Raw genomic sequence first — 62,776 nt, forward strand, 5'->3', positions numbered from 1 at the left:
AGAGAGAAGGGGAGAAGGGAAGCCGGAAATTGAAGGACGGAAATGCTGCGTTTAGACATTGCAGGTGTGAGATGCAGTTAGTAGAACAAGTCTTTTCTGGGGGGTCATATGCATGCTTTTCTCAGCACATGAGGACAGTGCTGTCTTTTTTAGAGGGGTTGATTGTAATATTCAGAAATTTCAGTGTGATATTTAGAGATGAAATACAAATAATGGCGATGCTGAGTCGGTCAAGGTCAACGGAGAGAGGACAGCGCTCCCGCACGCGTAGTGAGAACTCCTGGAACTGCACCCATCCAATATTAAGTATACTCTGGCGACTTAATTTGGACGTGAATTATGAAATTAAATGACAGTTATTAAGTTAAAAGTTATCATAGATCGTCTCCCAGTCTGAAAATGTTGCGTAAGCCCTAATTAAACTATTAGTTATGCGGTAAATAAGTCAAGGTCAAGAGTAACGCCTTGAAGGAAGCGCGTTTGTCTGGCAGTCAAGAGGCAGTGGTCGAGCCAGCGGGATGTTGCTTTGTACCCAAGGAGACGACAATGTGATCTAGTTTCCTTCGTTCTATTTACGTCACTATTAACAAGTGAGTTTTATTCAATCTCAGACAGAGCTCAGATAGGGCGGTAGGAACAAACAATGAGTGAGTGGCGGTGATGTGAGTCTTAAGGAAAAGTTAACAATAGCTAACAGAGGGTATATTGCAGGGATTCTGTAAGCAGTGGTTCTTAACCTTTTTACTTCCACGCCCCCTCTAGGAATTGGTCCTTCCCTCCACGCCCCCCTTGCATCTATGAATAAAATTCCCTCCCAGATTTTAAAGAAAATGAAAAATATTGTGTTTTTAGTCTTTTTATTGAGTATAAATTAGTGAGATACTTGACACTGCTTCTTAGCTACTAGATCTTGAATGCGTGGTTGAATGCCAGAGAGTGCACAACGTAAATCCCCTTCAAAGTTCAGCCTGTTTCTGTACTTGGTCTTGACAGCAACGAGCGTGGAAAATGCAGCTTCACAAAGATATGTGGATCCGAACATAGTTAGAATCAGAAGAGCCTGATGTGAGATCAGAGGGTAAACAAGAAGGTACTTGACCCAGAACGTCTCAAGATCCAGTTCTCTGAAGTCTTCCTTAGCTGTGGAGTTGAACTTCAACTCAAGAAACTCCTCTTGCATTTCATCCGAAACATCAGCTATTTCACATTGAAATGGGTTCCTGATGAATTTCCAGGCTTCACGCTTCTCATCTATCTCTGGGAAGTATCTGATGAATTCTGTTTTCAAGTCAGTTAGATGAGTGATTATTTGTTTCTTTTACTCAGAATCAAGGTTACCGTGAATGAGAGCAGAATGCAAGTTACTAAAACTGGCTGTATTTCCCTGCTGAATTCGACACTTCAAGAGGTCGAGTTTGGCCATGAAGGTTCGAGTGGTATCGTGGTGCATGATGATGTTGATGTTTTTCCCTTGTAGTTTAAGGTTGAGAGGATTCAACGCTTCAAAGATGTCCACCAGGTAAGCTAGAGATAGCTGAAAGCCTTCAGACTTGAACTTGTCATGGAGATCTGCCTTCTGCTTCGAATCAAGAAATATTGCTACTTCTTCTCGTAGTTCACAAAGCCGTCCAAGCATGTTCCCCTTTGATAGCCATCGTACGTTCGTGTGAAAAAGCAAGGTTTCATGTTCAGATTCCATATCCTTACACAGCAATTTTAAGAGACGACTGTTTAAGGCTCCAGCTTTGATAAAGTTGACTACCTTGATAGCCACATTCAGGACATCCCTCATTTCAGCAGGTAAAGTTCTGGATACTAAGGATTCACGATGAAGTATGCAGTGTGTACCTACAACAGACGGATTTTTTTCTTTCACCATTGTAATGAATTCAGACTGCAGACCAAGCATGGCTGGAGCTCCATCAGTGCACACATCATGATCATAAACACACGATTATTAAGAAACAAATCAATGTCATCATAAATACAACTTTACCATGTTACCACCACATGATTTTAAGCACCACCAACTTCTGATAAAATACAAATTCAAAACTTGCGAATAACAAACAGAGCAACACATGCGTGTTCACAATTCACCAATATACTTATTGCTGCTTACTATTTTTAGGTAAATATAACAACTGGGATAAAACATACCTCAATAGCCTTAACTGAATAAATGTGAGAGAAGAGGAATTATTGCCACGGACGTGTGCAGAAGACTAAAGTTATAAGGCGATACTTTTGCATTTTTTCATAAACTTCTCAATATTAGCCCACGCTCTTGTTAAGAGAATAAAAACTATAATTATAATTAGAGAAATTCCTACTTTTCCCCTAGGGCTTGCGCCCCCCCCCTGGAAATTACTGACGCGCGCCCCCCAGGTTAAGAACCACTGCTGTAGAGCCTACGCGGTCTGAACGTCCATACATTCTGAACGAGTCCACTCGATCTGAGTTGAGCCCAAGCGGTTGATTGAGCAGTTTGAGGGTTGGAGAGCACAACTAACGATGTGGGACCATCGTCTGTCCCCGTTTGACGATTGTTTGGGGTCACCAAATCTCCTTCACCTTGGCTCACAATACAACATAACTTTAGGCAGTTTAGTGAAAACCTTTTACTAACGGGAAATTAGAGCTCCCCTCAACTGAACAAGGTCTGGTTGGCCCACTCCCTTCCATTTTATGGATGTTACTGAGTGTAAAATGAGGCTAGCTGAGTGAATGAATGGTTACACACTGAGACCAGGAGTCTAGTGGGTACTTAGAGAAACATTCTCCAAGGTTGTGAAGGGCTTGTTTGTGCCTAAAGAAAAATAAAGGTGCATGAGGAACCTATGTGTGAGGTTAAGGAGCACGTTTTCACGGGTATTGGTGGAGTCAATAACTTCTTCATATAGTGATACTATTTTTTAAGTAACTGATATTGTCTTGCTGTGTGTAGTTAATATTTCTTAAATATTTTTGATAGTATTGTTTTCCAATGTTTATGTGCCACTAATTGATGTCAGATAACAAGGGAACTGTTTTTCAGACGAGGTTCATCCTCTCTGTTCTAAGTAATACTGTTGATTTAGTTCCTTTAACGCATTTAATATTTCTTTATAATTTCAATATCATGTATAACTTTTGTTCCCCAGTGTAGTGTTTTAAGCCAGGTTGAGAGTTGTACATCTGTTGGTGTACCATTATTTTGTTGAGTGCCCTTAATGCCTATTCATGGTGGAGTTAATAATTTCTTATTTCCTATACCATTTTCTCAGTGATTTATATTTTTTTGTTGAATGCCCTTAAGGCCTGTTCATGCGTGCAAGCAACATTTCTTAATACTTTGAATTTATTGTTGTCTAATGAGGCATTTTCTAAGTTTCTAATAATTTCAAAATCATGAATAAGTTTTGTTCCCCAGTGTAGTGTTTTATGCCAGGCTAAGAGGTGAGCATATGTTGGTGTACCATTATTGATTGTGTCTGTAGAGTTGGAGGGAATAGAAGTGTCTAAATTTTACAGTGAGTCTCATTCACCCCAATCACATGTGCTATCCTTCCACGGGTCACGGAGATTTAATTTTTTTTTTAGTAAATTGTGTTTGTGCTGGCTCGGGTTCTTCTCCAAGGGGCGCTTCCACTGCATTTCCATCCACTAATAAACCCCCAGTCAAGATAGAGAATTCTGACCCGTTACACTCACACACACACATATTGTCAGCATAAATGGATTAAAGTCAGACTGGGGTGCGGTCAAAAGCGGAGTTCCCCAGGGATCTGTATTAGGCCCTCTGCTGTTTGTTATATTCATTAATGATCTTGATTTAGGCATAACTAGTAGGATTAGTAAATTTGCAGATGATACCAAAATGGGGAGAGTGATAAATTCAGACAGTGACTTTGAACACCTTCAAAGAGATCTAGATACCTACATGAGTGGTCAGTAGACTGGCAAAATGAATTTTAATACTGATAAATGCAAGGTACTACAGATAGGGAAGACGAATACAAACGTTAAGTATAAACTAGGTAACACGGAAATAGAATACTCAGATTGTGAAAAAGATCTAGGTGTATTTGTTAGCAACGACTTGAAACCTAGAAACAATGTATTAGCGTTCGCAACAAGGCAAACAGGATTCTTGGGTTCATATCTAGGTCTGTGAGTAACAGAACTGCTGACGTTATCTTGAAACTTTACCTAGCATTAGTGAGGCCACACATGGATTATGCGGTTCAATTCTGGTGTCCTTATTATAGAATGGACATAGATTCTTTGGAGAGAGTACAAAGAAGAATGACAAAAATGATCCATAATATTAGAAACCTTCCATATGAAGAAAGACTGAAAAGCATAGCCATGCATTCATTAGAGAGGCGTAGAGTTAGGGGAGATATGATAGAGGTGTTCAAGTGGGTAAGTGGGATTAACAAGGGTAAAATGGAAGATGTTCTGAAGCTCAGTAATAACGAAATAACTAGAACAAATGGCTTTAAATTAGATAAATTCCGATTCAGAAAGGATATGAAGCAAGCACTGGTTTGGTAATAGAGTTGTGGATATGTGGAATAGGCTACCGAGTGCTATAGTAGGATCGGGGACGCTAGGGAGCTTCAAGACGAAGTTGGATAGGCACATGGAAGTGCTGGGATGGGTGTGAAAAGGGATCTGCCCTGTATGGGCCAGTCGGCCTCCTGCAGTATCCCACTTTCTTATATTCTTATGTTCTTATATAATATATATATATATATATATATATATATATATATATATATATATATATATATATATATATATATATATATATATATATATATATAATAATAATAATAATAATAATAATAATAATAATAATTAACAGTTTATTGAAAAAGTTTGCAGCCCGAAGGCTGAAAATATACATTGGACATAAATGACTTATTGCATACATTGGTGGTTTAACAAAAGCCTTCATTAGAGAAAGGTGAAGGAACATACAGTGAACATACAGATTAATGTTTACACACATAGATCATGTGAGCTGAGGTGCTGAACAGCAGACACGTAGTGTAGTAACTCCCTGACAGATGGTGTTATGAGGGGCATCGCGTGGAGTACTAGTTCCCTCACAGGTTGTGTTATGAGGGGCTTGACGTGGTGTAGTAATTCCCTCACAGATGGTGTTACGAAGGGCCTGATGATGTAGTAGTTCCCTCACAGATGGTGTATGAGGGGCCTGATGATGTAGTAATTCCCTCACAGATGGTGTTATGAGGGGCCTGATGTGGTGTAGTACTTCCCTCACAGATAGTGTTATGAGGGCCTGATGTGGTGTAGTAATTCCCTCACAGATGGTGTTATGGGGGGCCTGATGTGGTGTAGTATTTCCCTCACAGATGGTGTTATAAGGGGCATCACGTGGCGTAGTAATTCCTTCACGGATGGTGTTATGAGGAACTTCACATGATGCTGTAGCAACTCATTCACTATGCGGTGTCGTGCATAATGGGGACACCACGTGGTCCGTTGTCACAGGAATTCACTCACTCAAGTGGGTGAGGTGTGGTCCCAGGCCTCTCTATCGTGGAGTCTCAGGGGAATTATCACTGGGTACCTGGGATCTCACATTGTGAAGGTTAGCTTGGCTCAGACTCAACTGCCGAGTTGTTTTTCACAAGAACATAAGAACATAAGAAAGTGGGATACTGCAGGAGGCCGACTGGCCCATACAGGGCAGATCCCTTTCACACCCATCCCAGCACTTCCATGTGCCTATCCAACTTCGTCTTGAAGCTCCCTAGCGTCCCCGATCCTACTATAGCACTCGGTAGCCTATTCCACATCACAACAAATATAGATCTTTTTCAAAGTTTTCACTAAGCACTGTTCACCACTATTCAACACTGGTTCCATTCCTTTCCCAGATGAAATAGTAACTTCTGGCGAGAACTTGTTGGTATTCCGGTGGGGAGGAGGGTTCAGGGGAGGGGGTTGGTATGGGCCAACATAACCTAGAGAAGTCGACTTGTGAAAGAGACCTAGGGGTACTTGTAAGCCCGGACCTACGGCCTAGAAAACAGTGCGTTAATGTTCGAAATAAGGCAAACAGAGTATTGGGTTTTATATCTAGAAGTGTAAGTAACAAGAATGCAGAGGTCTTATTGCAACTATATCTTGCGCTAGTTAGGCCGCACCTCGATTATGCTGTTCAGTTCTGGTGCCCCTATTATAGAATGGATATAAATTCACTAGAGTCGGTGCAGCGAAGAATGACAAAATGATTCCGACTTAGAAACCTTCCATATCAGGATAGGTTAAAGAAACTTAACTTGCATTCCCTAGAAAGACGAAGAGTGCGGGGAGATATGATAGAAGTATTTAAGTGGGTGAAAGGAATCAATAAAGGGATATAGATAAAGTTCTTATAATATCCGAGCAGGATAGGACTCGGAGCAACGGATTCAAGTTGGATAAGTTTAGGTTTAGGAGGGAGATAGGAAGAAACTGGTTCACAAATAGGGTGGTGGACGAGTGGAACAAGCTTAGCAACCTTGTAGTAAGTGCGGGAACTCTGGAAAGTTTCAAAAGGAGGCTAGATAGATTCATGGATGATAGAGAGTGGTAGTAACTCTCGACAGGAGCTGCCATACACAGGCCAACCGGCCTATTGCAGACTCCTTATTTTCTTATGTTCTTATGTTCTTATAATAGTTGACGTGGCTGCTGCTGAGCAGCCACGTCCAGGTTAAAGTACATACTGTAATTGATATGTCTTCTCAGAAGTCATATTCAAGTGTTCTGCGAGATATGTTTCGTTATATAATCTAAAAGTTATTAACAGGCAAATCATGAACAATGTTTAATTCATCAATATATCAGCTACATCAATAATTTGGTGACCTCATTAATAAAGGACAAAGGTCATGGGACATTTGTGTCATATTTAGTGAGTACTGTAGATTAGCCTTTGGCACTAACTCATCTTCCTGTGAATTTGTTTTTATTATTTTTATTCCTAATTTATTTTCTTCTGAGGGAATGATAATGGAGATGTATAATATTATCTATGAAACAATATAAGAAAAAAAATTCTGAACTGAAGACGAATTATAATACTGTACTGTATATTACCTGACCTGAAGGTAAATAATAGCAATAATCCTATATATTACAAAACACTTTTATACAACGATAATAATGTCTTGTTTTGATTATGTGTCAACAAAGTTTCCTATCAAATTAATTAAGTTTATCTTTCCAGAGTCTTCTCTATCCACAAACTCTCAATTCTGTCTGCTAAAAGTCTCTCCTTTTTATCCAGCCAGACTATTTTCCTATACATAAGGCTCTTTCCTCTCCAGCAGTCGCTCCAGATTAGTGCCTAACCGTCATGAACTCAGTGATAGATAGTGCTTGCATATTATGACCAGTGTTCAGGTTGTAACAGTCCATATACATATAATCGCCCTCGTCGTCGTGTGAGCGAGAGTAAGGAACTAACTGGAGAGTGTTTGTTGGCCTGGGGTTGTCATCAGGACGAGTAGTCGTGGCAACAGCAGGAGATGAAGTGGCAACTGGAAAAATAGGAAGTGATAATTCCTGAGTGAAAGTGTGACAAACGGACAGACTGAAAACTTGGTAGACAAAGTCACAAATACACCGACAACTACGCAAAAATAGACACAGACAGACAGACAACTTGGTAAAGATAGACATAGACAGACAGACAATTAGTGTAAAATACAGACAGAAAGTCTGTTAAATACGCAGAGAGACAGACAGACACACAGAAATTTAGGTTTAAAAGATACAGACAGAGAATTAGGTAAATAGATAAACACAGATATATGGACAGACAAATAATGTGAGACGTAATGCTTCATCAGGCGTTATTTAGAAGACAAATATTAAGAATGTTAGATGTGTTCTTCATTTGAGAGGGTAGTATAGAGTAGGTACAGCAGTATACCCGCTATTGCACTCGACTGCCTTCATTCCTCAACAGTAAATATAGGTAACCCTTCACTGCTGGGAGAATTAGAAGTACCCTGTTAATTTACCAGTGACCCTTCGCACAGGAGGTCAGTGCTGTGTCCACTTGGCTGTAATTTAGGACAATTAACAAGTATCATCAATACTTGTAGCAGTGTGGGGTGAGTACTTTGGCAGGTAAAAAACTCGCTATGACTACTAACACTCCTTATAGGATTGATTGACTGCCTGGTTGATTGATTGAGTTACTGACTGAGTAAGTGAATGAGTGAATGATTGATTAATTTACACTGGATTACTCTGTCGGTTGTGTCTAAATGGAGGTCCAGTGAGGGCCATCTTACATGATCCAGCGTTAGTAAAGGAGGAAACTGTGGTACGTAGACCAGACAAGCCATGGCCGGTAGTGAGGACCATCCTTCATGGCTCAGTGTAAGTACAGGAGGAAACTGTTGTAACTGGGCAAGACCTATCATGGTCGGTACCGCCACATTAGACAACACCCCTTTCACATTTATCCCAAGTGGGATTCTAACTATTCTGGCCCTTTAACCGTTGATTCCTTCTGGGTTAATTAGGCTGGAACATGTATATTTTGTAGGGTTTTAGTAGCGAAACCCATTTGTCTGTTATCTATTTATTGAGGAACTATCTCAGATACAGTTCCAAGTGTATATCACCGTAACTTAATCACTGTAGCTGTGAGTGTTAAGATGAGTCGGAGGCTATGTTAAATAGCTCTGCTAAGTAAGTTCTGTCAATGAGCGGTGAGTGATAATGAGTAGGGACCCATCGAGGGAGAATGGAATTATATCCGACGTCCTCCCTCGAGGAAAGACGGAACCATCCACGATGGCTCTCAATAACGTCTTCCTCTAGATAAGGATATCAAACTACTGCAGCAAGAGGTGGCCAGAGAGCCGGCTACTTAATGCCTTAGCTCAGCACTAAGTGACTTGACTTCCCGTGGGCACACCTTCTCACGTGCTCTGAACATGCTACCTCATAGCTAGTGGAAAGTTACAGAGGTTGATAGTGTCATGGTCGTAATTATGGCTGGTCTGTTTTAAACTTAATGATTCATATAATACATCACGCCCGCAAAACATGTGGATAACTGGTGAGTTATCCCTAGGAAGAAACGCGTTTTCCCTCTCCGTAAATTCCACCGCTGCCACCATTATAAGGGCGGGGAACACACTGCCACCATTATAAGGGCGGGGAACACACTGCCACCATTATAAGGGCGGGGAACACACTGCCACCATTATAAGGGCGGGGATTTTCTTCTTCTCCCATATATTCTTTCATACTTCTTTCTTTGTCTTATTCCTTCATTTGTTCTGTCTAATTATTTTATTTCATGGTTACTCCATCACCTCAGACCTCTGCTAGCATGGCGAGGGTAGGCACATGGGTACTGTAATCCTGGTATCAAGCCACTGGACAAAATAAAGGTGAATACTTAGGGACAAAGAATACCGCTAATATACTCTATGACAAGGTTTATTAATATGAAATTAAATTTGGGAAAAGATGTCATTAACATACAACTACAAGGTTCAACTTCCTCCTTTGACGATCTCCAATTTATCCCAGATCTTGTGTGTGGGTTATTTGAACACCCCACCGGCTGCCCAGAGTCGGTGGCTACCTAACAGTTAGCTGTATTGCACGATGTCGTCGATTCGGCAGGATTAAACTGCTCCATGTATCTTGGGAAGTAGACCCCAGACCGGGGATGGCCAACCTCCGGCACGTGGCGCATTGCATCCCTGTGATAATAATAAAGTAAGGCAGTAAGCCTACTCATTATTTTTAGCGATTTTATTATTTCGTGCACATCCTTTTTCGCGAATGTTATCTTCTTTCACATTTATCTGTTTTCAGTTAAAAAATATGCTAAATGAATCAAACTAGGAAAGATGGACTTTTGTTCTGCAATCGTCCCGTAACATGTTCAATACGCGTTTAATACTTGTGTGACCGTGAGGGCCCAGGCGTCTGCCCCAGCAGTGCGTCACAGGTTCTTTCCAGTTTACAACTGACACTCGGTGCGGTACGACGTTGTGCTTTGTTTGTCCTTTGTGAACATTTGCAGTTTTGTACTTTTCGAAAATTAAGCCTTGTTTTTACATTCCAGTTACCCATCACATTGCGAAAGAAAATGAGCAAAAGAAAAGCAGAAAGTGATAAGCGTGAATTCAATGAACAGTGGGAAAATGAGTTGTTATTTATAGCGGGTGCGTCAGGAAAACCGTTGTGCATTGTTTGTGAAAACACTCTTTCACAGGATAGAAGACATGATCTTAATAGATACTATAAAGCACAGCATCAGACTGAAATAGAAGGAAAACTGAAGCTTGTGCTTGGGTCTGAGTTACAGAAAGAATATGTGACTAAGAAAAAGGAAGAATTCAGAAGAAGACAAAATGTATTTGTTAAAAAAAGTTGTGAAAGTTTGCCGATGACAAAAGCGTCCTATGAAATTGCTTTAGCGTTGGCGAAAAAAAGGAAGTGTTTCTCTGATGGAGAAGAAATTGTTAAGCCTTGTCTCCAAATATTTGCAAGACGTCTTGGTGATAAAAGTATTGAAAGGAAAGCAGACAAAATTGCTCTATCAAGGCAGACAGTTACGAGACGTACCGCGGAACTCTCTCATGATGTATCTCGGCAGCTGAAAGACCTTGTCCATTCTTGTACTTTCTTTTCTTTAGCTTTGGACGAATCAACTGACATATGTGATGTAGCCCAGTTAAGCATTTTTATAAGAGGAATTGATGATCATTTTAGTGTCTTTGAAGAACTTGTCAGTCTTGAGTCGCTTCATGGAAAAACAAGAGAATCAGACATATTTGACAGAGTAAAATCATGCCTAGAAAATCTACAATTAGATTCTAGTAAACTCATCACTGTGTGTACTGACGGAGCGCTGTCAATGCTAGGTAAAGTCGCCGGGACTACAACTTTGCTTGAAAACGTTTTAAATCGTCCTCTACTAAAATATCACTGCATTATACACCAAGAGTCACTGTGTGGAAAAACTTTATATTTGCAGCATGTTATGTTACCGGTTGTGAAATGTGTGAATAAAATTTGAGCAAGAGCATTAAACAGACGAGAATTCAGAGAATAGTGTGAAATGTTAGATTTGGAATATGGCGACCTTGTCCTTCATTGTGAGGTGCGCTGGCTTTCTAGAGGACAGGTTCTGAGTAGGTTTTGGAAACTGAAAAATACTGTTCATAATTTTCTAGAAGAGAAAAATGAGCTACCTGAGGAAAGAGCCCTTTTATGTGATAAAAACTGGCTATTTGATTTGGCATTTTTGGTTGATGTTACCAGACATCTCAATGATCTAAATTTGAAACCGCAGGGCAAGAACAAATTGTTTCCTAGCTTAGTAAATGACATCAATGCATTCAAGATGAAGTTAAAACTGTTCATCTCTCAGTTAGAAAATGAGGATTTGAGCCAGTTTCCGCACTTAAAAGAGCAGAGTGAATGTGCTGCTGATAATGGCAATTTGACAAAATATACTGAAAAAATCAAGTTATTGCAAGAGTCATTTGAAAGTCGTTTTCGTAATTTTGCTAAAGAAGAAGACTGCCTACTCGCATTTATAAACCCATTTTCACTTGGTGAACAAAACATAATGAAGATGCTTAATGACATACAAATGGAACTTATTGACTTGAAAACAAATTCATTATTGAAAATGAAATTTGATGAGCCTTCCTCAGTCCCAAATGCTTCTGACATGATTAATTTCTGGCGATCATTACCCTGTGAAAATTTCCTAGAACTAAGAAAATTTGCCCAGAGTTATATATGTCGTTTCGGAACGACATATAGATGTGAACAAGCATTTTCATCCATGAAATTGATTAAAACCAAAACGAGTTCGCGACTGACTGATTCAAATTTGAAGACTTCTCTGCTGCTCTCAGTAACAAATTTAACTCCAAACATTGAAAGACTGACGAAATCAAAAAAGACTCAAAAGTCTCATTAAAGGTAAGTAATGTTTATCTGCTTTATCAGATATTGTTTTTATATTTAATAATGTTATCATGTAAAAATGCTAATTACGTCAATAAACATATTTTTACAAAAAGTAGACGGGGGTACAAGAGTTGTATGGCGCATCTGAACTCGTGTGTGAACAAATTGACGCATTGTATGTAAAAGGTTGGCCACCCCTGCCCCAGACTCTCGCCACGTGTCAGACTACACCAGGCACCAGTGGTATACCCTGGGACACCCCGTACAGTTATTTGGTCCACAGTGTTTGTTGTATATGATTAGGGATAATAAACTGGAAATAATTATCCCATGTTGGGTAGTGAGCCCATATAAATTGTTAGTATCAGTATAATGTGTGGTGTTGAGTGCATCCTCCATATGTACTAACAACACTTCTAGTGAAGGTACCATATGTAAGTTGATCCTTGTAGCTGTATGTTAATGTAATGTACCACCAGTAATGTTGTAAGAAGTAACAGCATCCAATTTGAATTGCAGATGCGTAAAGCCAAGGAGTTGAACCTTGTAGTTGTATGTTAATGACATCTTTGCCCTAATTTAATTTCATATTAATAAACCTTGTCTTAGAGTATATTAGGGGTATTCCCTGTCCCTCAGTATTCACCTTTATTTTGTCCAGTGGCTTGATACAAGAATTACAGTACCCATATGCCTACCCTCGCCATGCTACCAAAGGTCTGAGGTGATGAAGTAACCATGAAAAGAAATAATTAGACAGAACAAATAAAGGAATAAGACAAAAAAAAGAAGTATGAAAGAATATAAGGGAAAAGAAGAAAATCCCTGCCCTTATAATGGTGGCAGTGTGTTCCCTGCCCTTATGACAGAGTATATAAATCAAATGTAATTGACCCATTTATATAATACTTCTGCTCGGTCACACCATCCAAGCTCCGCTAGGAATACACTAAACTCGCAGAAAAACCTTATACATAAACCTAACCATGTTACATGCATATGTGTGTAAACACTAAACTGGGGAAGCTGACACCTGTGGTTGACCAGTTACTTAAGCCCTAGTCTGGAATGGCTTATGGAGATTATATTACTTATAATGGCAAAATTGGATGATTCTGACATAAAAGACAAACATTACTGCCAATATCAACACAATAGTGGAAATCGTTAACTTGGGTAAGCAAATCCCGTAATAACAGGGCATAAATAATCTTTGCCTATTTCGTGTTTAAGAACGCACCTCCTTAACAATGTACAAGTTTTGCTACTATAATCACGCTGGATGAATGAGTGTGTGGTGCTTGAGACTCTTCGACGAAACATTAATTTTTGCGGAGAGCAATGGTACTGAGTTGTGAAGGGTTCTACAAGGTACCATGGTATGGCTGAAAATTTACAGTGTGTGATAATATACTGTAGAACTATCATATTTGTATTTTGAAAAGATGTGTCTATGACATCATTAAAATTGAAATATAACTGTCATGCAGTTTGAGAAAATGCGTCTATGACATCACTGACATTAATATAAAACTATCATATTTGTAGTTTAAAAATTATTAGCATTACTATCCTTCCTGGGAAAAAAAATATAATGTCAGCATTTTCTATGTCTAAGGTTTGAAAAATTATTTAGATACAAACCAAAAAAATAACCTTGTCCATCCATTTACAGGAAATTGATATAAATTATATTTAAAATAATTTAAGTATCAATAGCTGAACAGGTGAAAAATAAATACTGGAAGTTATATTACGTCAGTATATATTAAAATAAGTAAGGCACTTATAATAATTGATATAACCTACACGATGTCTATCTTTGTGAAGTTAAATAAATAATAATAATAATAATTAACGGTTTATTGAAAGAGCTTGGCAGCCAGAAGGCTGAAAATATACAGTTACATATTTGGGGAATGGGTTTCGAATTACAAATAATATACAAGTAACATAAGTGATACAAATAAGATATATAATAACTAGATGGGGAAAAGCTCAAACTACAGTGCATTTCAACATAGTGACAGTGCACGAAGTAGTGTTTACTGGGAGTGAATACACTGGTTTATTACAAGTTATTGATAATTTTTACAATGGTTGGGACTGGGCTGTTCTTATAGCGATCAGTTCGTGCACGTATGGGCTGGATGCGGTTGTGGTGTCGAACAGCAATTCTCGGGCTAGGATCTCAGGTGGTAGTAGGAGCCGGTGTCGAGGATGGTGTAGAAGCTTCTACCAAATTTGCAGATGAGGTCGTGGTGATGGTCAGTGAGAGTCGTTGAATATGCTACGTGGGTATATATATATATATATATATATATATATATATATATATATATATATATATATATATATATATATATATATATATATATATATATATATATATAATGTATACCTAGATACCTACTCCTTGTAGGCTTGATTGAAGAATCCTTTCTAGAATTTCTTGAAAATGTGAAATTGTTGTCGCAATTCCGTAGACTTGCTTGTGTCACTCACAGGAGACAGCTGATGCTAAGACCGGTGATTGGGTCAATGTCCACGAAAATCCTGAGTACAGCAAACTGCTGCTCCCTGTCAGTGAACTCAAGGACTCTGGGGTTCACTGGGTACACTATTGCATCCACCACACCATACCTCAAAATGCTGAGACCATCTCTCGTGATCGGAGATGTGTCATCACTAGGTGGGGTGCTGGTAACTGGGGGTTACTCACGCCATTCGAAAGAATTTTGTTGACAGGATGTTGGTTGATGAGTAGTCACAACAACTGTAGTCACGTCCTGTCAAACCCTGGGCAGTGAACGAATCATTTGCAGAAACAAATGTTCACTTCAGCTCACAGGAATGTTGCCATAATTCAGCAACTATCAATAACTCCGTATTGGTTATCGACTTAAAAAAAAAAGATTTTGTTCATCATCTTTGGATGACAAAATAATAATCACTCAATGCATAACGTCTCACTACGGGATACTGTAGATATATGAGACGAATATTGCTGTAATATGTAACTCTGTACTATTTACCATTATAATCATACTCCCTTTTGTCACTTGAGTGTTAGTTCAGACTTTAGGCACATGCGCGCTGTACGCGCATGCGCAGAGAGAGATACCCGGAGAGATTCCAAGACAGGATGCTGTTTCCCCTATCTTAACTCCTTTTGTGTGTTTGTCCCAGAAATAGAACTTACGAACTTGACATCAGTGTGTTTCCTTCACCCCTGATTATAAGGATCACCTGAGTCTCTCCCACATGGCGCAGTGTTTAGCTGGGACATCACATTATTCAGAATTGGAGTGGACACAGAATCTCTCTCGGAGCCGCCATCTTGTCAACTTCTCCTGTCGAGTGGTTCTTGGCGCGTACCTCAACAAGATATTCCTGGATTTACAGTGCAGTGTTGTGAAGTGCTTTTTCAGTGTTGTGTGTGCCCTTTAGTGTCTTTAAAGCGTTTCCCCGTGTTCCTGCACTTTTTACAAAAGAGGGAAGCCTATTTAAGACCTATGGGAGAGCTCAAGTGTTGACATCCTCCCCTGTGCCTGTCTCGACTGTCACTGGCGTGAGCCAGCCAGCGCGCTCCCCAGCTGCCTCGAGTACACGCACGAACGAACGCACACACACACACTCACAGACGCTCGCAGATATCTTCCATTTAAAGACGATTGCTTTTCTGCTCACTTATTAATTACAGTAATTGTGAGAGAAATAAACCAGGCCATATGGAAGATCAGGAATTTATTGGGTTTTCTTCAGATACCCAACAAGCCCAACTTCAGACGTGTGTCCGTGCAGTAAGTGGACTCCAAGTGGAGCAGAAAGTGGATCAAGCGGCCCCCACCCACCCTTAGCCCCCACTACACACGTCCGCAATCTGCCACAGGTGTCGACTTCCTCCATTTAATTCAGTTTTTGGAAGAAAACCGACGACAAGACGACATCAGGAGGCGACAGGAAGACGATGAACGAAGACGTGAAAAGGATCACAGACGTCAACAAGAAAATGCCAGATTCAGTGCCATTATCGAGTTGTTGGCACCTGTTAACCTTCAAGCAGCTACTACACCTGCCTCTTCGTCCACAGGTGCACCTGCAGGGTCCTCTCCAACTTCTTTGGCCCCCCCCCACAGAAAGCACTCGCTCAGAGTCCACAGCCACTCCAAGCTGATGCCTCGTTCCAGGTATTCCGTGAATGGCGTCGGAGGTGGGACGATTATTCGATGATGGTCGATTTATCAAGGTTGCCTAGGGAGAAACAGCTGATCCAGATGAGGATGTGTCTCACCCTAGAGACGCAACGTATCCTGGAGCCCACCCTGCAAATTCCCCACGACACAGACAAGACTGTGAAGGACGTCTTGGATGCTTTACAGACGCATATCAAGGGTCTCCACAACGAAGCTCTGCGTAGAAGAGAACTTCTCAGTTGTAAGCAGCTGGAGGGTGAGTCGTTTGCCGATTTTTACGTACGACTCCGACGCATCGCTGAGGAGGTTGACGTTTGTCCTGGGAACTCGTCGACTTGTGAGGAAACACAGCTGAAGATGATTATCCTCATGGGCGTGCGGGACGAAGAGCTAATTCAGAAGCTTATCTCCCTCGACACGGCCTCTTCTCTACAGGATGTTGTCACCACCTGCCGCTCTTACGAAGCCACCAGAAGTGCGACTTCTGCCATTCGTGCTCCATCTAACCAGCTGTGTGCCATCTCCGCATATAAGAAGAACAAAGGACGTGACCGGACTTCAGCTTCACATCCGACTTCAGCTTCACGTCCGACTTCAGCTTCACATCCGACTTCAGCTTCACATCACTCTTCAGCATCACTTCAGACTTCGACGCCAGGTCATTTCTGCCAGTATTGTGCTCGTCGGCATGGTTCTGAATGCCCTGCCGCTGACAGCACCTGCAATAACTGTGGCCGTCGTGGTCATTGGGCTAGGACACTGAAGTGCCCTGCTAACAACGTTCAGTGCCGCTCCTGTAGCCGCATTGGACACTATGACAAATGCTGTCAGTCACAGAAGAAGAATAATACTACTTGCAAGTCTCAGGCGGCGAAGAATAAGCGCTGTCGTCGCGTGGGCTCCTCTTCTTCCCCTGTCAGCAAGACACCTCAGCCCATCTGTGTTCACCTGTCATACGGCGACATTACATCCCGTACCCAGATGCTTCCTGACACAGGTGCGGACGTCACAGTCATCGGCACAAGACACCTCGACATTCTGCGGATTCCTAGGAGCAGCTTCCAACCACCGTCAACTTCTACAACGCTCACCGCAGACGGTTCTACAATGGCACCTGCTCTGGGTACATTTCAGGCTACCCTCACCCTAGGTAAGCAGTCATGTTCTGCCAGGATTCAGGTCCACAACGGTGTTCAGATGCCACTACTGTCTTATGGCCACTGTCAAGAGTTGGTCATAATACCTTCAGACTTCCCTAAGCCAATTATGGAAATAAAACATGTCAACAGGTGCAAGGAGCTGCCCCTCCCACCCAATACGTCACCTTCTGCAGCCAGGGAGTTCTTCCTACTGCAATTCAAGGACGTGCTGGTTTCCAAGGAGGACCTCAAGACGGCTCCACTCAAGCCAATGGCTGGCTCCCCCATGAGAATACACCTGAAGGATGACGCAGTACCTTTCGCCATCCACACACCGCGACAGATACCCTTCGCTTTCCAGAGCCAAGTTAAGAAGGAACTCGACTCTATGGTAGCCCAGGGGATCATTAAGCCTGCTGGTGACGACCCTTCGGATTGGTGTCACCCCATGGTAGCAGTCGCCAAGAACATCACTGGAGTTCGTATTACCGTCGACCTCACCAAGCTGAATAGCCAAGTTTCCCGCCCGACCCACCCTTCACCGACACCCTTCGCCGCTATACGCAGTGTGGACCCGAAGGCAAGGTATTTTACTACAGCAGATGCCTTATGTGGGCACTGGCAGATGGAACTTGCGGAAGAAGATCAGCACCTCACGACGTTCATCACACCGTATGGCCGATTTCAGCACTGCAGAGGACCTATGGGTTTCGCGGCTACTGGCGATGCTTTCTGCCTCCGTGGTGACATGGCCCTTCAGGGTGTGGCGAACTGTGTCAAGGTCATCGACGACGTGCTCCTATATGACAAGGATTACTCCACGCATCTTGAGCGTATTCACCAGATGCTCACCAGGTGCCGCAAGTACGGGATCACCCTCAACAAGGATAAGTTTGTGGTCGCCGCACCTAGTGTGAACTTCTGTGGGTACACCCTCTCAGACAAGGGCATCTCGGCTGATCCTGGAAAGGGCAGCGCGATCCGGGACTTCCCAACTCCTGCCAACCTGACCGACCTCCGCTCGTTCATGGGCCTTTTAAACCAGTTGGCTGAGTTCACCCCCGACATCGCCGCTGCAGCACAGCCCCTACGCCCCCTGATGAGCCCCAAGAGAACATTCACCTGGACAGCTGACCATGATGAGGCATTCTGTAGCGTCAAGACAGCTCTCCTTAGCCCACCTGTTCTCGCTTCCTTCTTCTCGGCCCTGCCAGTTGTCCTCCAGACTGATGCCTCTCGCCTCTACGGGATTGGATACGCTCTGCTACAGGACCACGGCAATGGACGCCTTCGTCTGGTTCAGTGTGGCTCTCGGTTTCTCACTGACGCCGAGACTCGCTACGCCACCATCGAACTGGAGCTGTTAGCCGCCGTCTGGGCCATGTCCAAATGTAGGTTGTATCTGATCGGCCTACAACACTTCAACCTCATGACGGATCATCGGCCACTCATCCCGATCCTGAACCACTACTCCTTGGATGCGGTCGAGAATCCCCGCCTCCAACGCCTTAAGGAGAAGATCTCGCCCTACCTCTTCACAGCTGTGTGGCGTGCTGGCAAGCTGCTCTGCATCCCTGATGCTTTGTCACGAGCCCCAGTCAGCCACCCCACACCAGAGGACGAGATCGCATGTGCTGATGCTACTGCACACCTCAGGACCGTAGTGACCGTGAACACCGTCATCTCAGAAGGGTCTCCACCGCAGGACGCCGACAGGACTCTTCAGGAACTCCGAGCCGCGGCAAGAGCGGACCCTTCGTACATCCGTCTACTGAACTGCGTGACCTCGGGATTTCCCTCCAACCGGTACGACTTACACAGCTCTTTACTCCCATACTGGAAGATGCGGGACGACCTCTATGCTGATGGCGACCTCGTCTTGTATGGAGCAAGAGTTGTGGTTCCTGCCGCCCTCTGCCGCCGCACCCTAGCCCACCTGCACGACAGCCACAAGGGTGTGGAAGCTACGAAGCGCCGGGCGAGACAAGCTGTTTTTTGGCCAGGCATCGACTGCGACATCGCTAGTTCCGTTCAAGTCTGCGAGCCATGCCAGGTGCTGCAGCCTAGTCAGCAGCAGGAACCCCTCATGAACAACGACAACCCTACGAGGCCCTTTGAGTCCGTCTCTGCGGATTTCTTCATTGTGGCGGGAAAGTCCTTTCTCGTCATCGCCGACCGGCTCTCAGGTTGGCCTGTTGTCGTTCCCTGCGGAGGCAACACTACTGCCTCTCATACAGTACGTATGTTCTGTCGCTACTTCCGGGAAGTTGGTGTCCCTCTCCGCCTGAGGACTGACGGCGGGCCCCAGTTCACCAGCAACGACTTCCGGGACTGCATGGAGCGATGGGGAGTTTATCATGTGGTGTCCTCGCCACATTATCCCCAGTCCAATGGACATGCCGAGGCTGCCGTAAAGTCCGTCAAGCATCTCATCCTCAAGACGGCACCCTCAGGCAACATTGACTGTGAGAAGTTTGACCGGGGTTTATTGGAATTGCGGAATACCCCCAACTTCACAGGTCGCTCCCCAGCACAGATGTTATACGGCCACCCACTACGGTCATGTGTCCCTGCCCATCCTGAGTCCTTCTCGAGGGAGTGGCAGGCCAAGACCGAGGACTGCGATCGTCGTGCAGCCGCCCGTGCTGACCAGGTAAAGGCACAGTACGATCAGCACGCCCGACCCCTTCCCAGGTTGAGTATCGGGCAAACAGTTCGGGTTCAAGACCCGACGTCTCACCGCTGGGACAAGGTCGGGGTTGTCATGGGCTGCGGCAAGACCAGGGATTACGAGGTCCGTCTCCCTAGTGGTCGGGTATGGTGGCGGAATCGCCGCTTTCTTCGTTCAGTACCGTCCCCTAGTGGTGAACCCCTCCCCCACATCCCTGTGAACCCTTGCTTGGACGAGAAAAGTAAGTCCTCATTCAGTGACCCCCCAGTTTTCCCACGTCACTCTCAAAGGCTCCTGGAAAAAGAGTCCTCTCGAGATTGCACTACGAGCGTGAGGGGAAGGGAGGTGTAGATATATGAGACGAATATTGCTGTAATATGTAACTCTGTACTATTTACCATTATTGATTCAGGTCTCTGTATTATATGTTATAATTATACTCCCTTTTGTCACTTGAGTGTTAGTTCAGACTTTAGGCACATGCGCGCTGTACGCGCATGCGCAGAGAGAGATACCCGGAGAGATTCCAAGACAGGACGCTGTTTCCCCTGTCTTAACTCCTTTTGTGTGTTTGTCCCAGAAATAGAACTTACGAACTTGACATCAGTGTGTTTCCTTCACACCTGATTATAAGGATCACCTGAGTCTCTCCCACAGATACTACAGTGAGAATTGAGTAGATTCTGCTCGTGGGTTCAGCCCAAGATAGCTGACCTAGGGTTTTCTGAGGTCACGCCTTGTGCGTGGAACTTACCCATCACGTGCTTTGAACATGCTACCTCACAGCTACGGAAAATTACAAGGGGTGATAGTTACACAATACAAATATGTTAACCCATATTTATATAAATAGTTATGTCTATAAGACAGGGGCTAATACTGAGGCAAACGAGCGCGAACGCCGGAAAGATGCCGCACTAGATGTAGTTTTACACACATACAACTTCTGTGGACGACCTTGCCGGTCCCGTATCTGCATTTTGAGTCACCTCAGAACTCACTAAGGAACGTTACATCCTTAATAACTAATAATTTGGTTCATAGATGGATGATCCTCATATTCAATTCCGTGTGACAGCAAAGTAGTAGTGGTAGTATGATATTTAGATAATGGACTTAGAGAAAGTCGAAACGTTGAGATTAATTAGGAAAAATCACACGTGTTGTCTTTATTGTTTGTAATAAGATCCAATTGGATTTATATACATATAAATTGGTTCACTGCCATTACACCATAATTTTCACGTAATTTAACTAATAACTTTGGTCGCAAGGAAAATAAAGTTATCAAAATCATAAAAAAGTATTGGTTTCTCAATATTGTTTATATCACCATGTTTTACTGCAAATTCCGTTGTGTGAATAAAAGTAGTAATAGATTTTAGTTGTTATGATTTAAATCAAATTATTTAAATCACATGATTTAAATCGATTTAAATCAGAGTAAAAAAATCATGATTTAAATCAAAATGATTTTTTTACTAATAACTGTTTTCTCTTTTTATTCTACATGATTGAAAAGTATATGCAATGTAGCAGGCTAATAACATTATTTGGATTCACATAATTATGTACTGTACTATAGTCTGTTCTCTCCAGTTTTGCGAAACGTTGATCATATTCACCCTTCCGAACAGTGGAGCACCAAGAGTTTATCAAGATGATTAAAATGCTAAGACCAGGATATGTTCCACCTAATAGACATCAAATTGGAGGGTCTCTTTTGGATCAAGCCTACGATTCAGTGATTAAGAATTATTCTGAAAAACTTAGTGGGAAAACAGTTTGCATGGCCATGGATGGATGGAGTAATGTCCATAATGAGCCTATAGTATGTATAACTTTAACAGCGGACAACCGTATTTATCTTGTTGACTCTATAGACACAGAATCAAGACACACAGTCGAATATCTGTTGAAATTAGCTGAATGTGCTACAAAAAAGTGTGAAGATAAATTTGGATGCACAGTAAGAAGCTGTGTAACAGATAATGCTGCTAATATGGCAAAAATTAGTAGTGAATTCGGACAAGATAAAGCCATTAAAACATATGGTTGCTCTGCACACCTGTTAAATTTGCTTTCACAAGACCTGCAAATCAAGAACATTAAGGAGCACATTACTGAAATCATTAAGTACCTTAGAAATCATCACATCCCAAGATCTTTGTATAGAAGAGCAGGAGGAACAATGCTAGTAATGCCATCAGACACACGATGGAACACAGTGACAGATTCCATTGAATCTTATTTAAAGAACTGGGAGACCCTTGTCAAAGTGTGCAAAGAAAATAGTGAAGACATTGATAAGAAAATTGAAGGAAAGTTAATGATAAGGCATTAAAAAGAACTGCAGAAGACTATTTAGAGAGACTTAAGCCTATTGCTGTGGCATTGGACTGTGTCCAGAGAGAACATACCCTATAAAGTGATGCTGTAGAAATCTGGGTAAAACTGAAAACTGATATTAAGGAGTATTTAACAGATAAGAAGGATATGGATAATTTTGAAAAAAGAATCAAAGTAGCATTGACACCTGTCCCTTTTCTAGCTAATGTGATAGATCCAAGGTATCAGGGCAGACATCTGACTCCTGAGCAGCGAGACATTGCAGAACAGTATGTGTGCGAGTCTCTTCCACATTTCCTTTCAACATTAATGTCCTTCCATGGAAGAAGTGCACCATTTAAAGAGGTCTATTTTGGCAAAGATGTTGTAAAATCTCTCTCACATTTTGCTTGGTGGCAGTATTTTGCCAGTGATATGACAGAAAATGTAATGGATGTTCCTAGGCAATTATTTACAGCTGTTGCATCATCAGCAGGGGTTGAGAGAATTTTTTCCACATATGGATTTGTACACTCAAAGGTAAGAAATCGCCTAGGACAGGAAAAGGCATGTAAGCTAGTCACAGTACATAAGCATTTCAATGTTCAACTAAGCTAATTTAAATGTTTTGAACTATTTTTGTTTACAGAATGAGAATATTGTGTTGACTTGAAGTTATTACCGGTAATTCTTAATACACTATAATCCTACAAATGTAAGAAAATAAACTTGTTACCAGTTTTATTTTTTTTACAAAATGAGAATATTATTCTGTTGACTTGAAGAAGTTAAGTTATTAATTTTTGAAACACTGTAATCCTATAAGAGCATTTATGTTAAATTTCATTATTACGTTTGGATTAGTGCACTCAAATGTATGATATGTTACCAGTTTTCTTTTATTTTACAAAAAGAATATTATTGTGTAAAATTCCATTGGTGCATCTACGGCATAAATATCTCAATGCCAATTTTCTGTTTATTATCCTGATTAAGCTTTGGTTGAAAAATACTGTTTTTATGGTTTAAAAATACTATTTTAATGCAATTAGTAAAAAAACAAAAAAACAATCGATTTAAAAAATCAAATAAATCGATAATTTTTTTATTAAAAAAAAAATCATGATTTTTTCCAACCCTGCTACGTATAAGGGTTCCCGTACACGCCTTAAGTACATGATGAGGACATGGACTACTGCAAAGCTTCAACAGGCTCTTATCTCTCACCAGGAAGACACTAAATAAACTCACCAGTTGGACGTTTTCTGAACAAGGCACAGAAGATGCTGATGGCCACCAAAGAGCCCAGTCCCACAACTCCCAGTGTAGACGACACAATAACAGTAATCTTAACTTGGTCACCTTCGGACACTGTAGGCTCATCCTCAGGCACTTTAAGCTTATCCGGTCTTTCAGCTGCAACAACAATAAGTGAGGGAATCTAATTGAATATTCACCACTAATAATATGATGGAAGTATGATATTCTGTGGTTAATAAGTTCAGGTTCATATTTAGGGAAAAACTAAGCATTCGTGTTAATGTCAATATGTTAACGTTAACACAAATATGTAGTTAACATTCACTTGTAGAGAGCGAGACAGAATATGAGTGATGTAGTTACATTTTAGTACATAAGGTATATACATACAGTATATATATATATATATATATATATATATATATATATATATATATATATATATATATATATATATATATATATATATATGTAACCGGTCGGAATTTACTGGACTTTAATTTCTCACTTGACTTGGGGTTTATTAAAAATTAATAGATGGTAATGGCAGTGGAAGCGCCCCTTTGAGAAAAATCCCGAACCAGCACAAGAACACTTAAATCTACTAAACAAAATGAATTGTCCGTGACCCGTGGAAGGATAGCGTCTGTGACTGGGATGAATGAGACACACTGTAAAATTTAGACACTTATATTCCCTCCAACACTACAAACACAATCAAATAATGGTACACCAATATGCTCACCTCTTAACTTAAACTTAAAACACTACTCTGGGGACTAAAAATTATACATGATATAGAAATTATTAGAAACACAGGCAACAATAAATTTGAAGTAGTAAGAAATGTTGCTTGCACACATGAAACAGGCCTTAAAGGCTTTCACAAAATAATATCAGTCACTTAGGAAATGGTATTAAAAAATAAGAAATTAACTACTCTACAATGAATAGGCCTTAAGGGCTTTCAACAAAATAATATCAGTCACTGAGGAAATGGTAATAAAAAATAAGAAATTAAATACTCTACAATGAATAGGCCTTAAGGGCTTCAACAAAATAATATCAGTCACTGAGGAAATGGTAATAAAAAATAAGAAATTAAATACTCTACAATGAATAGGCCTTAAGGGCTTTCAACAAAATAATAGCACCCCAACAGATGCACACTTCCTAACCTAACTTAACCACTACTCTGGGGAACAAGGTTATACCTGAGATCAGAATTATGAAGAACAATTAGATGCATTAAAAGAATCAAATCACAGTATCACTCTGGTTCCACTTAATGGCACAAACATTCAAAACAATACTATCAAAATTATTTAGGACTATTAAACTACACACGTCAAGATAATATCAGTCTGAGGAATGGTGTTAACTACACCCGTAATAAAGGAGGGAAGATGTTCCTCTAGGTATCTCCTAGAGACCTAGACTCACGGTCTCAGTGTGTGACCATTAGTTTACTCAGATAGCCTCAGTGTACTCCCAGTGCGTCCATAAAGCGGAAGGGAGTGAGCCAATCAGACCTTGTACAGTTGAGAGAAACTTTAGCTTCCCGTTAGCAAGAGGGTTTCACTAAGCTGCTCGGGACATGTGGTGTTGTGCACCCGAGTGGTAAGAACTGATCACCCACTGTGGATGCTGGTCCCGTCGTTTTAGTTGTCGGGAGCACTCGTTCACTCAAGAGATCCTTTGCTACCCCGCTAAACAGTGACAGGCCTACACTGATCGGTCCAATGGCGACAATCGCCACCCTCAATCATCAACGGCAGTCTCAAACGGCAGTCAATCTCTCGCAGTCAACTCCGGTCAACTCCAGTCAAGTGGGTTCTGACGGAAACCCTGAAATGAACTCACTGTTAGCTCTAGTTTACTTTACCACTGCCCTATCTAACCCTGTCTGAGATCGCATGAGACTTACTTGTTATACGGCAATAGCGCAACACAGGTGACTTGGCCACGTGACTATTTCTGTGACGGACGCGCAGGGACGTCTTGTTTTGTATGAATCCTCCCCGCGACTGAGGGCCAGCCAGCGTCGCGTCCTCTCAAGGCGTTAGCTTAGGCCTACGTGACATTTTTCCGCCTAACTAATAACTCCTTGGGACACCCGTAACATTATTCAGACTGATAAACGATCTATAATAATTTCAAATTCAATAATAGTCCCTTACTTCATGAATCGCATCATTATTAATTCGGTAAATTACATTTAATATCATATAGGCCTAGTTCCGCAATCTCTCGCTACGAGCAGGCAGCGCTCCCTCCCCTCAGATGACCTTGAACGCTCAGTATCACTCATGGCGGGGCATTTGAAATTACTCTGAAATTTCTGAATATTACATATATATATATATATATATATATATATATATATATATATATATATATATATATATATATATATATATATATATATACTGTTTGTATGCATGTATATATATATATATATATATATATATATATATATATATTTATATATATATATATATATATATATATATATATTTTTTTATATATATAAATATATATATATATATATATATATATATATATATATATATATATATATATATATATATATATTGATAAAATCAGGAAAAGGGAAACAACGAGCACCTTAGCTTTCGTCTTTATTCAAGACATCTTCGGAGGCTCTGAAGATGTCTGAATAAGACGAAACTATGCTCCGCCTCCCGTGATTAATAAGATCTATCTTATCCACGTTTTCATTGTGGATCTACGATATATATATATATATATATATATATATATATATATATATATATATATATATATATATATATATAATATATATATATATATATTATATATATATATATATATATATTACACAAAATCAAGGAAAGGTAAACAATGATGAACCTTAGCTGTCTCTATTCAAGACAGCTTATGTACACAAGTGATCTTACAAACATGAGGTTATATATATATATATATATATATATATATATATATATATATATACATATAAATATATATATATATATATATATATATATATATATATATATATATATATATATATATATATATATATATATATATATATATATATATATATTAATATATATATATTATATATATATATATATATATATATATATATATATATATATATATATATATAAAAGAGAGAGAGAGAGAGTAACCAGTGAATGTATTACTTACGGTGTGTATAACTGGGGCAGTTGATCCAGTGTACAAGGCTTCCACTAGTAACACGGATATTGAGCACCTTCCCATAACCCAGAATCAACTTGTTATCGTCATCGATGAAAAAAACTGCCTCCTCATCAGTAGCGAGGAATCTATAGACCTAAGAAATTATATATATATATATATATATATATATATATATATATATATATATATATATATATATATATATATATATATATATATATATATATATATATATATATATATATATATATATATATATAAAACAAAGAAGTATGTCTGTCTGTTTATTTATTTGTTTGTGTGTCCGCACGAGAATCTCGGAAACTACTTTACCGATCTGTAGTGATGATGGATGGTGTTATATGTAGTGATAATGGATGGTGTTATATGTAGTGATGATGGGTGGTGTTATATGTAGTGATGATGAATGGTGTTATATGTAGTGATGATGGGTGGTGTTATATGTAGTGATGATGAATGGTGTTATATGTAGTGATGATGGATGATGTTATATGTAGTGATGATGGATGTTGTTATATGTAGTGATGATGGGTGGTGTTATATGTAGTTATGATGAATGGTGTTATATGTAGTGATGATGAATGGTGTTATATGTAGTGATGATGAATGGTGTTATATGTAGTGATGATGAATGGTGTTATATGTAGTGATGATGGATGATGTTATATGTAGTGATGATGGATGTTGTTGTATGTAGTGATGATGGGTGGTGTTATATGGAGTGATGATGAATGGTGTTATATGTAGTGATGATGGATGATGTTATATGTAGTGATGATGGGTGGTGTTATATGTAGTGATGATCTATATTTATATATATACATATATATATATATATATATATATATATATATATATATATAAAACAAAGAAGTCTGTCTGTCTGTTTGTTCACCTTTCTCCGGGATGCCATGACCTACGTCAGAAACTATGGACGACCAGATCCCTGTATGGACTGACACAACAGGAGCTCTAATGGAAGGCCAGAAAGGACAAGATCGGCATGACATTATAGCGAGAGTATTTCGTCAGAAAGTGATCAAACTCATGGACCTGCTTACAAAAGCATCAATCTTTGGCCCTACACGGTGCTACATGTTCTCCATTGAGTGGCAGAAACGAGGTCTACCACATGCCCATGTCTTGATCTGGCTGAAAGAGAAATTTCGACCGAACATGATTGACAACTGCATACGAGCAGAATTTCCTGATCCAGAAGAAGATCCAGTTCTCTATGAGATCATCAAGAAGCAAATGATTCATGGGCCATGTGGACCATTCAACAGACACTCTCCCTGCATGAAAGATGGACGTTGCAACAAAAACTTCCCAAAAGACCTGATAAAGGATACTCAGAGTGGAGAAGATGGCTATCCTCAGTACAGGAGAAGAGCCCCAGGCGATGGAGGTTTTACAGCAGTGTTGAGACCTGAACACACAGTGAAATAACAGTAGACAACAAATGGGTGGTCCCCTACAATCCCCTTTTGAGTAAAGCATTCAATGCGCACATCAATGTGGAGTTCTGCAATTCAGTCAAGTCCATCAAGTATATTTGCAAATGCGTCAACAAAGGCTCTGACCAAGCGATCTTTGCATTGGAAAAGGATGGGAATCATGATGAGGTGACACAGTTTCAGCAGGGCCGTTATATATGCAGCAATGAAGCCCTATGGAGAATTTTTAGTTTTCCTATACACGTACGATGTCCAACAGTAGTTCATCTGGCTGTTCACCTGGAAAATGGATAAAGAGTATACTTCACAGAAGAGTCTCTCCAAAATCAAATGGCAAATCCTGCTGATACGACTCTCACTGCATTCGTTAAGCTTTCACAGGAAAATGAGTTTGCTCAAATACTCCTGTATGTTGACGTACCCAAGTTCTACATATGGCAGGCTTCAATGAAAAAGTTCCAGAGAAGAGCTTAAGGATCCGATGTTGAAGGATATCCAGGGATAAAGCCAGGCAATGCTTTGGGACGTGTCTACACGGTTCACCCCAACAACTTTGAATGCTATTGTTTGAGACTTAATTTTGCACCACATCCGTGGCCCAACATCATATGCAGCACTCAAGACAGTGAATGGACAAGTCTGCAGAACCTATCAGGAAGCGTGCAATCTCCTTGGCCTACTGGAAGATGATGGTCACTGGAATGACACATTACAAGAGGCAGCAGCTACTCAATCGCCAATGAGAATGAGGAACCTGTTTGCCATCATGATTGCTACATGTGGACTTTCCAACCCAAGCCAGCTCTGGAAAAACCACCAAGAAAGTCTTTCAGAGGATCGGCTTCATCATGCAAGAAGTGAACATCCTGGTCAAGAGATTGAGTTCATGGATGACATGTTTAGCAGGGCTCTGATCATGCTGGAAGACAAAGTGATGGAGCTATGCGGAAAAAACCTGATTGATTTTGGATTGCCTTCCCCAGACCAAGAAGAACCAGTAGCTGCAAACAGGGAGTTGCTCAGACAGACAGACTACTCAGTTGAAGTTCTGGTGAATTTTGTTGAAGAAAATGAGCCCCACCTGGTGCCTGACCAAGCAAATGCTTATGAATAGATCTTGCAAGCGATACAAGCGGAGTAGGGAGGTATGATCTTTCTTGATGCACCTGGCGGGACAGGAAAAACATATTTGATCAACCTTCTGTTGGCCAAAGTACTTCACCAGGGGAAAATTACTCTTGCTGTGGCATCCTCGGGCATTGCTGCAACACTACTAGAAGGAGGACGTATTGCACACTCAACTTTTAAACTGCCTTTCAACCTCGCTCACAGTAAGAATCCAGTGTGCAACATCAAAAAAGGATCGGCAAAGGCAAAACTCTTAGAAAAATGCAGCCTCATAGTCTGAGATGAATGCACTATGTCTCATAAGTTAGCGTTTGAAGCATTGGACAGGACCTTGCAAGACATACGAAAAATTGACCAGCTCATGGGTGGCATTACAATGGTCATTGCTGGAGACTTTCGCAGACCCTACCTATCATTCCTCGAAGCACTCCAGCTGATGAACTGAATGCGTGCTTCAAGGCATCATACCATTGGAGAAGTGTTCAGACGCTCACCCTATCCACAAACATGAGAGTACATCTACAAGGAGATTAGGATGCTGGACAGTTTGCAAACCTTCTACTACAGATTAGGAATGGATCTTCCCTGTTAATTCAGAAGGACAAATAATCATTCCTCAAGGATGTGGAAATGTTGTAAAGTCCTCAACTGAGCTCACTAACATGGTCTACCCAAACTTTATCCACCACTACAAGGATCACAAGTGGCTGCGTGAACGTACAATTCTGGCACCAAAGAATGAAACAGTGGCTGAAATCAACATGATTCTACTCAAACAGCTTCCAGGCAGTAAGACCTCATTCAAATCTGTTGATACAGTTATCGACCAGGACCAAGCAGTCCAGTACCCTGCAGAATTCCTTAATTCTTTGGAGTCCCCTGGAATGCCTCCTCACCACCTCACTCCCAAGAGTGGAATTCCTATAATGCTCTTAAGAAATACTGAACCACCAATCCTCTGCAATGGCACAAGACTGGTGGTGAAGAACATGATGCCACATGTACTGGAAGCTACAATACTGACAGGAAAAGCTAAAGGAGAGGACGTTTTTATATCAAGGATACCTCTCATCACCACTGACCAGCCATTTGAGTTCAAGTGACTTCAGTTCCCGGTTAAAGTGAGCTTTGCCATGACCATCTACAAAAGCCAGGGACAGTCGCTGAAGATGGTTGGCCTAAACCTGGTGTTTTCTTGCTTCTCTCATGGACAGTTCTATGTGGGATGCTCCAGAGTGGGAACTGGCAAAAATTTGTACATACTTGCTGCTAATGGCAAAACCAAAAATGTGGTATACGTTAATGCACTACAGTGAGACAATGTGGAGCCTCCCGGAGGGTGGTGTCCTACAGTGGCCTAGCGAAAGAGCTGCACGAGAATCTCGGAAACTACTTTAGCGATCTGTAGTGATGATGGATGGTGTTATATGTAGTGATGATGGATGTTGTTATACGTAGTGATGATGGGTGGTGTTATAATTAGTGATGATGGATGGTGTTATATGTAGTGATGATGGATGGTGTTATATGTAGTGATGATGGATGGTGTTATATGTAGTGATGATGGGTGGTGTTATATGTAGTGATGATTAGACAATAAAATAATAACACTTTAATGCTAAAAAAATATAATTTGCTGTACTGTTGTAGTGAAAAACATGGTGGAACTTACATACACCGTTATTGGACTAAGTTAGTGTGAGAACATTCATCTCAGCAGTAAAAATACGTAGTAGATGTGAACAACTGAATACATGGTGCGTGATATGATACATACGGCAGAATTATTCACATGTACAAAATATGCACATACCCTCAGCCACATACACAAGATATGAAAGTAAAAAAAAGTGACATGAAAGGGAGAGAGACAAAGGGAGAGAAAGACTGTTGTATCATCCAATAATTTACTCATACACATAAAAATATAAGAATAACTAACCTTTGGTTTGATAACTCCTACATAATAACTTGTATTACTCGGGACAGTAAACCAGAGGTCCCTGTTGACTCGATCACTGCCATCGTTTTGGAAGAAATCTATGTATATTTTGGTCAATGTCCTCCTTTTGTCTGCTTGGAACCACAAGTATTTCGCAGGATTCTTGAAATTTACTCCTTGCCAATCATTGTTAGTTTCGGTCGTGACCCAAGGCGTACAACCTAGGGAAAAGTTGTGGTTTAAATATTTTTGATATGGTACTGATATAATAATATTGTGTGTGTGTGTGTGTGTGTGTGCGTGTGTGTGTGTGTGTGTGTGTATGTGTGTGTGTGTGTGTGTGTGCGTGCATCTCAAGTCTTTGGCAGACTTTTGGGAGCTGAAATTATCTACAAAGTTGCATGTGTATTGAGCAGCTGTTCTCCCTATCCTGCTGTATAGCAGCGAGACATGGGTTACATACAGGAAGGACCTCAAGGCACTTGAAAAATTTCACCAACACATTTTACGTTGGGAAAACAAGAGAACAAATGCCAATATTCTTATGGACATCAACTGTAAAAACACCAAGGCTACCATTATCCATGAACAACTAAGTTGGACTGGGCATGACAATGGGCATGTTACCGGCATCGACGACAGTAGTGCTGGTAGACAACAGAAAATGTATAAGGATAGTCTTAAGACAAACCTGAAAAGTGCCAAATCGACACCCTCACCTGGGAGACGATCACTCCATACCGTAACGCTTGGAGGAGTACCAAGCGAAAAGGTGTCAATACTTTCGAGTTAGCCCGACTGCATACCGAGGCAGACAAGCGCTCGCATTGGAAAAACGCTGCCGCCGCCCCTCCCACACTAGATGTAGCCCTACACACGTGCAACATCTGCAGACGGCCCTGCCGATCCAGTACCGGCCTCTGAAGTCACCTCAGAGCTCACCAACGAAGGTGACATCTTTAATAACTCATATTATTGCATCATAGCTGGATGATCGTCATACTCGTTTCCGAGTGAGAGAAAAGTAGTAGTAATAGTAGTAGTAGTAGTAGTAGTGTGTGTATATCAGCAACATCACAAGACTACTCACCATGGCCATCAGTAGCGAGGGTCAACACCCAGCACAGCGCCCCTAACACCACTGCCAACTCTTTCACCACCATGTTATCCATCAACACTTGTTACTTATCCCAACAAACTACTGACACACCCAACGCCTTCACCACAATAACTGGAACTGGAGTATTTCGTCAGTATGGTTGACATCCTACAAACCCGCACACACCGGACGTAACATCTGTAGGCTATGTGACGTACATACAGAGTGCAGTATTGTAGCTGCCATTACAATCTTCTTGTACTGTAAACTCGATAACGAGACTTATGATAAAACTATTATGTTTTATTTGTTTCACTTATATCTCTCTCGTGTTCAGTTATTTAATTTAATGTCTGTGCGTTCATTATTATCGCTGAGGAGTTGATTTCCTTCCATAACTAAAAAACGTTTTCTTTCTCTCCTTCAACATGGAGTTGTCTTTGTTCTCTCTTCTTTCTCTCTTTATCTCTTTGTCTCAGTCAACCTGACTCTCTATCTTCCCCCGAAGCTTAGAACATACACCGTTCACCATTTGGTGAACTTAATTATCATCATATTCCGTGTGGAGACCCATGTAGTGAAGTTGGTTATTATTATACACCGTGTGGTGAGTACCCATGTGGTGGTGAACTTGGTCATCATCATACACCGTGTGGTGAGCACCCATGTGGTGGTGAACTTGGTCATCATCATACACCGTGTAGTGACCTTCCATGTAGTGAACTTGGTCATCATCATAGACCCTGTGGTGAGCCTCAATGCGGTAGTGAACTTCTTTTTTTATTACGGAGAAGAGCCAACCCAAGCACAGGTCATCGACCCACAACGGGGCCTAGGGGGCGGAAAAGTATGAGTAAAAAAACAAAAATAGAAAGGAAAAAGATTATATTATCTACTGTTCTCCCACACACTCTCCCTTTCTCCCGCACTCCCTTTCTCTTTATCCCACGCGTCCTTTCTCTCGTACACCACGAAGACACCGGAAAACCAGCTTTGTGAAGTGAGACAGATAGTATGAGTATGGAAATACAGAAAAAGGCAGAGCATTACACAGTTTGGCTGTGTGAGGAAAGAAGGATTACTATAACGGGTTATTCTAGTGTGACCGATATCCACGGAGAAACGGTGGACACCGCGGCAAGACGAGTGTTACGAGCCCACGACTTTTCCAGCGGTACACAGGATGCCAAATCCACCGAACATTGCCCGTTAAAGTACCGGTAAAAGAGAGAGAGAGTGAAGCAACATTGCGGCGAAGAGAGAGGGGAGAAAGATTATCAACTAAAGGAGGAGCGTTAATAAGACGAAATGCCTTTGATTCCACCCTATCTAACAGTTGGGCAGAGGAAGAGCCACCCCAGATATGAGAGCAACACTCCAAGTTAGGACGAATGAATCCCTTATATACTTGAAGCAACTGCTCAGGAGTGAAGGAGCTACGGAATCTGTACAGGATTCCCAGATTTTGGGAGGCAGCTTTAGCAATGTTGAGGATGTGTGGCTTCCATGACATATTAGAGGAAATGGTAAGGCCTAGCATATCTATTTAGAATTTGGCATAATGATTGAGTCCCGAAATGTGATTGGTGGGAGATCATCTAATTTGGAAAGTGTAATTGGTAAATACTGAGTTTTATTACTATTGAACTTTACCAAGTTTCTACCTCCCTATTCGGATATGTTGCACAGATCCGCATTGATAGATGTAATGATATCAGTTCTAGAAACAGATCTAGTTTTAGAATTAGGGGGAAGGGGAAAATGTGAAGAAGAGTGAAGAGTAGAATCATCAGCGTAAGAATGGATAGAATTAGTCGTAGTGTGAAGTAACTCATTGATAAAAAGAAGGAAGAGAGTAGGTGAAAGAACAGAACTCTGTGGGACACCACTATTGGTAGAGAAAGGGCGAAAGATCGATCCCTCGACAACTGCCATGGATCGGTTCTCAAGGAAACTAGAAATTAGAGGACAAATGGGGTAGAGAGACCATAAGAGGGAAGATTAGAAAGGAAAGACTTGTGTCAAACCCTGTCAAATGCTTTAGAGATGTCGAGGGCCACGACGAAAGTTTCCCCATAATCCCTAAGAGAGGATGACTGAAGATGGGTGTAGTAGGGGAGCAGATTACCAGTAGATCTCGCCTGGCGAAAGCCATACTGGTGATCCGACAAAAGAGAATGACGTTCAAGGTGACAGGGAAAATTAGAGTTAAAGATAGAGGTAGTTTCGAAAATCTTGGATAGGGATGAAGTTATGGCAATGGGGCGATAGTTAGAGAGGTTGGAATGATCACACTTCTTCGGGGTTGGGCTGAACCGAGGCATGCTTCCAAGAAGAAGGAAAAGTTCGGGTTTTGATGCAAAGACGAAAGAGGCAGAGAGGGCAGAACTCAGCACACTCCCTCAGAACACGAGGGGGTATTCCGTCCGATCCATGCGCCTGGATGACACACCAGCAACCCTACGAGTATAGATTATAGGAAAATGCAGAAGTTCAGTAAGAGGAATAGAGTTTGAATCGTCTAAGATGGAGTTAGAGGAAAGTTGGCTATAGAGCTATCAGGTCGGAAGAGAGGAGGAAAAGAGGGAGTGCAGTAGCTATTACAAATGTTTTTGTTTAAGGACCAGAAGGATTTACTAGAAGAAGAGTTAGTCAGGACAGCGGACTTTCTTTTGATAAAATTCCGCTTGACCCTTTCTAAGAATAGCCTTACAACGATTCCTAGAAGTAATGAAAGAGGAGTGGGGAATAGGAGGAGATAGTTTCATAATTTGATATGCCCTATCTCTCTCCCTACATGCAAGAGAACAGGAACGATCAAACCATGATTGTAAAGTGAAAGTTTTTTGTAGAAAATGGGATAAATGCAATCATACCACCCTGTATAAAACCAGCATTGCTGTCAGCACATACCAAGGCGTCCCGAGTGGAAAAGCAACATTCATCCCAAGGAAAGTCGGAGAAGAATTCTAACAAAGATTGCCAGTTTGCCCTACGATAATGCCATAGTTGGAGTTTAGAGGAGGTGGGGGATGTGGTCGTGCCCAGTTTGATTTAATAAAAATAAGATTGTAATCAGAAGACCATAAGGGGGCAGAAATTGAGAATGAACAGAGTGAGGGGTTAGAGGTAAAACAAAGATCAAGAATGTTAGTAAGTTGATCGTGTCGATCAGGAACGCATGTAGGGTGTTTTTAATTATTTGTTCCAGATCATTAAGTACGGAAAAAGAGAGTGCCTCAGCTCCACCTGGGTCAGCCCTTGCAGAGCCAAGCCACTCTCTGTGATGAACACTGAAATCCCCGAGGTAGAGGATCTCGGTGTTGGGGTGTGTGGATAGCAACGACTCATGGTCAAGAAGTGAGATAGTCAAAGAGTTCTAAATAGTTGGTAGAGTTGGGAGAACAGTATAGGAAACAAAGGTAAATATTCATTGTTGGTAGAGATATTTTGAGCCCTCAAGTGACTTTGTAAATGTTTAAATTGATGTCGAGGTTTGGCTATGGTGTGAGCGGGTTGGTGAAGACGTGTGTATGAAGCAGCGGTACTGAGCTCAGTGGAGGAGGCAGGATTAAGTTGGGTAGGATAGTTCATCCAGAGGTGTGGTATACATTTACCAATAAGGAAGAGAAACAGAAAGATAGATACACACATACACAGACATACATATAAACAGCAGACACATAAACAGGGAATGGGGGAGAAAATGAGAGAAAAGGGGAAAGTTTCAAAGAGACATAGACAAACATTCCCTCTAACCTTCTTTTTGACTGTCTAACTTCATATATCTATCTCCCTTTAACGTTCTCTCTTTCTCTCTTATGATAAATCTCTCCAATTAAATATATCTGTGGCTCTCGCTAACCCTTTCACTGCCTCTCCGTCAAACATTTCTTGTCTCTATCTAATATTTTCTGTTTCTTTCTGAATATTTATCGTTTCTTTTTGGCTCTGTCTAAGTTTCTCTGTCTTTCTCTCTATTTCTCTCTTGCAAAATTTCCCTTTGTAATTCTCTCTCTCTCTCTCTATATATATATATATATATATATATATATATATATATATATATATATATATATATATATATATATACTCTTTTCTTTTCGTGTTTCTATTAGTTGTTTCTCTCTCTCTCTCTCTATATATATATATATATATATATATATATATATATATATATATATATATATATATATATATATATATATGTATATATATATGCAAATATTTATATATGTAAATAAATCACTGTAGGTGCGCGTGATCCAAGTACTGTATATGCTGATAACCAGTTTGTACTCACCCCTGAAGATATATATATATATATATGTCAGTGGTGCCATGTGATGGTCTTAAACCACACTGAGATTCTGGGAGGAAGTTTTCCGCCCGAGGAAGAAGTCTGTTTAGGAGGACTCGGGCAATGATTTTGCCAGCTACAGCCAGAAATGAGACCCTGCAGTAGTTGCCACAGTCTAACCGGTCTCCAATGCTCTTATAAATATTGACGATGGAGGCGTCTTTAAAATCTTAGGGGATTTCCTCCTTCTCCCTTATACTCTCCAGGAGGGAGTGGAGACGGCTGGTAAGCAGAGGTCCTCCTGCTTTATTCACCTCGCTGGGTTTCCATCAGGCCCTGAGGCGTTGTTAATTTTCATCTGTTTGAGGGCAGTACCAAGCTCATCCAGAGATGGAGGATAGCTGAGGTGGGTTAGCTTTGAATGTTGAGGGACGTGCTGGGTAGTCAGGATATCCACATCGGTGTTTCGATTGAGCAGCTAATGGTAGTGCTCTTTCCATTGCTGAGGGATGCTTTTTTCGTCTTTAAGTAGGGAGTTACTGTCGGATGAGCGGAGGGAGGCTGCGCCATGAGCGATTGGCCCATAAAATGTTTTAGTGGAATTGAAAAAATCACACATCTTGTGTTGATCTACAGGTTTTTGTGTTTCACATGCTTTATTTTTCAATCGTTCTTTCTTTAGAGTACGATGTTCGCTCTGGGCCGCCGTTTTCTTCTTGTGGTATCAGCTTTGATCCGAGACTGAGGGTTGTTCTTCCAGTCAGTTAAAACAGCACATTTATCATTGACGAGTATGTTGATTTCCAGGTCATTTTCATCACACAAGTCCTGATGTTTTCTATTGATCTGGCCGAATGCCTCTATGCTGGTTTTTGTCATAACAGTGTCGAGAATACCCCATTCTGCACTGGCATTTGGGTTCTTTGTTGCTGGGTTGATTATCACTCCATGATCGAGCTGCTCTCTGAAAGCATGTGCATTGTGCAACCTCTGGATCCTCCAGATGCTTAGTGTTAAAACCTCTTTTTTGGAGACTTGCTGAATTCGTCGTTTTGGGGCTACATGAAGTGAGAGTTTGGCTCTGACAAGCCGATGATCAGTGTCATAGTGATCTGAGCCATGCATGGCTGGGATGATGAGTACATCTTGTTACGAGTTGGAGATTTAGAAACTGGTTTAGAATATAGTTATAAGTCTACCCAGATCCCAACAGGCAACAACAATAGAAAACTAAACAAACCAAGACAATCGGACTATAAAATGGTAGACAAAGGATGCGAGTTTTTGTTGTGTATAATAAAGTACCATAAATTCCTTAACAAAATATCCAGCTTTCTATAATTTACCCTTAACCATTCTTAACTTAAACATACGCAACATTGGCTTAACAGTATATACATATCTATACAACATACAACAATCTGAAGCAAGTGGAAGTGGGAGGTAATATAGGGTTACAAATACTCAAGTGCGGTGCTGAAGTGTCTGACGAGTAGGGCTGAGTATTGAAGAAGATGGTAGGTAGTCACTGTGCCGTAGGTTTCCAGGATAGGTGATCCAAGTGTGGTCACTTCCCAGAGTGAACTGAACTCTCCTCGATCCGGAGCTGATGAGGAAGAGTTGGAGGAGGTGACACAACAACCAGGATATAGAGAAAGGAAACCCAGAGTGGTGACTAAGACTAGTCATACTCGGGTTTCGTCCCTAGATGGCGTTGCTCGGTAGTGCTGGGTAGTTAGATCATGACACAATAGATGGCGTGGTTCGTAATAATCTCGACAATGTCTTTTTTCTGACAATGATGTAGTCAATGAGATGCCACTGTTTTGAAAGGGGGTGTTGCCACAAACCCTTGAACTTGTCAGCCTGCTTAAAAAAGGTATTGTGGATAGTAAGTTGGTGTTCAGTATACTTGCTGAGTAGGAGTTGGCCATTAGAATTACACTTGCTTACTCAGTTTCTTCCTATGGTTCCCTGCCATTTGTCAGTATCTCCCCAACTCTGGCATTGAAGTCGCCTCGGAGCACAACCTTTTCTTCTCTGGGGATAGAGGTTAGCACTCTGTCAAGGTTGGCCTACTTAATGTCATCCTCTGCAGCCAGTGTCGGGGCTTATGCACTGATGAAGAAGGCGTGACGTGAGTAATTCAGTGTGATTCGGAGCATCATGAGGCTGTCATTGATCCTAAGAGGCATTTCAGTAGGATAGATTAATGAATGGCAAAGGCAGCTCCATAAATGCGGTTTCTCTCTACAGCAGGTTTACCCTTCCAGAAGAAGGTATAGCCAGACCCCCGTTCTCTGAGTCGACCCTCGTCTGGAGACCAGGACTCACAAATGGTTGCTATGTCGATGTTATGCATAGACAGCTTTTTTGTTACAAGGGCGATCCTTCTTTCAGGACACTCGTTTGTGCCGGTATCCAGAAAGGTCCTGACATTCCATGCAGCGACCATAAGAGGTTGTAGAGTTTGTTTTTGCTTTGATCTATGATTATGCTTGTGTTTTCGACCACAGAAGGATGATATTACTGGGTGCGGTTGCCCAGTAATGTTTTGGTTCTTTAGGCAGGCTATGTTTAGGGCACCTTTTCTAGCCCCCTCCCCATGTGGGGTGAGCAGAGTGGCTTGAAAGGGCTGCTCAGTCGCACAGAGTTAGCCGGATTGCATTGCTGCTTAGTTCTTAGAGCATAAACGACCATCTTATCTATGCCGCCCATGTGCAGAGTTGTGACTAGAGGCTCACGGCAGTCATATCTGCCTGTCCCCATCGCCATTCGCCCGTCGCCCATAAGACCTTTGGGGATATAAGGGTATTAGTGATGATGAGAAGTATGATGAACTAGATGATGGGTGCGTGTGAGTTCATTTATGTGGTGAGACAAGAGCGCAGGCTGCAGCCACACATCTTGGCTCTCTCTTTTCCTAATAAAGTGGTGCAAGAAGGGGGAGTTGCAATGGACGGACTGCCGATAGCCCAGTTTGTTGGGTTTTGCCTTAGTAGCCTGTCCATCTTGCATTGCCTTCATCTGCTGGTGTACTCTTTAGGTTCCCATGTTGGTCACCTCTTCCGCCTATACCGCCATTGGGGTGTTACTGGAGCTCTGTGAGCATATCTGCCTGTTGCGGGGCTCCACCACAGATTTTTCGTTTGGGGTTTACTCCCGTTGCCCTGTACTTACCAAAGTTAATCCGCAAGGCAGCGTGGCAGTGGTTGGCAGGAGCCACAGCGTGTGCATATGCCAGTGAGCCTATGCGCTGTTCCTCTGGGGTCCCCTGCTACTCCGAGATCCTCTTCTTGTCTAACCTGGGCCCACGTATCATCCAGTTACCGTGTGTTGCCACAAGGAGGCACAGCAGGAGTCTTGATGGTAAAGAGGTTGTGTACTGGCAGGGGAAGGCTTAAGAAAGCTGCTTCACTGTTCTTCACGAGGGCTAGTCAGCGGTGGTAGTTGAAAGCAACAGGAAGCAAGCAGTGCTTGCACCATAACACTAATAATAATGTTGCCACACCCGAAGTATTACCCCACCCTGGATGTGCACACACCCTACTCAGAAACAGACCAATACATGAGTATACGCTCATGATTAGGGTCACAGGGTGTCATACATAATTAGAGACAGTACATGTGTACAGTATGTGGTCACGTTTAGGGTGTCATACATATTAAGAGACAGCACATGTGTACAGTATGTGGTCACGTTTTGGGTGTCATACATAATAAGACACAGTACACGTGTACAGTATGTGGTCACGTTTAGGGTGTCATACATATTAAGAGACAGCACATGTGTACAGTATGTGGTCACGTTTTGGGTGTCATACATAATAAGACAGTACACGTGTACAGTATGTGGTCACGTTTTGGGTGTCATACATAATAAGACACAGTACACGTGTACAGTATGTGGTCACGTTTAGGGTGTCATACATATTAAGACACAGTACACGTGTACAGTATGTGGTCACGTTTAGGGTGTCATACATATTAAGACACAGTACACGTGTACAGTATGTGGTCACGTTTAGGGTGTCATTATAAGGGCGCGTATGTCTTACCTTTTTTTTTTACTTTAATATTTGTTGTTTATTATTTTTTCCATAGTTTTTTTTATAGTTAGCTCATTTCAAGTTACTTCAAAACCTCTGACCTGTGGTTGCGTGGCTCGAGGGTTATGACACATGGGTACATTGTAATCCTGGTATCAAGCAATAGGAAGGAATGACGGCGAAATACTGCAGGTAAATAATTCTCCTATCATACAATAAAATGGTTTATTAAAATTATAAAATTCTTTATTAAAATTAATTTAGATTTTATGAATAATTCCAGCAACACTCAACTACAGGTGTCAACTCCCTCGTTTAACTTATTTTGTACTGTTGAACTTAGGCACAATTTCCACTTACACCATAACTGGGTGTACATGTACTATCGTGCACAAAAGTCGTGTCCACTACCCAGCCACAGTGAGGTTTAGAATAGCCTTGAGAATGTCATGAAGATGATTAATATTATTAAGCATGGTGAGACATGTGTAACGGGTAAATAAAAGCACTACAACGACCATATCTCTGCCGTTCATGGCTACGACGGTGAGACTGATGGGCACACCAGTAAGTAATTCTCCGTGACTATCAGTAATGGTAGTCAAGGAGAATACACCAGTTGTTACAAAGGTTGGCGCCACCCACACCAGGGGAAGGAGATGATATTGAACAGTGAAACATGCCGAGGTCTTCATTCCTACCATCGTCGTCACCAACAGGTAAGTCACATTAATTTGTCAGCATAGCCCATGTCGTCCTTATACTATTGCAGGGTGTCCCATGAGTGACAGCAGATATTTGTAGAGGCGAAAGAATATGTGATATTGAGTTGAAAATCTTCTATACACATAAGCATTTTTCGGTTTACTTTAGGCGTGAGGTGGGTTGTAAAAATTACGCAGGGCAAAAATTTTGCTATGTTATATTTTATTTTTCTTACCGATTGCAGCCATACTGTGTGCTGTTATAATCCTTATTGGTGGATTATTTAAGGCCTATTAATAGCGTGAAAACCAGTTTGAAGATAGTGTAATGTTCCATAACTTGCATTAAACAACATCATACGTTCACGAGTTCCAACTTCGCGCCTAGCCTCCCCCCCGCCTCTACCCACCCAACTATTAAACCTCATAATAAGAGCATCGTGGGTTACCACACCTAAACACACTCCCCCTCCACCATCCCGCCACTCCTCCCTCCCCCACCTCTTCCCTCCATCCCTCCCCCAAGACTAACATCAATCGAACATTCCTTCCCATCACATTACCTTCCCCTGCATTCCCCAACCCCCCTCCCCCTATTCTACCCATGGCGACGAATTGGACTACTGTAATGAACACTCACAGAACCGACGACATGGCTCCTCCTCCCCCTTGTATTTAGAGTTACCGGTAGTGTTGTGATAGCACCGAGTATGAACTTATTTAAGACCAGACTTGACCATCACTGGCGTAAGTTTAGATACATTCTGGAACCAGTGAATATTCTTTGTAAAAAAATAAATTTTAAATGAATTATTTATAGGAGATAAGTATGTCATAGCTGAAAATTGTCAAAGAAATATGTAAAGCAGTGGAAAACCATATATTTTGATTATCGGCGAGGCTAACTACCTATAAACAATTAATATTTGACGATTGGCAAAAGTCCTGGGAAAATGAACCAACAAGTCATAAGCTAAAAATGATCAAATCATCAGTTTATCCTTGGTCACCATCAAAACAATCCTCTCGACATCACGAAACTATTCTGAATCGTCTAAGAATTGGGCATACGCGATTGACGCATGGCCAACTCATGTCTTCCCCTAATGGAGCCCCACCTATATGCTCCAACTGCCGAACACAAATAACAGTCCAACATATTCTCATTGAATGCCCTATTTATAATCGGTATCGAACAATGTGCTTCACTAACCCTACAATGTAAGATATTTTAGCAGAGACCCCAAAATTTTCCCTAAGTTCAGTTTTGACCTTTTTGAAATACTGTAATCTCCTCCAAACAATATAACACTAAATTATAGAAACACAAATATATGTTAACTAATCCCTCTGGCCAGCCCTAGGAGAGACTCAAATTGGTGTCAGTGGTCTGGTTAAACTAAATCTTGATGATGATGATTATCGGCGAATGTTCACTCTACAGTCGCAGGGGTGGTGGTGGAGGTGGGGTGGGGGGGGATCCACTTGCAGTTCACTATGAATACATGAAATAGGAAGGGTTTCTTGGGCAGTTGATCCTAAAAGATTTACCAAAACGTTATGTCAGAGTAATAATACTTAACCTAGGTGTTACTAATACCATTAATTTACTCTAGTATATAAAAGCCTGCATCAGTTACCACAACATAATATTACTCTGCCATTTCAGATATGCCTGCAGGACGAGCAAATTCGTCGGCAGTGATTGCTGAGCGAGGCCAAATCATCGGGATGTGGAGAGCCAGGGCAACTGTGCCGAACATTGCTCTCGAAGTGGGGAGGAGCACCAAGACGATTAGGAGGTGGATCCGCCGGTGGGAGGAAGAGGGCTCAGTGGAGACGAAACCTCGAAGCGGGAGGCCACGAGTAACGTCGGCAAGGATGGACGCCATGATCGTGGCAGCTGCAACCGCATATCCAATGCGAACATCAGTGGAGCATACAAGAAATCTGGGCCTCAACTGCCATCACATGACGACGAGACGCCGACTTCATGAAGCCGGGATCGACTGCCATATTCCAGCTCACAAAGGGTGGCTAACACCTACTCACAAGGAGTGTCGACTCGGCTTTGCATTGGAACACCTTCCACATAGAGAAGAATACTGGAGAACCATTATATTTACCTATGAAACGGTGTTCAGGTCAGTGGGAGCCGAAGCAAGGCAGTGCTGGCGGCCCCCCAACACGCTACCATGAGAAACACATTCAACATCGCGGAGTGAGTGGTAGGGTGTCAGTGTCATTCTGGGGGTGGATGTGGGCACATGGGCCAGGTGAACTGGTCAAGATCAATGGCCGTTTCACTGGTGAGCAGTATGTAGACATCCTGGAGCAAGTGCTAATTCCTACAGTCCGGGCTATGGCAGTTCCAGCCCCCCACACTATCAGGCTGGTTCATGACAACAGTCCCATTCATACCAGCAACATAGTGAAGGACTACCTCCAGGATCACCCTGAAATTGAGGTCATCGACTGGCCAACACTAGGATGTGATATTAATCCGATTGAACATATTTGGGCCATGATGAAACGTGATTGGGATATTGGGGAGCAGCGAACCTGTGCAGCAATAGAGGCCAAAGCTTACGACGTGTGGGAGAGTATACGTCGACGACCAGGGGTGTGCCTGAAGCTGGTCGACTCCATCCCTAATAGCCTTGATGAAGTCCTGAATGCAATGGGTGGCTGGACCAAATACTAAGATGTGTGTATTGGTGTATTGTTTGGTTTTAGTATTGTTTGTAAATACAATCAATATATATTAACTCACCTACAGTGTTATCTTAAATCCATGTCCTTAATGATGTCTTAAACTATATCGCATGAAAATTCATAACAAAGTAACTTAACAGCCACAAATTATGTATTGTGTGGTATACAATGATCTGTATGACACGTCGTGGACTGTGTTGTCTTATAACACAATATAATTATATAGTTACAATTGCTACCATCATTGAAATGCTCATGATGTTCAGCACACAATATTAACGGTAACTGAGTACACTCCAAAATATATTAAGCTTGCATATTGTGGTGAGGTGTTCAAACACTGGAACTTGGAAAAATTGGAACAGTCACCTAGATTAAGTCTGAATACAATACTGATAACTTTTTCACTCCACTCTTTTTAGCATAAGTATATAATTACATAATATTGCATATTATCACAAATATTTATTAAGCAAAGGATGGGTGGAATATAAATAAATATTACCATAATCTCTTTGTCGGAATAACAACAAAATTGTGACATGGTCGCTGAGTAAAACTAGTTGACCAAGGCCCTTCGCCCTGATCCTTGCATATTTCACTTTTACCCTTTAATATATTCCATTCTTTAAAGTATCATTGTGACCTGAGTGGCAATAAGCACCCAGGGCACTGCATCTGTTCCATGAATTCGTAACCATAAAGAACAACTATAAGACAAAACGTAGTTAAAAAGGCAGCTTGAAATTATGGTGGTATAAATAATAAATAAACCTGCCTCTCATCCAGCTCCCACCTCCTCTATCCCCCCCCTCCACACACACTACAGTGGGCGACATCTGTTGGCCGACCATAGCATTTCCCCCAGCTGTTTGGAAACTTCAGACTCAAGGCTATTCGAAACCTCACTGTGGCTGGGTAGTGGACACGACTTTTGTGCCCGATAGTAGAAGAACACACAAACTCTTACTCAGCACCTTTGAGCACCATTATTACCTGTGGCAATGACGCAAGTTACAGCCAGCCTTACTACTCAAACCATCAGAAATGGTAGCTTTTCTCCACCACGTGGTACCTTGGCCCCCACTCAGACAATTCAGGTGGATACCTACAGGTGTATTCTGATGAATAACACAGCCACCAAGTAGCCCTACTGAGTAATGGACTCATCCATAACAATGATGGGGGCTGGTAGTTGTTTGCTCGGCCTGTGATCGACAAGCTGGGCAGTGACCATTGAGGTGAAGGCTGACCAGTTCTCTGGGCCCTATAGGTGGTGGGGAGTTCCTGATGCTCGGGTTCACGAAGTTACTGAGTTTAGTGGCCTTCATCCATCTCCCAAACTAGTGGAGGGCGTCCCCAAGCTAAAGACTCGTGGCCTAGACTCCTACAGGAACCTGTGGGTGGAGGAGTTCGGGCGCTGACTCACGTGGTTGACATGAACATCAACGTTTCAAAAGGACGTTAAGGGCGTAAAAATACTTCACTTAAAACACATCAGTTACGTTACTGTATCAATTGCATATTCAAACTATTAACCAAGTCAAAATCACTTATAGTGGCGAGTTATAATACAGAGAAGTGGACATACCTTTGGGTGGATGGAGTTCGGGCACTGACTAACGTTTGAAAACACCCGCCGCGCTCCTCTCTCTCGCTAAGTTCGAATGCCACTCACTCAACTATTTCAATGTACTACATTTCTGTATACTTTGACGTTTGAAACTGAGACTACGAACTCATTTCCATTTCATAATATTCCCTTTTCAATCTATGCTCTGACTGAGCTATCGAATTAAATTGATTTCAAGGTTCAGGATGGCAGTCCCGGTGGGTGGAGCCTAAGACAAGTAACATCCTATTACATTTTCAAAGAAAGCTGGTCGGATGGTTCCCTTCAGGTTGATTAATTAATTTCATAATTAATATCCTTACAACAATTTCACTATGAACATCACGTTCTCTGATATTGATAGGTGAAAAAGAGGTTACTAGTCTTGGCCAACAATCACTGGCATTTCTAACCGACGTCAATTATACTTTACTCTCACTGCCGACTTTACCCTAACCTATATTAACAATCATGCTAATAGTAAATACAATTGAAGCTTTCAACATCAGTCACAACGGATCTTGAATGCTTCATCTGCAATCAGATATCTCTAAGTTGACGCAAAGCAAGGATGTTCTCTTACCAATTCAAATTTACTTTATAGGGAAGTTGGATTCCGGAAGTCTGAGAAAATGGCCGGCACCTTAAGCCAGAGAATACGCGTTTCTTCCTTGGGATAACTCACCAGTTTTGCGGGCGTGGAGCATAATATGAATCATCAGGTTTCAAATAGACCAGCAGTCATTGTGACCATGACATCATACATAATAAGAGACAGTACATGTGTACAGTATGTGGTCACGTTTAGGGTGTCATACATACAGTGGTGGGCACGGTTCCGTTAATCCGCTAACCGCTAATCTTCTCGTTAGTGGATTAACGTTTTCGCTAACTTTGGAAACCATTAGCGGACGAATTAGCTTCCGCTAAATTTAGTTCCGCTGACTTTAAGTCCGCTAACAAAATTTATACATGTTTGTTCCTGTCTGTTGTAAGTGTGTGATGCAGCGACGCGTGTCTCCAACAGCCAGTCAGGCACGCTTGGCTGACTGCGTGTTAGTAAGTGTAAACGTGACAAGACATGATTTGTCGACGCCACGCTGCAGCAGCTGAGCAGCATTGTGTAATTCCGCAGTTCTGAGTTCAGTTCACTTACGACGTTGTCACGTTACAGACAGTCTAAGTAGTCTTACAGTGTCAGCGACAGCAGCGTACGTTATCGCTTATTGTTATGGAAGGTGAAGACGTTTTTGTTCCGCCTGACGATGCTGGGCCAGGTGGGCCTGTTGACAGTGTTGAGGAGCCTGCAGTGGCTGTGAGTGAGGCCGCTGAGGCAGAGGCCGCTCAGGCTGAGGGCCAGGCCCAGGAGTCTCAGAGCCCGTGGCCCCACCTGGATGAATACTTTGTCCTTAAGTCAAGGGATAAGAGAAGGCGATGGAGAAGGCCCAGCCACTGCAGTCGGAGTGAATGGAATTTTTCAATAATTAAAGTTTAATACTTTTTTTTACAGTAAATAAAGACTGTCAGTGTATGTTGAGAGAATCATAGAATGTAATTGTAAACTAATGTATAATTTCATTTATCATTTATTTGTTAATTTAATTAGGATTTTTTGTGTCAATATATTTGGTTATGCTAAGTACTGCATAAGTTCATAACCAGGATATCATCCAAGGTGTGCGCCAAACAAAATTTTCTAAAAACTTACTTTTCATTAAAGTTTAGAGTTTTCTGTTTATTTACATGACTAAGACCATCAATAAGTTATATAATAATGCACTGGTATAATGTATGTGGTTGGTATTTCATATTTACATGAATAATGAATAAGACCGATAGGTTGTATGAGAATGCAAATTAATCATTTGTGAAATTGTGTACAGTGTACACCTTGATAAGTTGATCATCATCTGATCTTGGCATGATGCTATTTGCTACTTATGCTATACAGTACTATAGTTTTTGGATTCGTTTAATACTTTCTGTCTTTTCGTACAGTAAATAAAGATTATAAAGTGTATGTTGAAACTTGAATGTAAACTAATGTTTAATTTCATTTGTTCATCTAATTATTTGTGTACACCTTGATCATCATCTGATCTTGGCATGCTATACCTTTTTGGAAAGCTCTATGTCTAAGCTACAAGACAACATATGAAAATTTCAGCTCTCTAGGTCTATTTTTAAGGGTTTTAGAAAAAAAAAAATTAACCGAAGCTAAATTCATACAATAAAAGTTAGCGGTTAACGTCAGCTTCCGCTAATTTTTTTAGCTGTTTAGCGGTTTAGCGTTAGTGAAGATAACTTTTTAGTTAGCAGATTAGCGGTTAGCGAAGCTAACTTTTCGTTTAGCTGTGCCCACCACTGCATACATAATAAGAAACAGTACATCTCTGTACTTACATGAATTATCGATAGTGTCAAGTGACTGTTGTATGAAGGGGTGTATTAGTTATAGTACCGTATATTGGTAGCTCAATTACATCTTATCACTGTTATAAGGGCGGGAATTTTCTTCTTCTCCCTTATATTCTTATTTCATACTTCTCTCTCTGTCTTAGTTCCTTCATTTGTTCTATCTAAAATTCCTTTTCATGGGTACTTCATAACCTCAGACCTTTGGTAGCATGGCGAGGTAACGTTAGGGCACATGGGTACTGTAATTCTGGTATCAAGTCATTAGACAAAATAACTGTGGATACTGAGGGAAAAGATACCCCTAATATACTCTAAGGGATATACGTTGTGATACAATATTCTTAAGATTTTGACTTTAATAAAATAAGGACATAAATATCCCGAGACCAACAAAAGTTACACCATAATTACAGTACATATAGCACAGCAAAAACACCATATCCATATAGTAACATAGCACCCATACATATTAGCACATGACTAGCACCATAACCATAGCTCCAATAAATGGTAACATACAGTAATGGAAACACCATATCCGTTAACATCAATACATGACAACAACAGTAACACTATAACTGTAGCACCATCACATAATGGGAACACCACAACACATGGTAACAATACATTATGTCCACAATAATATTAAATTACAACATATATACCAAACACCGTAGTTAAGCATTAACAGAATAATAACACTATTTCTTGACACGCAAAATCATGCCCCCATTGGGTTCAAACAGTGTGCAACCACCCTGCTCTCACGCACATTCGCCTTTTCTACATCGAGAAATGGCATATTAAGTATAAATTTGTACCCTTAAATTTAAAAAAAAAACATACATTACGGAAAACTCCTCCGTATATGACGTCACATCCGTTGTGTGACGTGTCCATCCGTTTAACAGACGAATTTCAGTCAAACGGCAGCACTGCCAGCCATACGATCACACCCCGCACTATGACTCGGTTCGAGCTACCCAGGAGCAACACTTGCTTCATATGCAGCGAACAAACCAACACTGAACAGTACTGTACCAACAATCATTGAACTGGAATATAAACCCCTTACTGTACATGTACAGTTGTACACTATAGTATTTACTGCATGTACAGTATACTAAGTCCTGTTTCATTCGTGTATGTGTGAATGTCTATGCTTGTAAATTCGCATTTGTATGTATTTGTACGTTGCTGCTTGTATATACGCGTGTGTGTTTGTATTCTTTCGCCTGTGTACACATGTGTGTGTGTGTGTGTATTGCATTCATGCTTTTTCCTGTATAAACACGTGTGTATATGTATTCAAGTCTCTATATATATTTGAATGTAAAAAATCACATATATAAACACAACCAAAAAGTATGTAAAGGTCCTAGCAAAATTTTTTTTCCTAATACAACATATGGTGGGGTCATATAAGTGTATGTCATGTCAGTGTCTTGTTAGTTTGTGTCATGTTAACGTGTGTTATGCCAGTATGAATCATGGCAGTGTGTGTCATATTAGTGTGTATCATATTAGTATCCGTCATGTCAGTGTGTCCAATGTTAGAATATATTATGTTCATATGTCACCCAAAGGCCTATTCAAGAATTACCGCCCCATATCAGTCCTCCCAGCATTGAATAAAGTACTGGAAAAGCTAGCATGTAATAGACTAAATTTCTTCTGCAATGCCAATAACATCTTTACAGACTCCCAGTTTGGAATTAGAGCTAGAAGGTCGACTGAAAGTGCTCTGCTATCCTTTACTAATGACATCCTAAATTCCTTTGATGACAGTCAGTTGACCATCGGTATATTCTTGGACCTCTCTAAAGCCTTCGATACTGTCGACCATACCATCCTCCTTTCACTCTTGAACATTACGGCGTGAGGGGCCTGTCCCACAAATGCTATAATAACCACCAATCTGAGTCCTCGCCAATCTTGTATGGAGTCCCCCAAGTTTCCATTCTCGTTCCTGTACTGTTTTTGTTGTACATAAACGACATAGTCCACGCCAGCTCACTCATAAAATACAACTTATTTGCAAACGACAGTAATCTCTATGCCAGTAACTCAGACCTCCATTCCTTGATGAGAACTGTGAACACTGAATTAACTAAAGTCGGGACCTGGGTAATGCATAATAAACTGACCTTAAACCTCGAGAAAACCCACTACACAATCTTTCACAGAAGGAAAAACTTACCCCAGACTTGGACCCCCTGTACTTTGGTAATATAGTCCTCAAACGCGAACAAAATACTAAATTCCTCGGAGTTATTGTTGATGAGAAACTTAACTGGAGAAACCACATACAATCCATTCACAGTAAAGTCAATAAACGGTGCGGTATCATGTATCACACTCGACAGTCACTCACTCTCACAGCAATGAAAGAAATCTATCATGATCTTGTTTACCAACACCTGATACACTGTCACACACTATGGGGGGCCTCTGGCTCTTCAAAAACACAATCTCTGGGTATTGCACAAAATAGAGTTGTACGGACAATGACCTACTTGAAAAAAACAGATCACACAAACGAAAAATTTGTTACATTGAAAATTTTAAAATTCGAAGATATTAACACCTACTGCTGTGCCCTTTGTTTACAAATCTATCAATCACTTGCTTGACAATAAATATTTCCAGGTCCGGAATAATGAAAGATACAACTTAAGGCACCCAGAACTACTAAGACCACCCTCCATGCACTCCTCTCAGTCCCAGACCTCCATAAAATATCATGGTGTGAAGGTGTGGAACAACTTACCCCCACCCATCCGAGCAAAGACTATGCTCCCTTCCTTTAAATCAACTCTTAAAAAATATCTATTGTCTAAGTCAGGGGTGGGCAATTATTTTTGATGGAGGGCCACTTCATGAATGGTGGCACACTTCGCGGGCCACACACTTAATGTGTATTGCTGCTATGTCCACCCAACTTCCAAAATTTTCCTTTCTGTAATTAATAAGAATTTTTTTTCTGATTGCCAAATGCAGTGGCTGGCCACAGAAATAAATTGGCAGGCCAAATGTGGCCCGCTGGCCGTACTTTGCCCACCCCTGGTCTAAGTATTAATATTTCTTGTAACACCTACTATATTTACAGTACCTGCTTTTATTGTACCATCAAAACCGTTTTATCGGAAATTATCATGTAAATAAATAAGTAATTACTATTGCAATAAACATAATTGGCAACTAGACATAATCCTGGCAGCTCTGTCCTCTTGTTCAACCTTATTACTGTACAACCCATGTTGTATTGCTCCCCATTATACTTATGTTTTTCAATTCCTCTGTAATATATATATATATATATATATATATATATATATATATATATATATATATATATATATATATATATATATATATATATATATATATATATATATATATATATGTTAGCGGGAGAGAGAAGGGGAGAAAAGAAGATGGGAATGCTTTATTTAGGATGCTGAAGGGGTGAGATGCAGTTTCTTAGAACAATTTTTTAGGGGGGTCGTATGCATGTTTTTCTCAGCACATGAGGACAGTGCTGTCTTTTTTTAGGGGGGTCGATTGTAATATTCAGAAATTTCAGTGTAATTTCAAACGCCGCGCCATTGGCGATACTGAGTTTTCAAGGTCATCTGAGGGAAGAGAGCGCTCCCCGCACATAGTGGGAGGTTGTGGAACTAGGCCTAAATGATATTAAATGTAATTTGCCGAATTAATAATGATGCGATTCATGAAGTTAAGGGACTATTATTGAATTTGGAATTATTATAGATCGTTTATCAGTCTGAATAATGTTACGGGTGTCCCAAGGAGTTATTAGTTAGGCGGAAAATATGTCACGTAGGCCTAAGCTAACGCCTTGAGAGGGCGCGACGCTGGCTGGTCCTCAGTCACGTGGAGGCATTCGGTCCAGCAAGACGTCCCTGCGCGTCCGTCACAGAAATAGTCACGTGGCCTAGTCACCTGTGTTGCGCTATTGCAGTATAACAAGTAAGTCTCATTCGATCTCAGACAGGGTTTAGATAGGGCAGTGATGAAGTTAACAAGAGCTAACAGTGAGTTCATTTCAGGGTTTCCGTCAGAACCCACTTGACTGCGAGAAATTGACTGCAAGAGTAATGACTGCGAGAGAGATTGACTGCCGTTTGAGACTGCCGTTGATGATTGAGGATTGGCGATTGTCGCCGTTGGACCGATCAGTGTAGGCCTGTCACTGTTTAGTGGGGTATCAAAGGATCTCTTGAGTGAATCTACCCGTCTCAGTGCCCAGCTGACGACGGGACGATCGTTGGGGTCATCAGCTCTCCTCTACCTCGGCTCACAATACCACATATCTCAAGCAGCTTAGTGAAACCCTCTTGCTAATGGGAAGCTAAAGCTTCTCTCAACTGTACAAGGTCTGATTGGCTCACTCCCTTCCGCTTCATGGATGTACTGGGGGTAAAGTGAAGCCAGCTGAGTGATACAGGGGCACACACTGGGGCCAAGAGTCAGTGGAGTGTAGAGGTACACTTTTCAAGGTGGAGAAAGGCTGATTTGGGCCTTAAACTACGGGTGCCTGTTGGTTGTGCCTTAAACGACTACGGAGTGCAGGTGGAATCTGTGTGTGTGTTAGGTTAGGAAGCATGGTTCACCGGTATTGGTGGACTCAGTAACTTCTTAATAATAGTGACAATATTTTTGTGTGTAGTTAATACTATTTTTTCAGTTACTAATGTATGCTGTGTGCATTTAATATTTCCTTATAATTTCAATCTCAGGTATAACCCTTGTTCCCCAGAGTAGTGTTTATGTTAGGTTAGGAGGTGTGTATCTGTTAGGGTTATATAATTTTGCTGAGTGCCCTGAAGGCCTACTCAGGGTGGAGTTAATAAGTTCTATTTTTTTATACCATTTTCTCAGTGCTGGATATAATTTTGTTGAGTGCTCCTAAGGCCTATTCATTGTAGAGTTATTGATTTCCTATTTTTTTTATAAAATCTTCTCAGTGATTGATATCACTGGTCAACATAAAAAAAATTCTCATGGTTCTGGATCAAAACAGTCTGATTCTAGTGTAATTGTATGTGCTGAACTCAATTATGACATTCGTATAGCTGTATCAGGCCCAGTTTTCCAGAACCAGCATATCTATATATTTAGTGTACCATGCTATTTATACAGTAATTTATATGCTCATTGGCTCCACTTATGCAATTATTTTGTCCTGATTTGTGCTTTTTTGTTTGTTTCAGTTTGCTGATTCATGATATTGCATATCTACACCTGCATGATTTGTAATTACTCTGAAATTAACAAAACATGGAACGTCGCAAGTGTGTGAACGGTGCTGACAGTTTTTGCTACATATGTGGTGCCTTCACTCCTGGTAGCCTCAAGAAACCAATCACAAAAGCTGTTCGACTGAACTACAAAAGTTACTTCAAATGTCATTTGGGTGACCAAGACAAGAAATGGGCACCTCATGTAGCCTGTAAGTCTTGTGTTAACCACCTGAGCGAGTGGATGTGTGGTAAACGAAGTTCAGGAATGCCGTTTGCTGTACCAATGATATGGCGTGAACCTAAAGACCACAGTAGTGACTGCTACTTCTGTCTCACAAATATTAAGGGAATAAAAATCAAGACACGAGGCAAGGTACAGTACCCCAATATTGCTTCTGCAATCCGACCAGTACTGCACAGTGCTGAACTTCCAGTCCCAAATCCACCGACTGAACAAGAATTGAGTGATTCCGATTCTACCTCTACCTCAATGGAAAACGACTACCAGGATGACTCTGAAAATACCAGGCCTAAACTATTTACTCAAGAAGCGCTTCATGATCTCATCAGGGACCTAAACTTGTCAAAAGAAAAGGCTGAAGTTTTGGGATCCAGACTAAAGCAGCGTAACCTGCTAGAAGATGTAGTGCATATCACTACAGCGCGTTACCGACATAGACAGCTGTCTGCATTTTTCAAGATGGCAAACAACCTTTGTTATTGCGAGGACGCAGTATCTCTCATGCAACAACTCTGCAAGTCTGAAATATACAAGACAGAGGATTGGAGGCTGTTTATAGACTCAGGAAAAGACTCTCTGAAAGTTGTTCTTTTACACAATGGCAATCGGCTTCCATCTGTCCCAATAGCACACGCAACAAAAATGACTGAGAGCTATGAAACAATGAAAATTCTGTTGGCCGCTATAGAGTATGAGAAACACCAGTGGAAGATATGTGGCGATCTCAAAGTCATCAGTTTACTACTGGGCCTTCAGAGTGGCTACACAAAGCACATGTGCTTTTTGTGCTTGTGGAACAGCAGAGCTGATGCAGAGCACTATGTGAGAAAGGATTGGCCGACAAGACCAAGAGATGCGCCTGGAAGGTTTAACTGTGCTCACAATCCGCTTGTAGATCCAGAAAAGATATTTTTGCCTCCACTGCATCTAAAGCTCGGTTTGGCTAAAAATTTCATCAAAGCTATGGATCAATTCGGTGCTGGGACTCTATACTTATCTCAGAAACTAGGTGGTGTGGTTTCCGAAGCCAAGTTGAAAGCAGGTGTCTTGAATGGACCACAAATTCGTATACTAGTTAATGATAGCGAATTCACCAAAACATTGAACCCACTGGAGAAAAAAGCATGGGAATCATTTGTCAATGTGTCAAAGAATTTTCTTGGAAACTATCGTGCTGACAACTACAAAGAAATTGTAACAACCATGCTTCAGAATTATCATGCATTGGGAGCAAGGATGTCCTTGAAATTGCATTTTTTCCACTCTCAAATTGAATTTTTCCCAGGTAACCTTGGAGACGTTAGTGATGAACACGGCGAAAGATTTCATCAAGATATCGCCATAATGGAGAGCAGATATCAGGGACAATTGAGTCCTAACATGATGGGCAACTATTGCTGGACACTGCAACGAGAAGAGAGCAAGCTGTACAAGAGAAAGAGTAAAGTTCAGAAGCACTTTTAGAACTTCATATTTTGTCATTATAAAGGATTTGAACTTATGTTTTTTGGTAAAAATTTTTATGAGTTAATCTGTGATAGGTTTAAAATTGTATCTTGCATGACGCGATAATGTTACTATATTTATTATTTTTTTATTCTTTAAGAAAGTAGGTCTGATGGTAGAATGAAACATCCAATTAATATTCATTAATATGAAATTAGTCATGAAAGCACAGTCACATGAGATAATCTCATCTTTTGCATGACACGTGATGGAATATTAAATATTTGTAGCTATTGATTTTTTTATAAAACCTGGTCTGATAGAACAAAACAAATATCAGATTCGAATTCAGCAATATGAAATTAGTTGTGTGAGCATGATCTCATATGTGAACTATTTTGGCTGTTGACCAGTGTATTATTTTGTTGAAAGCCCTTAAGGCCTGTTTCATGGGTGCAAGCAACATTTCGTAATACTTTAAATTCATTGTTGTCTAATGAGGCATTGTCTGAATTTCTAATATTTCAATATCATGTATAAACTTTATTCCCCAGAGTAGTGTCTTAAGTTCAGGTTAAGAGGTGCGCATATTGGTGTACCATTATTTGATTGTGTCTGTAGTGTTGGAGGGAATATAAGTGTCTAAATTTTACAGTGTGTCTCATTCATCCCAGTCACAGACGCTATCCTTCCACGGGTCACGGACAATTCATTTTGTTTAGTAAATTTAAGTGTTCTTGTGCTGGTTCGGGATTTCTCTCAAAGGGGCGCTTCCACTGCAATTACCATCTAATAATCTTTAATAAACCCCAAGTCTAATGAGAAATTAAAGTCCAGTAATTCCGACCGGTTACAAATATATATATATATATATATATATATATATATATATATATATATATATATATATATATATATATATATATATATATATATATAGACTACTTTACCGATCTGTAGTGATGATGGATGGTGTTATATGTAGTGATGATGGATGATTTTATATGTAGTGATGATGGGTGGTGTTATATGTAGTGATGATCAGTGATTTTGGCATTGGAAAAGGATGAAAATCATGATGTGGTGACACAGTTTCAGCAAGGCCGTTATATATGCAGCAATGAAGCCCTATGGAGAATTTTTAATTTTCACATACAAGAACGATGTCCAACAGTAGTTCATCTGGCTGTTCACCTGGAAAATGGACAAAGAATATACTTCACAGAAGAGTCTAAAATCAAATGGCAAATCTTGCTGATACGACCCTCACTGCATTTTTCAAGGTTTCATAGGAAGATGAGTTTGCTCAAATACTCCTGTATGTTGACATACCCAAGTTTTACCTATGACAGAGAAGAGCTCATGGATCCGAAGTTGAAGGATATCCAGGAATAAAGTCAGGCAATGCTTTTGGGACGTGTCTACATGGTTCACCTCAACAACTTTGAATGCTATTGTTTGAGACAACTTTTGCACCACATCCTTGGCCCAACATCATATGCGGCACTCAAGACAGAGACTGGAAAAGTCTGCAGAACCTATCATGAGGCGTGCAATCTCCTTGGGCAACTGGAGGATGATGGTCACTGGAATGACACATTAGAAGAGGCAGCAGCTACTCAATCGCCAATGAGAATGGGGAACCTGTTTGCCATCATGATTGCTACATGTGGACTTTCAAACCCAAGCCAGCTCTGGAAAAACCACCAAAAAAGTCTTTCAGCGGATCTGCTTCATCAAGCAAGAAGAGAACATCCTGGTCAAGAGATTGAGTTCATGAATGACATGTTCAACAGAGCTCTGATCATGCTGGAGCATTCATGATGGAGCTATGCGGAAAAAAGCTGACTGATTTTGGATTGCCCTCCCCAGACTGAGAAGAACCAGTAGTTGCAAACAGGGAGTTGCTCAGAGAGATAGACTACTCAGTTGAAGTTCTGGTGAAGCATTGGACAGGACCTTGCAAGACAAGCGAGAAAATGACCATCTCATGGGTGGCATTACAATGGTCATTGTTGGAGACTTTCGCCAGACCCTACCTGTCATTCCTCGAAGCACTCCAGCTGATGAACTGAATGCGTGCCTCAAGGCATCATACCTTTGGAGAAGTGTTCAGACACTCACTCTACCCACAAACATGAGAGTACATCTTCAAGGAGATCAGGATACTGGACGGATTGCAAACCTTCAACTACAGATTGGGAATGGAACTTTCCCTGTTGATTCAGAAGGACAAATAATCATTCCTCAAGGATGTGGAAATGTTGTAAAGTCCTCAACTGAGCTCACTAACATGGTCTACCCGAACATTATCCACCACTACAAGGATCACAAGTGGCTGCGTGAACGCGCAATTCTGGCACCAAAGAATGAAACAGTGGCTGAAATCAACATGACTCTACTCAGACAGCTTCCAGGCAGTGAGAACTCATTCAAGTCTGTTTATACAGTAATCGACCAGTACCAAGCAGTCCAGTACCCTGCAGAATTTCTTAATTCTTTGGAGCCCGCTGGAATGCCTCCTCACCACCTCACTCTCAAGATTGGAACTCCTATAATGCTCTTAAGAAATCTTGAACCACCAATGCTCTACAATGGCACAAGACTGGTGGTGAAGAACATGATGCTACATGTACTGCAATCTACAATACTGATAGGAAAAGCTATAGGAGAGGACGTGTTTATACCAAGGTTACCTCTCATCACTACTGACCTGCCATTTGAGTTCAAGCGACTTCAGTTCCCGGTTAAAGTGAGCTTTGCCATGACCATCTACAAAAGCCAGGGTCAGTCCCTAAAGATGGTTGGCCTAAACCTGGTGTTTCCTTGCTTCTCTCATGGACAGTTCTATGTTGGATGCTCCAGAGTGGGAAATGGCAAAAATCTGGACATACTTGCTCCAAATGGCAAAACCAAAAATGTGGTCTACCCTAATGCACTACAGTGAGACAATGTGGAGCCTCCCGGAGAGTCCACATTGTCTCACTGTTCAGTCCCCAAAACTTCTTCTTCCATCAATAGTTCATTAACAATGTATGAAAGTTCCACCATGTTTTTCACTACAACGGTACAGCAAAGTATAGTTTATTTTTAGCATTAAACTGTTATTATTTTATTGTCTAATAATCACTACATACAACACCACCCATCATCACTACATATAACATCATCCATCATCACTACATATAACACCATCCATCATCACTACAAATAACACCATCCATCATTACTACATATAACACCACCCATCATCACTACATATAACAACATCCATCATCACTACATATAACACCATCCATCATCACTACAGATCGGTTAAGTAGTTTCTGAGATTCTCGTGCGGACACAAAAACACATAAACAAACAGACAGACAGTCTTCTTTGTTTTACTGTATATATATATATATATATATATATATATATATATATATATATATATATATATATATATATATATATATATATATATATATATATATATATATATATATATATATATATATATATAACCACACTGCAAACAAGAAAATACTAAGTTCCCAAGCCCTTTCGTATAATTCCTATCTTCAAGGGTGAATACAAACGAAGGAGTAATTATCGACAATGCTAATACCTTGTATATACAGTAAAAGAGAGTGAGATCAAGTAAAACAGTCAGCATTCTCATCATTTTTTTACGTGCTCTAAGAATATGCACTCCGGAATTCATTAATGAGGAATATGAATATATCTATAATATTGAATTGACCTTAAAATACCCTAGATCTTTTATAGAAAAATGTCTTAACATAGCTAAGAAATCTTTTTATAGAACTGATCCTAAACCTCCCCATGGCAGTGAGAATCTCTTTGTGTTGCCGCCCATTGTGCGACTGTGGGTTAATGACACCCTTACACGTAGGACTCGATTGTTTTATATTCGGTCAAAACCTGCAGAGTACAAATTTCATGTTACATATGAGATAATTAATTCAATCGTATGTTCTATCACTATTAGCGATTACATATAGTATATTTGAGTAAAGTAGAGTGTTAAACCATATAAGCTTACGTGTTTCTGGACTTAAATGTAGGACTTATTAACTTCCTGACTTGATAGGTCACTGGATGGATCGAGACTGCCTTCCATCTAGTTAGCCGGAGGCGAGGGCCAGCTGTTCACACCTCAGCAAGGCTCGTTGTCAACACTCCCCCACCCTCTCTCTCTCTCTCTCTCCCTCCGTTCTAGTTTATTGTACTGGCGGTAACACTTAGTATTAACATTAAAAAAAGATCTCTCAAATTCCCCTACAATTGAAAACCTGGAACGTAAGTATAACGTTTTGCAATTCATGCACTGTAAAACAAATGTTAATTGAGAACTCCCCCAGCAATGCAGGCGGCTGCATTTACTAGGTTCCTTGCAAGGAATGTAATATGTTCTACTTAGGTCAGACGGGAAAAGACTTAAACAGCATATATATAGTGTAAGGACAGGCCAGGAATCCAATGCTATGTTCATTCAAATGAAAGATAATATGCATTGCATTGACTGGGATAATGCCTTCTCAATCTTATCTTGTAATTCAATTGTCAATAGGAACATTATAGAATCTAATCTCATTAAACACACCGAATCTGTCAACATTAATTTAGGTAATGGCACGTACAAATTAATAATTCTTATGATAAACAAGATTTGTAACCAGATGAAAGGGTTGGGTCACTACCTGATGACCTAAAGACGGCCGACACCTGCTGTCCCTAGGGACTTGATGCCACTCTCCATTGCTGTTTATATATTAGCATCGGCAATAATTACTCCTTAGTTTATACCAAAGTCAATATTGACCTTGGTCAATACACACCCATGAAGTTGTGAATAACACGAAATCGCCCGGGAACGTCGTGTTTTCTTGTTTTTTCTTGTTTCCTATGTGGTTATTAGCATATATATATATATATATATATATATATATATATATATATATATATATATATATATATATATATATATATATATATATATATATATATATATATATATATATATATATATATATATATATCTACAATGGAAACGTGGATAAGATAAATCTTGATAAAATCACACAGGGAAAAGGGAAACATTGGAGAACCTTAGCTTTCGTCTTTATTCAAGATATTTTCAGGGGCAACTGAATTACAAAGACTGAGAGAGAGCTTATGTACACAGGGTGACCTTACAGACCATGAAGTCAGGTAAAAAAACATAACATCCACTAATTCACACTCCAACCACCACATAAGAAGAGATTATAAGAACGGGCGACATAACTAGTCATGTCACGTCAGGTAAAAAATATGAGACCCACTAATCATCTACCTTACATGCTTTCAAAGCATTTTTACCCGTGGGCCACTGACAAATAAATTTGTGACATATCAGTTTTGTTCCTTATATTAACGAAAAGTGAATTGCTTTCAGATGCTGCCCTAATATTGTTCCTGTGCTGTTTAATTACGAGTTGCAATGTTTTCCAGTCTGACCTACATAATTTCCATTACAATGGCTACATGGAATATAGTAAACACTTCCATTTACATTCAAGGTTGGGCTATTCTTAATTAATATATTAGTAATAGTTGAGTCATACTTAAAAACAACATTAATGTTTAATAATTTAAGGGACTGAACTAACGGGACAAATTCATTGTGATAAGGTAGAGTCAAAATATTCTTATATGTTGGAACATGTCAAGCTTGAGTAGAATAAAGGGATTTTTTAGCCCTTTGAAACAACGATCAACAAACAATTAAGGGTACCCAAATTTTTGTGCAGCTGGACTGAATGTGTTGCAGTTCTTCTTCAACAAATTCGGGGTCACAAATATGTAAACATCTAAAGAAACATAAGCAAAAACTGACATTTTGGTAGACTCCTGGTGACTTGGTTGAGGGGAGAGGCGAACGATTCTGACTATGCCTTTTACACTAAACCCGGAACCCTGAAGGTATAAATATTTCTTGTACTTTTCCATTAGTAATAAATAAATTAAATATATGATACTCTAAGCACAAAAAATGGCGGATAAAACGAAGAATCATGAAAATGTTGTAATAAAGGCCACACATGTATTGAACTTACATTTGTGAAGGAGTAAAGGAGTATCAGTAAAAGCCTCTTGTGGTAACATTCAGGGCATAAGCCAACACGCCCCTCCAGGTCACGCAGACACTAGCAGTTGCTTCAGTCTTCACATCAATTCCACTATCATTTTCACTATCATTTCCATCGTCATCTTCACTGTTACTGACATGTTTTCACTTAAATCATCACTTTCAAGTCCAGCTGTCATTAGATCATAGCTAGTTTTGCTTTCTCAATCACTGTCAATGACTAACAAGCCTGATGGCATCTGATCACTTATCAAAATACAAATCTATGATGTCAAAAACGCACTAATATCACTTTATTACTTGCTGTATGTTGCCCAGATTACTTTACCTCTAAAAATATGTACAATAACATAATTTGTCTTCAGTATCGTCAAAATACCGTAAAATAAACCATACACACGACTGTTTAGCCACCACGCACTATAAAAGGACTTCAGACTGTCTTCCATTTTCCAATGTTGTCAAAATGTGAGACAAAATGGCGGATCAGATCAGCCAATGGTAACTCAGGATTTAGGTGACTTTCTAAACTGCCGAACACGACATCTCTCTTCACGAAACCGTGAAATTTGAATCTTGAAACGCTCGTGGCTTACCGGGGCATGATGGTTAACTGATATGCAGTTTCATGGCATAATATGGAACTATTATGTCCCTCCCAACTCGGTATACTCTGACTTTTTCTCTAAGATGTTATCTGCCTGAGAGCAACCTTTCTCTATACCAGTGTTGAGGTTCTCATATACTTGTGTGCTATTTATTTTTCTTAACTGGAAAATAAATAACGTATCCAACTCTACTATAAGAAGTCCGTATATGACTTCGACATCGATATTGTGTCGATCAAAGTTATGTTGATGCGTTAGTGGAAAATCTCAGCATACGGAACACCAAGAATATCCAGCCAAGCCGAGGTTGTTGGAGGGTATTGTAGCGCTCTGCCAGAGATGCCAAACAAAACATGAACACGAAAGGAGAAAAGTACGGCCGGTATTAAAATGAAAGGAGAGTCCGGTGTTTAATATTATCTTCACTTCCGGCAATGGTAAGAAAATTATTATTACATCGTACGTTGTGGAAATGAAGTGCATGGGCCGTTCATTTACACCTAAGTTAGTGGAATCTGGGGGAAAAGAATCTTACAGTGTTTATCGTGTGCGAGGAGCTAATTCATGTGTTGAGAATATTGTTGTTAATGATAACATGACCTGATGCAGTTAGGGATATGTTTAAAAGGATGGATTATATTTGCTTTGCATTGAGCACACCGTTTACCATTTAAACATGATACCCGAGTGAAGAATATAAATTAAGCGAGATAGTAGTGACTAGTAACGATGTTAGTAAGCAAATAAGCAAACTAAAGCCTAGTAAGTCACCAGGTCCCGATGAGATATTTGCCAGAGTATTAAAGGAATGTAAGGAAGAGCTTAGTATGCCCTTAGTAAAGTTGTTCAAAAT

The 62,776-nt window shown here is 40.6% G+C and overlaps 1 protein-coding gene across 2 annotated transcripts; it reads right to left on the reverse strand.

Moving 5' to 3' along the window:
- Positions 1-6,816: 6,816 nt before the first annotated feature.
- On the reverse strand, positions 6,817-32,605 carry LOC121880277. 2 transcript variants are annotated; one of them, XM_042387466.1, is made up of 5 exons: positions 32,416-32,601; positions 31,326-31,546; positions 26,763-26,910; positions 23,553-23,717; positions 6,817-7,544 (listed from the first exon to the last, which is right to left on the reverse strand). In XM_042387466.1, exons 1-5 carry the CDS (start codon positions 32,495-32,497, stop codon positions 7,345-7,347), a joined length of 816 nt encoding a protein of 271 aa, XP_042243400.1. In that variant the 5' UTR covers positions 32,498-32,601; the 3' UTR covers positions 6,817-7,344. The 2 variants fall into 2 exon arrangements, with proteins under 2 accessions (XP_042243400.1, XP_042243463.1); XM_042387529.1 differs by lacking the exon at positions 26,763-26,910 and having other exon boundaries at positions 32,416-32,605.
- Between the last annotated feature and the right edge of the window lie 30,171 nt (positions 32,606-62,776).

This window comes from Homarus americanus, unplaced genomic scaffold (genome assembly GCF_018991925.1).
Source record: "Homarus americanus isolate GMGI-L3 unplaced genomic scaffold, GMGI_Hamer_2.0 scaffold51859, whole genome shotgun sequence".
NCBI classification, from domain to species: Eukaryota; Metazoa; Arthropoda; class Malacostraca; order Decapoda; family Nephropidae; genus Homarus; species Homarus americanus.

What these genes read in the sequence shown, in the direction of transcription:
- LOC121880277 (XM_042387466.1), bottom strand. Translation starts at nt 32,497, where the DNA reads ATGGATAACATGGTGGTGAAAGAGTTGGCAGTGGTGTTAGGGGCGCTG. An exon ending in TAGGAGTTATCAAACCAAAG is followed by an intron (nt 26,911 to 31,325) that starts GTTAGTTATTCT and finishes ATAATTTCTTAG; the next exon opens with GTCTATAGATTCCTCGCTAC. An exon ending in GTTCAGAAAACGTCCAACTG is followed by an intron (nt 7,545 to 23,552) that starts GTGAGTTTATTT and finishes CTATTTTTCCAG; the next exon opens with TTGCCACTTCATCTCCTGCT.